Genomic DNA, 60,948 nt, shown 5'->3' with positions numbered 1-60,948 from the left:
ACGAGAAAAACTAACCTATAGTGTTAAAAAAAAAGGTAGATGGTAAAGACTAAGTAACAGCTTTGCAGATAAAGCCAACCAAGGTTTAAGCATTCTCGACCAAGACCCTAACACAATGGGCCCTGAACCCTAATGGTACACGGAGAAAAGAGAAGAGCGCAACTCCAGCGTGCTTGTGTCTGATCATGCGGTATTGAAATACGGGTAGCTGAAGAATTTGGATGCAACCCTAAGGCTGCCTGAAAAACACAGATACAGCCTGACTATGTTCCCACACAGTATTCTGCTCAGTGGATTGAAAACACAGAAAGGCTATGTTCTCACACTGTTGAAAATTGAGTGGATGGCCGCCATTTAATGGTAAATAACAGACTTTAAAAAAAATAAATAAAAAAAATAACGGCAATTATTTGCCATTAAATGACGGCCATCTACTCAATTTCAACAGTGTGTGGACATAGCCTTTCTGTGTTTTCAAAGGCTGAGTAAGGCCATGTTCACACAGTCCGCTGCAGCTGTGGTCCTCCCTCCGCTCTATCTCCTGATCGATACAGGTGTAAGCGCTGAGATCCAGACTGATCAATACTTTTGACACGTCAAAAGTTTTTTTTTTTATGACAGGTGCACTTTAAAGGGCACATTCACATATTCTGTGAATACCGTCCGTGCACAGAAGAGGTACTACTAAAATGGATGCAACTGATTTGGATGCACTCCAAGAGTGCTGTCACATTGACTGTCTGTTTGAAATTACATGTTAAAAGTATTATCTTGTGCCCAGAACAATCAAACAGTCTGACCATAACCACATGGTTTATGGTTGAAGTGGATCTCCTTTATTCAAAGATGGCAGGCAGTATATATCTATCTCCTTGGGGCGAGCGTTTTTTTTAACTAGGGCTTGTGTCATTGGTAAGAAAAAAAAGTTACTTGCATAAGCTTTAAGGAATGTAAGCATCTCTACATGTTTACAAGGTCAGCGCCATAGCGCGTTACAAAATATGACATCCTTAACCCTACAGACCGGATTCACGGACCTTCGAAATCCTGTATTGGTTTGATGCCAGGGGCACCACAAGAGTTTAAATCTTTGCAGTACTGTGCTGAACACTTTTGACGCTCCCAGCATCATAATGATACATGATAGCAGCAGGTATGCGATTCCGGTGATCAGTTTTTGTGATTCATAGAACGTGGATAAAATACTTACACCAACCCAGCAAAATGGCACACATTTTTTGCACCTACACCACACCCCTCTTACTGTGACCACGCCCCTTTGTCAAACCTGACAAACCTTTGCCTAAAGTCATAATGTGGCCAGTCAAGTTATTTGGTCCACGTAGCGCTAGAATAAGTGTTTTGCAGCAAGTTTTTGAATGTCCGCTAAATTCACACAATCACTCAGTGTTAGTACAGCCCAACATATAGGTTAGCGTAAAGTAGGGTAGAAAACCATAAACATAAGTCAAGATAGTTTTTAATGCGTTTGTAAAAAGACAAAAACATCAAAAATTTATAGAATACAGTAAGGTGTCAAAACAATAAGAATGTGTATTGGGCTAAAATGTGAACAAGCTACAATGGTTTAAAATGTGTTCAAACTTTTATTTATATGGAGGAATCATTTTTTGAAAAAAATGACTGCAATATCATAAGCTGCATATAAAACCACCTTCTATGACACCACAACTGTGGCAATAAAGGTCAACGTGATTATACAATCCAGGCAAATAAATCCTTATGGGGGCCCACACTAACATTATCAGGTTAGAGTTTCTGGGATTATTATATGAAACAACCAATCAATTTTACATTACATTTTTTTTATTCTTTAAAAAAAAATAAAAAAATAAAAATGATTAAAATAGCACTAAAAAGTAAAAAAATATCACTTTTTTTTAGAAAAATATGGATCTGAGGGATTTGCATGTGGTGTATACTTAAAATAAAATATCCAACATTGTTGCAAATGCCAAAGGCACACATTATATGCCTGATTTATCACCATAAAACCCTGGTCATGCCAGCAAAAATGTTTATAAAATAATTTTTATTTATTTTTTTAAAAGAAGTGGCAGCAGTAGGGGGCAACATGGTTCCTCTAATTCCACTAATGGCTTTGTGGGGAACTGAAGGGTTGCTGAAGCTCTGGTCCTTGACATATTGCTAATCCTCCTGCAGATACTGAGCCTCCCCTGATTTCTACTCGAATGCATGTTAGCATTATGGTTCGTTTACACGTAACGATTATCGTGCGAATTTGCGCGATAACGATAGAATTCGAACGATAATCGTACGTGTAAACGCAGCGAGCGATCAAATGACAAACGAGAAATCGTTCAACATGTTCTCAAATCGTCGTTCACCCAAAAATTTGCAGTTCGTTCCGTGTAAACAGTCGTTCGCCGATTTAACCAATGTGTGACATAGGCTTAAGCGATCGCAAAACGACTTTCCATACAATATAATGTACAGTCTAAACGCTGATCGTTATGAGAGAAAAAAATCGTTACTCCGACATAGTTAATCGTACGATCAGGCCAATTATCGTTTCGTGTAAACACACCATTAGAATAGACAATATACTTGGGGAAACTGCCTGTGCCACTAGCATATCTGTGCGCAGTGGAGGCAGAGGCAAGCACTTCTGCCCTAAGGGTCCAGCAATACATCTGTCTACAGCAGCAGTTATCAGAGGATTGGCTCTTTACTGTACTACAACTCCCAGCATATCCTTAGGGCTGCACTCTTAGTAAATGCTGGGAGTCGTAGTGACCCCAGAACAGCACCAAAAGGGATAGGGGTAGATGTTTTTGTTCTATCCCCTATTAGTGATGTTCTGGGGTCACTTCCCTACACTGAGCCCCCACAGATCTATGTATTCCTTTATGCCACAAAGCATCCAGTGTATGATGCACCTAGGACCAAACTACAACAGCTGCCGGCACTACAACTCCCAGCATTTACTGACAGTCTCAGGATATACTGGGAGTTGTAGTACCTGCAGCTGTTGTAGTTGGGTCCTAGTTTTAAGTTTGCACTAGTGTACTGTAGTGACCGCGGGGCTGTGTCAGTACACTACTGCAAACAATACACTGACCCATTTAGACCCCAATGGTACACAGACTCTGCACACTATACAAGTGATTACAGTGCAGTTACTAACAACTCACAGGTGACGTCTTCTCCGATTGCCGTCGCTCACTTCTTGCTTTCTTCTCCATCTGGCGCATCATGAAGACTTCTCCGACCACAACTAATCTGCAGAGGGGCCACTGGGGGTGAATGGGGAAGGGAGGCAGCTGGGGTGACAGGGGGAGCAGCTGTGTGGCAGAGAGAGCAGCTGGGGGGCAGGGGCGAAGCTGGGCGGGGAAGAGGGAGCAGCCGGAGGGCAGGGGGAGGTCCCCCCAGTGCAGTTACGGGACCGGGGTGAGCTTCAGCACACACAGCCTGTATCACACAGGCTGGAAGCTCCCAGCTGCAGCCCCGCAGTGCCCAAACTTCTCTCCTGCTCGGTGGCGGCACATGTAATATCATTGCGCAGCTGCCGAGCAGGAGAGAAGTTTGCTGCAGCTGTGAGCTTCCAGCCTGTGTGTGCAGAAGCTCACCCCGGCAGACTCGTCCACCCTGCCAAATCCCCACCACCTCCCCCCTCCCCGGGCGCGGACGGTAGTTTCCCTGAGGGTGCCGCCCTAGGCACCGGACCACGGGTGCCTAGTGGCAAATACAGTCCTGACTGTAGTCAGTCAGAATACAGTAACTTTTAGGTGTCCATACAGATCCTGGTACAGTTGAAGTTTTACGGTCTACGCAGCATCATAATATAGATCCCCATTTGGCCAGTGGGGCTTCTAGCTTGTTTTTTCACTTATCTTTTACCTTACCGCTTGTTTAAAGGAAAGATTGTGTCTTTTTTTTTTTTAGTCGTAAGAGCTCATGATGTAAAGGACCCCTGTAGCATGTCAAGTATGGCAACATTTAGTAAAGAGGATTGCAGATGTGCGCTGCAGCAATTTTACATGAGACAATTGTTTAGGCAAATGAGCTTTCGTAGGAACATTCATTCGTGACAAATGGCCCGTGGAAAAGGGGCAGCGATCAGCCGGTCATTCATCAGCACCTTTTGTTCAAGCAATAAAAATCATTCGGGATCTGCAGGCAATAATAATGAGCTTGATTGCCACACAAATGATCAAGGGATCATTTGTGTGGCCTGATTGCAGAGCTGATCGAGCCATCATATAATGCGTTTACACAGACAGATTTAACTGTCAGATCTTTGAAGCCAAAGCCAGGAATGGACTTGAAAACAAAAGAAATCTCAGTCTTTTCTTTATGACCGGTTCCCTGTTTAAAGTCTGTTCCTGGCTTTGGCTTCAAAGATCTGTCAGATAAATCTGTCTGTGTAAATGCACAATAAGGAAATCATATCAATCAGATAACTTGCAGCAGATTTTGTTGCTCCCAGCCTCAAGTTCTGCCGGTCCCATAGGCTCAGCCAGAACCCGCCTGACCATAGAATAGAGCCTATGGGACGGGCAGAGAGTGAATCAGGAGCATGCTGGGATGAATGGCAAGTTATCTGCGTGATATCCTTAGTGTACATAAACCCTAAAGGCTCTGCAGCACCACTACAGGAGAGATGGAGTATGGAAACTTCACAATGCAGGACACAACAGATCCTCCAACGGGTAGACACTCTACAACTCAGATGTAAAGAATGTATTTTTTAGTCACAAAAGTTCCTCCACTAAATCAGCCAAGTGTGAACATTGCCTACGAAAGCAGGATGCAATTCTATAGTGGTTAATCTCTAGGTGCCTCCCCCCCCCCTCTAAAAAGGGTGCATAGAGTATTAATTAAAAAAAACAAAAACCTACAGATGTCATTGACACCATTTCAATTACATTATCCCTTTTATATAAACTTCACTATGTTAAGACACACACACACACACAAAAAAAAAGTGTCAGTCTTACAACCAATGTATTACGCTCCCTGAAAAAAACAGAGTCAGGTTGGTTCATATAGCTATCCTTACCCCCCAGAGCAGATTTGGGGATGAAAGCATTTATAATTATTAGAAACAAAGTAAAAATTAAATACATTATATATTTATATATATATATATAAATGAAGGCATGTTATCTCTCTTCAATCGGTTTCACAGGAGCCAGGAAGTAGAAAAACATGGGTATAAATGGATCAGCAAAATCAAGAAAAGAAGTCAAGACATGCTCATATTTTCTGAGTAGCAGAATTCACAAACTAATCAATGATCTACAATAAATTGAGAGAACATTATATAATTTGTGCCATCAAAATCAAGTCATCATTAGATGACATGGCGGTTTCATTCAAAGACCCAGTTCACATCTGCCTCGTATCTTTAGTTCATAATCAAAGCACCGGTCATCTTACTGATCACAATGACTTGTGCAGCATTGAATTAAAGTACAATGGAGACCATGTGCATACTACTCTTCTTATCAAATCTGAAGAAACTGCCGACTGGGCCTCCTATAGCAATGTAAACAGAGTTCAGGCTGCCTCTCTTTGCCTGTGTTCCTAGGCACTCCCCTCCGATCTCCCTCTCCATAGACTTGTATTGCTTGTAACTTGTAGCTGCAGGACAGGATTGAGCCAATTTTCAGTGAATAAAAATTTTGCAGCTTATCAACTGCTTGATAAAAGGAGAAGAAAGCATTTTAGTCTGATAAGATATATTATATGGTTTCTTATATTTACTTGTACTAAAAAGAACATTGCCTATTTAAGCAAAGATCTCAGTAGCCCGAGCTAAGCTGCTTCTACCCTGTTGATAACCCTTCAGCATTTTTATCGATTAAGCAGAGAAGGAGACTTGCATCACATCCTCAATTCTCACCCCTAGAATCGGCTTGTGCCAGACTATGAAAATGTACTTTGTACATTTCTAAAGAGAACAGATTTAATTGTTCAAATGTGAATAAGCCCTTAGGTTTTGTTTTTTTGTTTTTTTTACGCCAAGACCATCTCAATTTTTTTTTTCAGATTCTGAATATATTCACACTCTACAGTGGATGAAACTTTTCTTTTATAAATAGCAACTATGCATCTCCATGGTAACAGACAGCAAACAGACTGTAGTCTGGCTCTCCAACCTAATTTCCTTTTACTTATCCTTTACTTCTTGCTTACCTACCAAACTAGGGGGACAAAATAGGAGAAAATATGAGAATAGGAAATTTTCAATCTATTATAAAGTTGCTTTGGACATACTGGGATATAATTTTGTGTTTCCCATAAAATGAACCATTAAAGAGTAGCTGTCAAATTCTAAAACAAGGTAGATGTAAACCTAGCCTTATATCAGTGATAGGAAACATTTGACCCTCTAGCTGCGCCTTTGGCTATCCAGGCATGATAGGAATTGTAGTTTTGCAATAGCTGGAGGGCTGAAGGTTCCCTATCCCTCCGTTATATTATAGTAGAAACCCATGATGCAATGCTGGATCGGTCACAAGACTAATAGCACCCACGCCCCAATGGGCAAGCGGTCTTAAAATGGGGTCCGCCAAGTTCTGTCATCTGACAGGCACACGTCACTATCTTTCCTATGGAATCTTATGGGACCTCAGAGGCAGATGTGAACATGGACTAACTTGTAGTTCAAAATGGAACAACATATTTCTATTAATCAAAAAAAAGTTACCAGGAACAACATCTGAATGTTCGGTTCTATTCACATAGATGAAGCAGAACAAATAACATTACCTGCACTACTTTGTACATAATCCATGAACTATTAAACTTTCTCAGTCCAAAAGTCTATTTTTTTGCATTCTGCCACCACTTAATATAACGTCCTATATATCACGGTGTCGGCTGCTCCTGTCCTGTCGCAGAAGTCTCTGGTGGTACGCTTTCTGCCAAGTTGTGTGCGTGCTCTAGGAAAAGGTCCTTCAACACACTTAACTCTTTCGTCAATAGCTTAATTTTGGCCTCTAGCCTCTCATTCTCTTCTTTTAACTGATTGACCCGTTGCAGCGTATCTTGGGCTTTCTGCTTGCTTTTTAAGCGACTTTTCTTGACAGCTATGTTGTTGCGCTCCCTGCGCAGGCGGTATTCTTCGCTGCCACGATCCATCCGCTGTCCCTTTTTGCTTTTGCTCGGAGGAGTAGCTTTCCCACCGCCTTCTGGCACAAGCTGTGGAGTTGGCGGGCTACTCAGCTGAGAATTACTTAAATTGTCATCCGAGGAAGACGGAGACATATTCATTTTCAGGCGTTGTGAAATGCGATGGGTGACCTGCAGTGAAAAGTAGAGTTTTTAAAAATTATTTTTCTTAGTACTAAACATGTTAGAGAGGTCGGAGGGGATGGGTTAGCGAGCACTCTATTCATCCACTGGAAATATCCAAGTACGGAGTAACCTCACTGAGAGTGAGTAGTGACTGAGCGAATGCGCCAAATCAATGCTTCAGTTAGAGGGTCCCCACTATTACCAGTGCTTGGGGGGGGGGGGGGGGGGGGCGCGCATGTGTGGTTCCTAGAGGATCTGTACATTTTTTTTTTTTTTAACACTGGAAAATCCCTTTAATATAGTTATTAGTTATAGTAGGCGTTAAAACAGTAGGATAGAGATATATATATATATATATATATATATATATATATATATATATATATATATATTTTTTATTTTTTTTTTTTACTTAGAAAAAAAAAAAAAAAACATTTTCGCAATATCTTGATACCATAGTCCAACTGTAACCGTAAGACGTAGTACCACATTTAGATTGTATGTACAGAGATATTTTGAGCATTGCTTCTAGAGGATCATATCCCCGTACATGCAGAGTCCAGCAGAGCCTCTTTGGACGTGCAAGGGTATCATGTTTTTTTTGTACTAAAGAAACATAAAGGTTCCATGCATTGCCATACAGCTTGTATCTAAGGTGTCTGCTGTGTGCATGAGCCCTAAGAGCCTGTACACATGAGGTTTGAACACAGTCTGTTGAAACATTGGTTTTAAAGATTGAAATGAGTAGATAAATCAAGCAGATCAGTTCACTGATCTCTAGGTTTTCAATGGAGCTTTGGACATGATTAAGTTTACATCAGGTTCTGTATATTAAAAGGAGTTATCCAGGATTAGAAAAAAACAACACAAAAAACATAACATACTCTCTTCAAAAACCAGCACCGCCCCAGTCCTCAGGTTGTGCTTGGTATTACAATTAAGCTACATTCACTAGAATGGAACGTTGCTGCACAATCACGCCCAAACTGAGGACGAAGAGTGAGGAGAAGAAGAAAGTGATGACATTTATCGAAGTCTGGATTATCACATTAACAAGACAGACTAATGGCCCTATTCCACGGGTCGTTTTAGAGGAGCAAACGAGCGCTATTAGCGCTCGTTTGCTCCTCGTTCCCCGCTCGCTGCCGCCGCTATTCAACGCGGCTGCAGCGAGCGGGTGAGTGCGGGAGGGGCGTCGGGGAGCTGCCCGGGGGATCGCTGATCGTCCGGGCAGCCCATAGGATATAGCAGCGTCTGCTGCCGATGCTCCTATTCAACGGAGCGACGGCAGCAGATCGCTGCTATATCAGTCGCTTGTTTTTCAACATGTTGAAAAACAAGCGACTGCAACGATCAGCCGACATGAACGATGTCGGCTGATCGTTGCACTCTATTCCACGGAACGATTATCGTCCGTAGCGGTCGATATCGTCCGAAAACGAACGATAATCGTTCCGTGGAATAGGGCCACAAGGGTCCATTTACATAGAAAGATTATCTGACAGATTATCTGCCAAAGATTTGAAGCCAAAGCCAGAAACAGACTATAAACAGAGATCAGGTCATAAAGGAAATCCTGAGATTTTCCCTCTTTTCAAATCCATCCCTGGCTTTGGCTTCAAATCTTTGGCAGATAATCTTTCTGTGTAAATGTACCCTAAAGGGCCCCATACACCTTATACTTTTGCCGGCTGTAACTTCTGCTTGCAGCTGGTTTAGCCATCGGTATGCGGTGATCGCTTACCAACGGATGACACTGGTAGAGACAATGTTGGGCGTGATGAGGGAAGAATAAATAAAATCACTGCCTGGCCCCTTGATTCAGGAAGAGAACCCTCCCCATAGACCTACTGAGAACACAGGATCGCTTGGCCATGCCAAATAGACCTGTGTATGAGGATAGGGTCACATAGGAAAGATAACTGGAAGCTGAACAATCATTCGGGCATCAGCTAAAGGTGTACGGCCACCATAGAGATGACATTTTTTTCAGTCCTATCAAAAAACAGGATCCCAATTTTTTTTTTCCCCCAAAGCAAGTCAGGATGCTGCAGGATAGGCAGCCCAATGAAGCACCCGGTTTGGTGTGCATTTTGTGCATAAACTTGCTTATATATTAAAAAAAAAAAAACAACAATTTTAAAAACCGATACAAATGGATCTGTCAAAAAAACCTGATGATATTATTATAAAAACAGGTTACTGTCTGATTACATGAGGTTCTGGTGACGAATATAATTCCTAATATTACAGCTTACATAAGTCCTTGCATAAGTTTTCAGCCAACCATGGTAACTGACTGTGCAGCATTCTTCTGCTCAGGAGGTCAGAGCTACAACGTTTCAGGCTGCATTCACACGTCCTGGCTTCTGTCTGTGAAACCTGGACGTTGAATGCAAGTCCTGGACTGTTTCCCCGGACAGCATGAGGTATCAACATCATGCTGGGAGCACAGACTTTGAATTGCCGCAGCACTGTAATGACAGAGCCGCGCGGGATGTGTGAATGCAGCCTTAGACTTGCACTTATAGGCAAAGTTCACACAATGTTTTTTAATGTTTTCATAATTTCGGCGGCCGTTGGATCATTATTCAGATTCGGGTTTAATCTTGGCCTCTTTTAAACAACCTCTAGGGTATGGCTTTTAAAAGTTACATTGATTTATTTTCTTACTATCATTCAACTTTTTTTTACCTAAATTCAATGTGTGAACTAAAAATAATGTTCACTGTTTGCAAGATAACATCCACAAATTATTGTTGTGAACATTAATTTAACAGCCGCTGCGAACAATGGCTGTTAGTCTCTACACTGTAAGAACAGGCGGCCATTCTTTTTAATCTTCTATGATTCCCATTGAAGTCAATGCAAAGAATGGCCGTTAGAGAATGTACCACTAATACATGGCTTTTTTAAAAAATTTTTTAACATGAACAGACAGTCACCAGGACACCGCTGCCGTGGTTCTTTTTTTTTTTTTTGGACCCGCAGCCAGGTTCCTGCGCATGGCACCAGTCTATTACCGAGCACAGTCAGGGCATGGAGCACTGGTGGTGGGCCAGCCGGTCCTCAGTGTGACATCACCCCTTTCACTCTGATGTGGCTCCATTAGAATCAATGGAGCAGAGTCTCAGAGGGAAGGGGAGACTGAACTGGCCGGCCCCCAGTGTGACAGTCACAGAGGGGACGGGAGATTGTCACACTGGGGGTCGGCCAGTTCATGTAAAAAACAAAACATGTACTAGTAGTACATTCACTGTACTAAAATAACTGGGAAGATGGTACTAGGACGATGGGAAGATGATAGCTGCAACCTGTCTATGGCTATGTTTACACATTTTTGTATTTATAGATAATAAACAAAGCCTCCCCGAACAAACAATGTGGACTTAGGGCCCTATTACACAGAGCAATAATCTGCTAAATCATCGCAATAATCGCTCTGCTGATCGTTGATTTTTAAAAACTTTCCAAAAGACAGCGGCCACCAACCGTGCATCGCTACATGTAATAGGTAGTGTGGCTGACAGCTGATGATTGTGTGTATAAAATAATAAAGCTAATACTTACCTGTCTAGCCTCCCTGGTGACCTCCAGCCTTGTCTGTGGGATTCTCCGGTCACCGCAGTTGCAGCTCTCACTTCTGGTCTCTGAAGTGACAGGCCGCTCAGCCAATCACTGCCTGAGATGGGACAGCACCGCAGGCAGTGATTGGCTGAGCGGCCTGTCACTTTAGGGACGGACCAGACGTGGGAGCTGCAGCTGCAGCGACTGGGGAATCCCACAAACAAGGCTGGAGGTCACCAGGGAGCCTGGACAGGTAAGTAATAGCTTTATTATTTTATACAAAAACTACGGCTGCACAGACATTACTAACTATATATAAAGCATGAGCTGTTTATAATAATTTCTCCATACACTGGTAATATATTAGTTCCATACCGTCAGTCTGCAGAGAATAATCATGATGTGAACACAGTGAAATTATTCTGGTACAATTAAAACCGGTGACTCACAGCTGACATCTGCTCTGGAGTCATCCGCGCACCCGCTTTGTCCGACGCTGATCACCATGACTTGTCTCTTTACAATCTGCTTTGGCTTTTTGCTTTTCCAACACACTGTACATAAAAGGGAGCATCAGAATGGGCATAGGTTATCGCTGTTAAAAAAAAAAAAAAGAAAAAAGAAAAATGGTGCCACAGAGATGGTGCCTTCACCAAAAAAGAATAGTGGCAAACACGGTAATAGTGCCCACCATTGTGCCACAGTCACAGTGACCCTACACAGAAATAAGCCTCCTTAGTGCCCTCACAAACTTTCATAGGGCCCTTGGTGTGCGACAAAGTTATAGTGCTCCCCACAATAATAAATTGAACACTCACCTAGCTTGTTCCCATGACAAAGCGGATCATTCGGCAGGCCACCCCAGGCCCGTACAGTATGGCACGCCGATGTTAATGCATTATACCAATGTCCTGTATAGAGATCATGCTGGATACAAGCCTAAAACTGGACCGCAGTGCAGGGTGGCACAATGCTAAGCTAATGAATTGCTGCTTTACCATTGTATTCAACTGTATCTGCGTCCTGAGGATGCAGATACAGTAAAAGTGCTATTCAATACCTAAAAATGTAGTGGGATTTTATGGACAGTGACTTAAATTGGGGGCAGCAATCAGACACACACACCCAAAGTGAAAAACAATAACAGATTCTACAGAATAGCTCTTAAGGGGAGGGTGTATTTTTTATAGTATGATTGCACCACTGATAGGCACACTGATCAATTTTATGTTTTAACATAATATGATGAATTTTATTACCAGTTTTTAAGTAGTCAAAATCATGTATATAGCCTCCACCACAGAAGTTTACATTTAGGCCTTATTCATATTTCCGTAGTACTGTACACAATTTCGGACTGAACATAGGACCAATGTTATCCAATGACCCTGTTCACACCTTTGCATGTGTGTACGGGGCCGCGAACCGTGCTGCAAAAAGGACAACGCAGACCAGGATTTGTGGCACAGATCGCTATGTTAATGAAGTTCCGTGAATCACAGAGCACTACTTCTGCACTTTTGTAGAGCAGTCCGCGGCCTGCACTACTGATGTGTGAATGTAGCCTTACTATCCAATCTACAAATACAGTAAATAAGACTATTGGGTAGTGCAGTGAACACTTCCGATCACTTGTAAATTGCAGCTAAGTGGTAAAGTACACAGACTGCCAACACGTGCAGGGAAAAAAGAAAATCTATTTGAGGGCATGCCGCAGCTTGTTTGTCTGCTGTAGGTTTCAACCATAAACAAGCCCTAAAATCCATTGATTATACAGCAGAAAATACCTGTGCACAGGACCTCCGTGCTGGTTGTGTGTGGAGATAGAGTGTATTACCTTTCCTTCCTTCCTGACACCTCTCCTTTAAGCTTTGTGTCATCCCAACAGGATTGCCTGACCCCTTCAAGCCAGGGAAGAAAGTGACCCAGCCTAAGAATTAGGTGTCATGTCAAAAATATTACAAGCCTACAAATTCTCACAAAAACCTATTTCATGCAGACTTCTCTCACTGCATTACAAAGAACATGAAGAGTTTACACTTTACTTTGGATATTTTTAGTGTTACCACCTCAGTTTTATGCGCTTATGTAAATTCCCACCCGCTGAACTGGCACATGATGTGAATTCAAACTCTCATTTAAAAACAAAAAACACACACACTTCTGGATCTCATGATTATGCAATCCATGGAGGAATAGATGAAAACATTGTTACGTCAGAAACCTACATTAGTGAGTTGCCCCCTAAGGCGGTTACCACCGGCCTGCCGGGAAGAGGTGAAATCCTCCGGGCCAATACAGCAGCTCCAGGAATTCCTGACATGATTTATAAAGGTTTTTAATTCCGTGTAAATGACAGCATTCATTTCCCTCTGAGCCTATGGGAATGTCAGTGCTTGTACGCACACTGGAGGAGAACGTTTTGCCTTGCCCAACCCCTCCACCCAATTTGCCAGCTAGTAACTGGCAAAAAATTATCCACGTTTAAAATCACTATGTTTTATTACCATACGTGTTGTGTGGACTAAACAAAACAATCCCCTGCTATTCCAGTCCCTGCCGGTCCTCACTTTCCTGATTCCATCTTGATACAGGGAAGTGACCAATGGCTGAAGTACGTCACAAGCAGAAAGGAATCAGACGGGAAAGTTCATATTTTTTAAACATGTACCTTACATTTTAGGTAACTTTTTAGGTTAAGCTTTGTGTACATAGGAGGTGCAGCTCTACTCCTGGCCATTACATCCTATACATTTTCCCTCTGGTTACGGGACAGCGCCACAGCCAGTGATTGGCAGAGAGGCCCGTTACTTCAGAGATCGTCTCTGTAGTTGTAGTATGTATATAGTTTATTATTTTACACTTAAAGGCATAGGCTGCATCTAACAGCCCTTAGTGATGAATAGATAAGATTCTAAATTTAGTATGGGGCTTGGTGGAATGAGCCTTAAAGTGGAAAAGGACGTTCTTTGCTCTGGCAAGACTATTCCACAGCCCCGATGATCGTTGAGCGAGGGCTGCAGGGACATAGTTACCGATGTCCTTGCAGCATACAGCATACATTAGCTGTCCGGGCTTCTCCTCCGCTCCATCTTTATCCCCGGGTCCCGCGGCACAGCATCAGCTTCGGTGCGGCCTGACTGAGCTGTCAGACAGTTCAGCCAATCACTGGCCACAGCGGTCCCGGCCAGTAATTGGCTGAGCGTCTGACAGCTCAGTCAGGCCTCTCCGGAGCTGCTGCTGCGAGCGGGACCCGGGAGGAAGACGGAGCGGAGGAGAAGCCTGGACAGCTAATGTATGCTGCTTCTCAAATCGTCGGTCGCCCCCGCGCACCGCTATTCCACCGTAGCGATGCGCGGTGGGGGACCGATGATTTTAGGTCTGGCCCTAAATAAACGATCAGCCTATGACACGATCATCGGCTGATCGTTTTCTCTATTCCACAGAGCAATAATCGGCCGAATCGGGCCCATTCGGCCGAATGTCGCTCCCATGGAATAGGCCCCTTAGTTACACTTTAATGCCCATGACCGTAGCATTCATAAGAATAGCAGTCCAACATCATTAACCCGATAATTCAACATTTTTTTGGGTAAAAATAGTAGTTCTTAAAAAAATAAAAAATAAAAAAACACACAGAGCCAACAGTTGGGACACTTCTCTGTAGATACCAAGTAATTGAATCAATTGAAAAGGGCTTGTTGAAAATAATAGCAGTGAGGAGATTGGTGATGTAATTCAGTCTTTGGCTATGTTCACACGTTTTTTCAGCTCTGTTTAAAATTATGTCCGTTATTTCGAGTCTAAAATAACAGACGTCATTTAGCAGCCTGGCATCCCCTTAGTGCAATGATGGCTATTGGTACATTATTCTAGTTTGGGGTTATTAAGTGGACTTCGGGTGCAGCTTAATTAAAAAGTCCATTGAATTTAATAGTAAAAAACGGAGAAAGAGTGGAGACAAAAGAAAAAAACAGTTTGAACAAAATAAAAAATGTCTGCTGATTGCAAAAGACGTCCGAAAATAACAATCATGTTCATTTTGACGTCCGCAGCAAAAACATCCGTCATTCAATACTCTGTGTGCATTGGACGTCCGTCTTTCAATGCATTGCTATTGCAGTCAGTTGAATCGCGGACGTTTTTTAATTTTAAAATCGTCCGCCTTTTCTCGTTGTGTGAACATAGCCTTTCTGTGGAACAGTTGTCATATTTTAAATGTTGCATTTCCTTCCAAAATACTGGAGAAAATGGGCCGCACCAGACTACGCTCTGATAAAAAAAAAGTATTGTTTGAATAAAATTTTAATATGAGAGGGTAAAATATATAAAATGCAGCAAACTATAGGCTGCTCAGCTAAAATGATTTAAAAAAGGAGAAGTCTGGCGATTTGATTTGGCAGATTATCGCTTGGTGTGACAAAGCCCTTATACGCGTGCAGACTGGTTGCAGAAAGCTAGCAGTTTGCGGTGCCCTCGAAGAGCTTGACCTTGATAGTAACATGGCCATCAGGAGTGTTGCTAGGGTCCAAAAACATCCTGGGCACGGGCCCTCGAGTGCCGTCGTAAGTGGTTAGCAAAAGGAGCCCAGTGTAGAAGCTAGTAACCCCAATGATCGCTCTATTAGCCCAGCTCTATTGCCACCACTCATAATAACTGCGGCTAAGCAGACACAGTCAGCCACCCGCCCAGGGCTCCCGTCAGGGTCACTGTCATCGGTAGTGGTGCACACCACTGCCCAGGCAGCTCCTTCACAGCCTCTGGGAGGTCTGCCCTAGCCCTATCCTCTAGGCCAGTGTTTTCCAACCTTTTCTACCTCGGGGAACTCCTACCACAATGTTCTACAAAATGCAAAAGCCTCATTCAGTGACTCACAGGTGACGTCTTCTTTGATCTGAGTTGTTCTCTTTCCCTTTTCTCCATCCGGCCCAGACCACCATGATGATTTTTTCCAGCTGCAATTCATCTCTTCAGAACCTGCCAGACAAAATTATTAGGCTCCACACTTATACAACAACTTCCTTCCCTTTTCCCATCTATAGGCTCCCATACAGTAATAATTCCACGTTTTAGTGTCAGTGAGTAGGTAGGTAAATGTGTTTCCCCCTCTATGTAGGATCCTCTGCGGTGTCCTGATATAGTAATAATGATCAGTGTTGTGCCCCATAGTAATAATGCCTCCTGCTGTGTTACCCCACATTGTAAAATGTCCCCTATTGTGCACCCCCATAATAATAATGTCCCCTGCTGTGCCTCCATATAGTAATAATGCCCCAGCTGTGCACCCCCATAGCAATAATGCCCCTGCTGTTCCCCCTATATATAGCAATATTGTCCCCTGCTGTGCCTCCATATAGTAATAATGTCCCCTGCTGTGTCCTCCATACAGTAATAATGCCCCCTGCTGTGCCCCATTTAGTCATAACCCCTGCTGTGCCTCCATATAGTAATAATGTATCCTCCTGTGCCTCCATATAATAATGTATCCTCCTGTGCCCCCATATGGTAATGTCCCCTGCTGTGTCCTCCATATAGTAATAATGCCCCCTGCTGTGCCCCATTTAGTAATAATAACCCCTGCTCTGCCCCATATGGTAATAATAACCCCTGCTGTACTCTCCATATAGTAACAATGCCCCCTCTGCCGTGCCCCCTATACAGTAATAATGCGGCTTCGCCATAGTAAAAGTTCCCCTCCTGCCTGCAATTAACTTGATTGCCATCCCCACACACTACCCTACCTGATTTCCCCCCTACACACACACACACACACACACACACTACCTGACCCCCATCAAACACACACACCTCTCCGGTCTCCCCCTTCTCATCTCGGGCACCGTTGCCTCCTCACCTCACGCTTCACACACCGCCCACCTGACCTAGCGCCCGGAAGTACTTCACAATCAAATCAGCGCAGAGAGGGAGCGTGGAGCGGCTCCACGCTTCCTCCCTGCGCTGATTTGATTGGAGGATGTGCGGGCGATACGTCAGGTGGGCGGTGTGAGGCGGAGGGGCAGCTGCGGCAACCTGCGAGCCAGATGCGGCCATCAAAAGAGCCGCATCTGGCTTGCAAGATGCCAGGGAAAAAAAAGATTTGGGGCGGCATTTTATTCGGGGCATGAGCCCCGAATAAAACTGCCTAGTGACGCCACTGATGGCCATTCAGATTCATCATTATCGGCTGCATGTGACCTGTTCATTTACCCAACATTTGGCCTTACATGGCCAACACTGGCAAGAATTCCCCTCAAAGGAAGTTTCCCATACTGTCCTGTTGGGCCTATTTATTGTATATACAGGATGGTGGATCAGTTTTGAATAGGTTTGGAGCTTCCATAATGATACATGACACCAGGAGTACCCGATGTCGGCCCACAGCTTCCGTAGCATCAGTGATCTACAAGAGTGTGCGAATTCCTACATATGGAGAACGCATGCCACTGAACCCATGCCCCACTTCTAAAACAGCGTTGCCAGGATTATTGTCAACGTTGTCTAGCTATTGGTAACTACATAGGGGCATGGCTTCAACCAAATTTGCGGAAAGCAATGTGGAGATGCAGCCAAAGAATATGCTCGCTTTTATTTATTGAATACAAGAGAAATAAATAGACACATGTATAGTGGGGGCTGTAATGCCTCCTTGCTTCCCCTTCCCAGCCCTGTCCCTGCTTGGTACTCTAGCTGACCGGCAAGCAGGGGTAGAGATGGGACAACATGAAATTGAACAGGCTTGATTCTTCTTTCCTCTACCTAAAATAAAGTATTATATTCTGTAATGGTTATGTGGTGATGTTTGCCCATGGTCAAAAGGCACTTCTAATTTCTATACCAAAAACTGTATCTCTAGAACTATATACTACTACTCCTATCAATGTGTGGGCTATGGGGTACAACCACTCTAACCTCCACCTATGAGGTAAGAAATACAGCGGAGCTACAACAGCTGCAAGAGCATAGACAAAAATAGCACCGAGACTACAAAATACACAAAGGGGCTGTGCCATTCCTCTGAGCATAGCATCCTCTTTGTTCTCATGATCAGAGGAAGTCACTGGGGATATGCAATCAATGGCAAGCTACAGCTATCCATTTAAAGGGAATCTGTCACCAGATTTACACTGCCTGAGGACAGAACAAAGTAATGACCAAGACCATGATTTTAGCAAGTGCTCCAGGTGCCTGGAAAAGTCCAGAATGATAGTCTAGGTCTCCTAGGACTATCAGTCTTTTCCAGACATGTGCAACAGGTTGGGCTTGGATTTACTGTGGGTTCACTCACCACTATCCAGGAGTCATCCATCATGTGCTCTAGAGTTCTCAATATTCATAGGAAATAAGATAAGGGCTGACTAGATGGTCCTGGGGTTTTGTTTTCTTGCAAACTATCGTGTTCATTTTTAGGCGACACCCCCCATCCATCAGTGATTGGTAGGTCTCTGCCTATCACATAAGTGGAAGATGCACATAAGCCTGTGTCTATGGGTCTTCTGACCCAAACTGACCACGGTCAACAGACCCATGGCTAACAGGGACTACATCCATAGCGCACATTACACTAGTGCAAAACTAACGTAATGCCAGATCCACACAAGTATAAGTGGGCAGTCACATGTTCTATGATATATATACACTCACCGGCCACTTTATTAGGTACACCTGTTATCACTTAATTTCTAATCAGCCAATGACATAGCAGCAACTCAGTGCATTTAGGCATGTAGACATGGTCAAGACAATCTCCTGCAGTTCAAACCGAGCATCAGTATGGGGAAGAAAGGTGATTTGAGGGCCTTTGAACGTGGCATGGTTGTTGGTGCCAGAAGGGCTGGTCTGAGTATTTCAGAAACTGCTGATCTACTGGGATTTTCACGCACAACCATCTCTAGGGTTTACAGAGAATGGTCCGAAAAAGAAAAAACATCCAGTGAGCGGCAGTTCTGTGGGCGGAAATGCCTTGTTGATGCCAGAGGTCAGAGGAGAATGGGCAGACTGGTTCGAGCTGATAGAAAGGCAACAGTGACTCAAATAGCCAACCGTTACAACCAAGGTAGGCAGAAGAGCATCTCTGAACGCACAGTACCTCCAACTTTGAGGCAGATGGGCTACAGCAGCAGAAGACCACACCGGGTGCCACTCCGCTCAGCTAAGAACAGGAAACTGAGGCTACAATTTGCACAAGCTCATCGAAATTGGACAGTAGAAGATTGGAAAAACGTTGCCTGGTCTGATGAGTCTCGATTTCTGCTGCGACATTCGGATGGTAGGGTCAGAATTTGGCGTCAACAACATGAAAGCATGGATCCATCCTGCCTTGTATCAACGGTTTAGGCTGGTGGTGGTGGTGTCATGGTGTGGGGAATATTTTCTTGGCACTCTTTGGGCCCCTTGGTACCAATTGAGCATCGTTGCAACGCCACAGCCTACCTGAGTATTGTTGCTGACCATGTCCATCCCTTTATGACCACAATGTACCCAACATCTGATGGCTACTTTCAGCAGGGTAATGCGCCATGTCATAAAGCTAGAATCATCTCAGACTGGTTTCTTGAACATGACAATGAGTTCACTGTACTCCAATGGCCTCCACAGTCACCAGATCTCAATTCAAATAGAGCATCTTTGGGATGTGGTGGAACGGGAGATTCGCATCATGGATGTGCAGCCGGCAAATCTGCGGCAACTGTGTGATGCCATCATGTCAATATGGACCAAAATCTCTGAGGAATGCTTCCAGCACCTTGTTGTATCTATGCCACCAAGAATTGAGGCAGTTCTGAAGGCAAAAGGGGGTCCAACCCATTACTAGCATGGTGTAACTAATAAAGTGGCCGGTGAGTGAGTGTATGTGTATGTGTATATATAGTACTGGGTGGGAGTGCAAGTGGAGGAGGGGCATGGTTTGCATAGCGGGGTCTACAGCCCTGTACCAGGAAGTCTCCCTCACCTTCCAAATCATAGCAGATCCACTTCAGGCTGGGGCTTACATCAGGGGACAGGACTGTGGAGGTAATCTCTCCATAGCTGTAACCCCTCTCTCCCCGGACAAAGAGTGCTGCATGTATGTGCCCACATCTGTCCTGCTCATTCCTTCATGCTCCCTGCAGTCTGTCCGCCCTTGTGTTTCCCATCCTCTCCAATACAGTACAGTAACTTATAATATCACATATTCTACTGTTTCTCATTGTTTGTGTCATCTGTTTTACATGTTATTCAGAATAATAAATTATTATTTTTGGGGTGTGGAACCAATTGTCTGCATTTCTATGATTTCTTATGGGAAAATTTGCTTTGGTTTAAGAGTGGATTTGGATTACAAGCGCAGTCCCAGAACGAATTAAGCTCATAATCCAAGGCACCACAGTATATAATGTGCAGCAGAGCAGAATGAGAAGATCCTGCCAGGATTCATTTTGATGCCGGGAGTTGTAAATCAGTTTAAAGAGGACTCGGCGGGATGAGGTACGTATAAGGGGATCTAACTGGGGGTCGGGAGCCTGTCAGGTCTCCTTTAAATCTTTGTGCTACTGTACCGATACAGCCACATAATTGTGTCAGTACAGTAGCACAAATATTTAAACTGATTCTGCGCTCCTGGCATCATAATGTATCATGATGCTGGAAGCTCTGCGATTCTAGTCCGTAGCACATCTTGTATGCACGGACTACAATCTCGTAACATGTGAACAAATAACCCCATCAGGGTGGTTTAAAGGCGTTACAAAAACATGGCCACCTTTCCCCCTCTCTTGTCTCCAGATTGGGTGGGGTTTCAAACTCAGTTCCGTTGAAGTAAATGGAGTTCAATTGCAAACTACACCTGAACTGGAGACGAGAGGGGGAAAAGTGGCCATGTTTTTGTAACGCTGGATAACCCCTTTACAGGGGTTACCTGGCGCTCGCTCATTTTCAACATGTTGCTGCCACATAAGAAAACATCAACATGCTGTGCTTACCTCTCTGCGCTCCCCCAGTGTCTGCAGCCAGTTACTCCTGAGATGAACTGGTCTCTGGACCGACAGCCTGCTTAGCCAATCACTGGCCATGGCACTGTCCTGCCTCAGTCAGTGAATAGCTGAGCAGGCTGTCGTTCCAGAGAGTTTGTCTTGGGAGTAACAGGGGCAACATACACCGGGGGAGTGCAGAGAGCCGAGCTGAGCATAGCATGTTTGTTATGTTTTCTTATATGGCAGCAACATGTTAAAAATGTGTGAGTGCCGCATAATCCCTTTAAAACAAAGTGTTTATCTGTAAAAACAGGATGGGTAAAAAATGCTGCATCTAGATGTTAACTGTGAGCCCTATTGGAAACAGAGACCGATGTGAACGCTGATGGCGCTATATAAATAAAGGAATTAGTTGTACATAGGTACAGTATCCTATATGTCCCCACGGTCTTAAAAAAAAAAATCAGCAGCCACATGTTAGCCTTTTCAGAGAAAAGCTGTGAATATAGTTTATTTGCAACTTTTTCCCAGCTTGCACTCTGTCTTGTAGGCCAGATTTAATTGTGCTAAATATATAAAAAAAGTCAACTGTGTGTGTTTCAAATGCACTTTAATGTTTTTACACCCCCCCCCCCCCCCCAATTGAATTACAGAAAAAGTTTGCGACTTTTTGAAAAGTTGCACATAAGTAGCTAAAAACCTCACTAAGCAATTTGGATAAAATAGAAAACATAAGGGGGAATCAATCATCTTTTTTTCTTTGCACCAAGACCAGTTATTACGCACCATGCATAATCTGTTTACTTGCACAATATATATGTTGATTGGCGCAAGTATTGATTTTTGAGATAATAACACAGAGCACCTCTGCACAATTTTATGCACAAAAATTGCACATAAACTTTGATTTATCACAAACCCCTCTCAGGGTCTGTGCACACTACAGAATCCCGGCGGATCACCCTCCACGGATTTCGCAGCTCGCACCCACTCGGGGACACTGGCAGCCGCAAGCATCTCCGATGATCTCCTAGGCTTCATTCTATGGTTTGCCAGATTCCGCCGTCGGACGGTGGAATCTGTCCGACCATAGAATTAAGCCTATGGGGCCAGCGGAGATGCACTGTGGAATCCACAGTGGGTGATCTGACAAGATTCCTTAGTGTGCACATACCCCTAGAGGGAAAAAGAGAAAAGAGGTGAACGTGGTGAAACTAAGTAATGGTGCGTTTACACAGAGATTTATCTGACAGATTTTTTAAGCCAAAGCCAGGAACAGACTATAAACAGGGAAAAGGTCATAAAGTAAAGACTGAGATTTCTCCTCTGTTCAAATCCATTCCTGGCTTTGGCTTCCAAAAATCTGTCAGATAAATCTGTCTGTGTAAACACACCATAAATCCGCTTGATAAATATTGCAAAAAATTACCCAAACAAACCTCAGAAGCGTACTGCCTGTCTGTATAACAATAACAGAGCACATATCCTCTCCCGTTTCCCTTCTGTGAGATAATCCCTTGGTCCCGAGTACGCTCTTCTTCTGCCATCTTTTTATGACCTACCACTCCCCACTCTCTGTGATAGAGATGTCGTCACGGCAGAACTGGACCGCAGTCAAGACTGGAAGATAGGACAGTGGGAGCAGGGAAGGGAAGTTCTACATGTTGAAAATCAAACGACTTATATAGCAGCGATCTGCTGCCGTCGCTCCGCGGAACAGGAGCGGTGGCAGCAGACCGCCGCTATATGCTATGGGCTGCCCGGACGATCTAACGATTACCCGGGCAGCCCCCCGCACCCCCTCTAGCACTCACTGTAGACGCGCGGAAAAGCGGCGGCAGTGAGCGGTGAACGAGGAGCAAACAGCGCTTGTTAGCTCCTCCAGTCGGCCCGCGGAATACGGCCTTTATTTTACTGGATAGGGAGGCAGTACAAAACGTTTTCTTTTTGCCTGGAAATTCCCTTTAAGCCATGTCCCTTTCATAGTAAAACCCGGCCCCTCTAGTGGAGACCGTCAATAAGTGACTACAGCACAAAGAACGCACACAAATTAAGCTAGCGCACACATTTGTATTCTCTGGCACTTAGTACATTATATTTGTTATTCTTACGTCACAACATTTCTTAGTATTCGGAACAGGGTGAGAAATCACAGGTTTCGTTGGCATGCACACAACCACGTTCAGTCTATGAAACACAGTCCGTGTGCTGGCAGCGTTTCACGGACTGAACATGTTCCTGTGAAGGAGACTCATAGCATTGTACTACATTAGATGCAGCTAGAGCACTACCCTACCAAACAGCTGACATTTCAGTATGGTAGTGCTCTGGCTGTTGTCAAACCACAGGAAACTTCTTGATTCTTTTTGACACATGCACTTACTAACATACTTTATTCCAGCGTCCCTCTCACAGTCCTAGAAGTCCTGCACTTGCATTAGATAGCCTCATGTATGACTACTTGCAGACTCCTGTAGACTAAATGTCCTCGTAAAATTGGGTCACAGCACGAGAGGAGAGCCGATGTCCTTGCAGCCTCATACATTACCTGTCCAGGCTTCTTCTCCGAGCTGTCTTCATCCCCGGGTCCCGTGCGCTCTATCTTCAGAATGGCCGGTCAGCTGACAGGCCACACTCAGCCAATCACCGGCCGCGGCGGTCCCGGCCTTTGATTGGCTGAGCGCTCCGTCAGCTGACCGGCCATTGTGAAGATAGAGTGCGGGGGACCCGGGGATGAAGACAGCGCGGAGAAGAAGCCTGGACAGGTAATGTACGCTACTGCTGCTTGTCAAATCGTCGGTCGCCCGCCGCGCACCGCTATTCAACCGTAGCGATGCGCGGTGGGGAAACGATGATTTTAGGTCTGGCCCTAAATGAACGATCAGCCGATGACACGATCATCGGCTGATCGTTCTCTCTATTTCACCGAACGATAATCAGCCGAATCGGGCAGATTCTCGTTACTGTGGAATAGGGCCCTAACTAGGTGCAGGCTAGATTCCTAATGTATGTGTGTTTTGTCTGGGGACCGTGCCTGTCCATGTACAGATATGTCAGCATTCCATTTTGACAAAGGCACAAGCATGATGTAAACTAATATGGACACTTGGATAATACAAGTGTATTATAGTGTTACAAATCCCCACAACAGGTCTAACATATAGTATAATAAATTTCACACACCCACACTACATATGTCCCATCATTAGAAGAAAAAAAAAAAAAGTTTCAATATGTCAAAAGTTTGGCCAAACACTTTGCTTTTTATCTCACTACAAGAAACAAGCTGCACTATAAGTCTATGGAGCTTATCTGACGCAGTGATTTGGGAAGTGAATAGGTTAAAAGAGAACTATCAGCAGGTTAGACGAATCTGACCGGCTGATAGCCCCCTATAGCATCCGCGACACTGAGGAGGAAGGTATGTGTGTTACCTTTCTCTTCGGCACCGGTTCACCAGTGCTCCTGGCCAAAGACTGCACCGACTAAGGCCTTATTCACACGTTCCGTAATTTACGGATCCGTATTTCCGGATCCGAGTTAGTGCACATTGAAGTCTATTGGGCTATTCACACGATCAGTAGCAGAAATGGATGAAAATCAATCCGTAAAAAAAAAAAGGACATGTCCTAGTGCGGACCCATTTTTTTTTGCGGATCCTCTCATTGAAATCAATTGGTTACGGATTGTAACATGTTGGCATCCGTATTTCCGCAAAAAAATCCGGATGAAGTGCATTGAAAAGCAATGAGTAGTAAAAAAATGGAATTACGGAAATACGGATGGAATACGGATGTCCAATCCGCAATTTCTCACGGGTTGTTTCAGGACCAGAAAAAAATACTGAACGTGTGCATAAGGCCTAACAGCGCAGAACTGGCACCGAGGAGGAAGGTAAGACACATAGCCCCCTATAGTGCCCATGACGCTCAGGAGTAAGGTATCTAACCGTGCACTTCTCACAGCTTAGGCAAAGTTCAGTCTGCGTTTTTGTGGTCTATTTAATAGATCCATTTTAAATATTTACTTTTAGTGTATGTTCACACTGAGTAATGTTGGGATCACACTACGTTTTAGCAATCAGTTTTTTGCATGTGTGTGCATCCGTTTTACTATTGAATTCCATTATAAATTTAAAAAAATAAATCAAAACGGTTTTTTTTTAGACACAAAAACGTAGTCAACCTCATTTGTGTCCGTTAAAAAATTAAAAATGCATCAGTTTTCTCCATTTGTTTGTCATCTTTTTTTTTTGCAAAAAACAGAAGAAAAAAAAAAATTTTTTTTCAAAAACAGTGTAAACACTGCCTAAGGCTGCATTCCCACGTTCCGTGATCCTGACGGATCACGGACGTGGAATGCATGTACCGGAGTCCCCCCGCGCCCAGACAGCATCTGTAATTAGATGCTGAGAGCGGGGAAGACTGTATTCATAAGCGCCGCGCTGTAATGAAGCAGCTGCGCGGTGCTTATGAATACAGTCTCCCCCGCTCCCAGCATCTAACTACAGATGCTGTCCGTGCGCGGGGGGGGGGGGGGGGGGGGGGGGGGGGACTCCGGTACATGCATTCCACGTCCGTGATCAGTCAGGATCACGGAACGTGGGAATGCAGCCTAAGAGGTTGCAAAAGTGGTGGAATTCCGCCAGCCTCCCTGTTATAATGACAGTCTATGGGAGGTTTGTGCGCCACCTCTCTCGGCGCTGAAGAATGAACATGTTCATTCTTCAGCGTGAAGAGAGGAGCCGCGGGAGCCTGCCATAGAATTCCACCACTTTTACTAGGTGTGAACGTAGCCTAAATTAGGCGGAATTTACTCAAAACTTCCCGTCTGTCTCAGTGTGCCATGTCACTCCTCGGTCTGCGCTCCATCCACGTGACGCGTCACTTGCTTTCCATGTCGGTGGCGCGCCGACGTCTTCCGGAATCCGCGCATGCGCAGTACGGCGGGAGACACCGCTGACGTACTGTGCATGCGCGGACTCCGGAAGACGTGCCATGATTGGTTCCCTTTAACGTACCAAAAAAAAAAACGTAGTCACCCATTTTTTTGGGGTATGCTAAAAATGTTTTTTTTTTTTATTTTTATAACAAGCCAATGGAAAGCAGATCCTGATGGATTGCATACAACTGCCCCCTTAACATCTGTGGCCCCCCTTAACATCTGTGGCCCCCCCCCACCCCCCCATAATATAAAACGGATACGCGCAGTGTGAACCCAGCCTTATTCTAACGATTGGTACGGGTCTGAACACAGGTAAACTTAAAACAAAAAAAAAAAAAAAAAAGGAAACAACTAAAATGGAAGTAATTTAGCTTTTTGTGCTATTCTGCTTTTTTAGAATAGTAGTAAACTTGTTTTTGTTTACTTGTCTTACTATTATGTGCTGCTATATCTATGTATATAGGGAATATATCATCTCCCTTCTTCTCATACAAAGATATAGAGCTGACAGAGTCCCATATATACAGAAAGAGGTAAACAAGGAAACGTGCCTGCTCATGAAGGGGGTGACAACCAGCCGCCCAGCAGCAGCACAGCTCTCCCGTAAGTGAAGTCCTGGGCACTTCCTATCCGTGTTACATAAGCCGCAGTGTGTCCTCTCCCGGCCGGGTGTATACACAGCATGCCCCCTCTCTCTCTCGGGTGTATACACAGCATGCCCCCCTCTCCCGGCCGGGTGTATACACAGCATGCCCCCTCTCTCTCTCGGGTGTATACACAGCATGCCCCCTCTCCCGGCCGGGTGTATACACAGCATGCCCCCTCTCTCTCTCGGGTGTATACACAGCATGCCCCCTCTCTCTCTCGGGTGTATACACAGCATGCCCCCTCTCTCTGCCCTCTGTTCCAGGAAGAGCAGGCAAGCTCTGTCCCTCCTCTCCTCACACTTTATAGTTACTTCTCATCTATGTGTAAGCATCGCCCGTATACACCGCGTATACACAGCCCGTCGCCCTCACAAACAACCAGAAAGTGCACTTGAATACCTGAAGAATACGGGGCTCCTGCGGCTTCACCGAATACTCATCAAAGTTCACACCGATTTCCGAACGGTTTTATAACCGCAGCGGCTTTCCCACAAACCTTTACCACACAAAGCCTCGTTGCGAAATCTCACAGGTCTTTCTCCTTATTAAAAGCAGCATGATGCAATCAGGTGAGTGACAGCTCCGCCGACCAATCACAGGGGTAATGGCTAAATACTATACTCGGTAAGGACCTTCTGATGTCATCCGGTCATGTGACCCGCCCAAGACCCGCCCAAGTCACATGATCATTGGGCGGGTAAACTATGAATCTTCTGCTAGCACTGACCTGCTGCAGGAGGATACAGGTAGCTGGTACACATGAGGAGGCATGGAGGGGTAGGAGGATACAGGTAGCTGGCACACATGAGGAGACATGGAGGGGTAGGAGGATACAGGTAGCTGGCACACATGAGGAGACATGGAGGGGTAGGAGGATACAGGTAGCTGGCGCACATGAGGAGACATGGAGGGGTAGGAGGATACAGGTAGCTGGCACACATGAGATATGGAGGGGTAGGAGGATACAGGTAGCTGGCACACATGAGGAGGCATGGAGGGGTAGGAGGATACAGGTAGCTGGTACACATGAGATATGGAGGGGTAGGAGGATACAGGTAGCTGGTACACATGAGGAGACATGGAGGGGTAGGAGGATACAGGTAGCTGGCACACATGAGGAGACATGGAGGGGTAGGAGGATACAGGTAGCTGGCACACATGAGGAGACATGGAGGGGTAGGAGGATACAGGTAGCTGGCACACATGAGATATGGAGGGGTAGGAGGATACAGGTAGCTGGCACACATGAGGAGGCATGGAGGGGTAGGAGGATACAGGTAGCTGGCACACATGAGGAGGGGTAGGAGGATACAGGTAGCTGGCACACATGAGGAGGGGTAGGAGGATACAGGTAGCTGGCACACATGAGGAGACATGGAGGGGTAGGAGGATACAGGTAGCTGGCACACATGAGGAGACATGGAGGGGTAGGAGGATACAGGTACCTAGCACACATGAGGAGACATGGAGGGGTAGGAGGATACAGGTAGCTGGCACACATGAGGAGACATGGAGGGGTAGGAGGATACAGGTAGCTGGCGCACATGAGGAGACATGGAGGGGTAGGAGGATACAGGTAGCTGGCACACATGAGATATGGAGGGGTAGGAGGATACAGGTACCTAGCACACGTGAGACATGGAGGGGTAGTAACACTGGGGTGTGCAGAGAGACACAGGGAGGTGAGGGGAAGCTATGGAGATGATACTAGCACAGAGTAGTGAAGTATAAGGAGCTGCTATAGGAGGCTGCAGGTACCTGGCACATATGGGGGAGGGGTGTTGGATATACCTATCACATATGGGGGATCTCTGGGGCATGGTAGCTGTCTGGTACATATTGGGGAGCCCTGGAGGGATAGGTACCTGGCACATATTGGGGAGCCCTGGAGGGATAGGTACCTGGCACATGGGGGAGCCCTGAGGTGGAGGGATAGGTACCTGGTACATATGGGGGAGCCCTGGAGGGATAGGTACCTGGTACATATTGGGGAGCCTTGGAGGGATAGGTACCTGGTACATATGGGGGAGCCCTGGAGGGATAGGTACCTGGTACATATTGGGGAGCCTTGGAGGGATAGGTACCTGGTACATATTGGGGAGCCTCGGAGGGATAGGAACCTGGTACATATGGGGGAGCCCTGAGGTGGAGGGATAGGGACCTGGTACATATGGGGGAGCCCTGGAGGGATAGGTACCTGGTACATATTGGGGAGCCTCGGAGGGATAGGGACCTGGTACATATGGGGGAGCACTAGAGGGATAGGTACCTGGTACATATGGGGGGGCCCTGAAGGGATAGGGACCTGGTACATATGGGGGAGCACTAGAGGGATAGGGACCTGGTAAATATTGGGGAGCCCTGGAGGGATAGGTACCTGGTACATATTGGGGAGCCCTGGAGGGATAGGTACTTGGTACATATTGGGGAGCCCTGGAGGGATAGGTACTTGGTACATATTGGGGAGCCCTGGAGGGATAGGTACCTGGTACATATTGGGGAGCCCTGGAGGGATAGGTACCTGGTACATATTGGGGAGCCCTGGAGGGATAGGTACCTGGTACATATTGGGGAGCCCAGGAGGGATAGGTACCTGGTACATATTGGGGAGCCCTGGAGGGATAGGTACCTGGTACATATTGGGGAGCCCTGGAGGGATAGGTACCTGGTACATATTGGGGAGCCCTGGAGGGATAGGTACCTGGTACATATGGGGGGGCCCTGAAGGGATAGGGACCTGGTACATATGGGGGAGCACTAGAGGGATAGGGACCTGGTAAATATTGGGGAGCCCTGGAGGGATAGGTACCTGGTACATATTGGGGAGCCCTGGAGGGATAGGTACTTGGTACATATTGGGGAGCCCTGGAGGGATAGGTACTTGGTACATATTGGGGAGCCCTGGAGGGATAGGTACCTGGTACATATTGGGGAGCCCTGGAGGGATAGGTACCTGGTACATATTGGGGAGCCCTGGAGGGATAGGTACCTGGTACATATTGGGGGGCCCTGGAGGGATAGGTACCTGGTACATATTGGGGAGCCCTGGAGGGATAGGTACCTGGTACATATTGGGGAGCCCTGGAGGGATAGGTACCTGGTACATATTGGGGAGCCCAGGAGGGATAGGTACCTGGTACATATTGGGGAGCCCTGGAGGGATAGGTACCTGGTACATATTGGGGAGCCCTGGAGGGATAGGTACCTGGTACATATTGGGGAGCCTTGGAGGGATAGGTACCTGGTACATATTGGGGAGCCCTGGAGGGATAGGTACCTGGTACATATTGGGGAGCCCTGGAGGGATAGGTACCTGGTACATATTGGGGAGCCTTGGAGGGATAGGTACCTGGTACATATTGGGGAGCCCTGGAGGGATAGGTACCTGGTACATATTGGGGAGCCCTGGAGGGATAGGTACCTGGTACATATTGGGGAGCCCTGGAGGGATAGGTACCTGGTACATATTGGGGAGCCCTGGAGGGATAGGTACCTGGTACATATTGGGGAGCCCTGGAGGGATAGGTACCTGGTACATATTGGGGAGCCCTGGAGGGATAGGTACCTGGTACATATTGGGGAGCCCTGGAGGGATAGGTACCTGTTACATATTGGGGAGCCCTGGAGGGATAGGTACCTGGAACATATTGGGGAGCCTTGGAGGGATAGGTACCTGGTACATATTGGGGAGCCTTGGAGGGATAGGTAACTGGCACATATTGGGAGCCCTGAGGTGGAGGGATATGTGGAGAATCGGGGTGGGGGGTGGAATGCATAGATATGACATGTTTGGGTGAGTATTAGGGGGGTATATGGCACATGTGGGAGTTTGGAGGCGAGAGATATGTACAGTGTTTCAGCCATCTTTATATTTCAGGTCCATATGATTCTGATCTGTTTTGTTAGACATTGTTCTGACCTCTGTAACTTTTTATTTTTCAGTCTTTGGAGCTGTGTGAGTTTTGGTCGGATCTGCCGTTCAGCACCAGTTCTGATGTAGATGGATGTTTGATCAATCAGCAGTTTGGGTATTGTTGTGTGTTCTGTTTTTTTTTTCCATTTATTATCTTTAGTTTATGACATTCTTTGTGTGGGTTCAGAAGCTGAGGGGATAGACATCTGTAACCTGGTGATAGTGCCAGATAAAGCAGAACATGGTGTCCCTGATAGCTGGGGCCCCTGTTTCTATGTATATTCAGCAGGTGCTCTGCAGTGCACAAGGTGCGGGGGTGAGGTCACTGCAGAGCGTCTGATGAATATTCATACAGGGAGTGTGCTGCAGGGCCAGCAGCCGGGAGCTTCAGTGCATCAAGGAGGACCGGGTGGGGGGCACATGGGGTAACACAGGGATCTGTTGGGGTGCTTTAGTAGAGGGGCTGAGTAGTTGGGGGAAGAGGGGAGGGAGACCAGGGGGACCTAGTGAAGGGGGTTGGGGGGCACAGTCCAAAGGGACCTGGTGAGGGCACATGGAAAGACACAGAGTTCTGTCAGGATGCTCTAGTTGAGGGTGTCAGTGTATGCAGCATGAGGGGGGGGGGCAGCATAGGTTGCATCTGTATGTCATGGGTTGGGGAGGGGTTAAATAGCGGACACAGGACCCTGCTATACGGTTTTGTGAATGAGTGCACAGCTGACACAACAGGATCAGTGAAAGCAGGAACAGGCAGAGTGACAGAAAACCTGGCATGCACTGGGTAAGGCGCCTGCCATGTTCTCTGTAGTGTAGTGATACTAGACAGAAGTTTTGTGGTGTTGTGCAACAGTATGGGGCAGGTATGACATGCAGGTTGTAAAGTGGAGGATTGTGGTATGTTATAGCTTTCACTCTCAGAGAGTGGGGATTGCATGGGGAACACTTGTGGGCAATTGGCTGCAGCCTGTGTGAGGGTTGGCATAGGGGACAGTTGGGGGCCATGGTCTGTAGTCTGTGTGAGGGTCGGCATTGTGGACAGTTGGGGGCCATGGTCTGTAGTCTGTGTGAGGGTCGGCATTGGGGACAGTTGGGGGCCATGGACCCTTTAGAAAGGGTTATGTGAAGTAGATTGTATTGAAGCAAATTACAATCTGAAATGTATAAACACTGGGGTTCAGGCGTTGTGGGGGGACCTAACCATGTTATATCTGGTCTGGGATAAGTGTTAGGTGCCCACTGCTTAGCCATGACACCAAGGAGTCTGGGAGAGGAGACTTGAGGAGCCGACCACATCTGGAGTTCTAGTTAAGGAGACATCTGGATCACTTGGCACCTAGGTGGTCTCGATGATGAGACATGGGGAGCGGTCTGTGCAAGGGGGAACTATAAGATGCTATTCTGTAGGGGAGGGGCATGGGGTGAAAACTTCTGGGATGGGGAGGCTGACTTTGGGTTGTGGACTATGCGGAACCATGGGACTACAGGCTAGAGCTCACATTAAAGGGGTAGTGCGGCGCTAAGAAATTATTCACAAAAAACACACATTACAAAGTTATACAACTTTGTAATGTATGTTATGTATGTGAATGGCCCCCTTCCCCGTGTTCCCCGACCCCCGCCTGTGGACCCGGAAGTGTAGTGCATTATACATACCTGATTCGTGTCGACCCCCGTCCGCCGTCTTCTGACAGTGATGTAATCTTCGGGAGGCCAGCCGACCCGCACCTGCCCCCCCCTCTGCCGCGTCATAACTTAAGTTGTATAACTTTGTAATGTGTGTTATTTTGTGAATAATTTCTTAGCTCCGCACTACCCCTTTAACCCATAGCTGCACCAGGACGTTAATTGAACGTCCTCGTGCCGCTATGGGAGTTCAGAGGGGGGTCGCGCGGCGACCACCCTCTGAACTGCCGCGATCCCGGGTGCCGCGTGTAGCCCGGGCTCGCGGCTATTAGCGGGCACGGTCCGATCGCCGTGCCCGCTAATTAAGTGCTTAGAAGCAGCTGTCAAAGTTGACAGCTGCTTCTAAATACTTGCTGTTATACATGCCTGGTGGTCTAGTGGGGGGATCGCCCCCCTGCGGCGCGATTGCGGGGGGGCGATCCCTGCATCCATCCCGGGCCGGGGTCTGCTCCGTAATGGCGCTGATCCCGGCTCGGCATTCTATTGCTTTTGGCTGCAGCAGCCAAAAGTAATAGAACACCGATCTCATGGATTCATGCAGTATAACTATACTGCATGGATCTCTATGAGAGATCAGAGTACATATACTAGAAGTCCCCCAGGGGGGCTTCTAGTATATGTGTAAAGTAAAAGAAAAATGTATTTTTAATAACACAAAACCCCCTCCCCTAATAAAAGTCTGAATCACCCCCCTTTCCCCATTTTATAAATAAAAATAAATTAATTAATTAATAAACAAACATGCTTGCTATCGCCGCGTGCGTAATCGCCCAAACTATTAATTAATCACATTCCTGATCTCACACGGTAAACGGCGTCAGCGCAAAAAAATCCCAAAGTGCAAAATTGCGCAATTTCTGTCGCATCAAATCCAGAATAATTGTAATAAAAAGCGATCAAAAAGTCATATATGCGCAATCAAGGTACCGATAGAAAGATCACATCATGGCGCAAAAAATGACACCTCACACAGACCCATAGACCAAAGGATAAAAGCGCTATAAGCCTGGGAATGGAGCCATTTTAAGTGACGTATATTTGTTAACAACGGTTTGAATTTTTTACAGGCCATCAGATACAATATAAGTTATACATGTTACATATCGTTTTAATCGTAACCACTTGAGGAACATGCATAACAAGTCAGTTTTACCCCAGGGTGAATGGCGTAAAAACACATTTCCCCCAAATAAAAGAAATGCATTTTTTTTTTCAATTTCACCACACTTTGAATTTTTTTCTGGTTTCCCGGCACATTTTAGGCAAAAATTACATCTGCCATAGCAAAGTACAATTAGTTGCGCAAAAAATAAGGGCTCACTTGGGTCTCTAGGTGGAAAAATGCAGGCGCTATGGCCTTATATACACGAGGAGGGAAAAACGAAAACGCAAAAATGAAAACTGGCTGTGTCCCCTAAGGGTTAAGCTGATCACTCTTTATAACATCCTGGAGTATATGCAAATTGCCATTATAAAACCTGATGCAGTAGACTTTGTAAAAATTAACATTTGTATCATTCTCAAAACTTTTGGCCATGACTGTACAGCAATATTAACCCCTTAAGGACTGAGCCAATTTTCATTTTTGAGTTTTTGTTTTTTCCTCCTTGTGTTTAAAAGGCCATAGCACTTGCATTTTTCCACCTAGAAACCCACATCAGCCCTTATTTTTTGCGCCACTAATTGTACTTTGCAATGACAGGCTAAATTTTTGCATAAAGTACGCTGCGAAACCAGGAAAAAATTCAATGTGTGGTGAAATGGAACAAAAAAACGCATTTCTTTTATTTGGGGGGGTATTCGTTTTTACGCCATTCGCCCTGAGGTAAAACTGACTTGTTATATATGTTCAAGTCGTTACGATTACAACGATATATAACATGTATAACTTTTTTTTTATATGATGGCCTGTAAAAAATTCAAACCATTATTAACAAATATATGTTCCTTAAAATCGCTCCATTCCCAGGCTTATAGCGCTTTTATCCTTTGGTCTGTCGGGCTGTGTGAGGTGTCATTTTTTGCGCCATGATTTGTACTTTCTATCGGTACCTTCATTGCGCATATGTGACTTTTTGATCGCTTTTTATTACAATTTTCCTGGATTTGATGCGACTAAAAATGCTCAATTTTGCACTTTGGGATTTTTTTCGCTTACGCCATTTAACGTGCGAGATCAGGAATGTGATTAATAGTTCGGGCGATTACGCACGCGGCGATAGCAAACATGTTTGTTTATTTATTTACAACATGGGAAAAGGGGGGTGATTCAAACTTTTATTAGGGGAGGGGGCTTTTTTTTTTTTTACTAATACTTTTTTTTTTTTTTTTTTTTTACACATATACTAGAAGCCCTCCTGGGGGACTTCTAAAATATACACTCTGATCTCTCATTGAGATCTTTGCTGTATACTTATACATCAAAGATTAATGAGATCGGCACTCGTTTGCTTTCGGCTGCTGCAGCCGAAAACGAACGAGTGCTGAGCCGGGATCAGCGCCATCTTGGCGGAGACCCTGGCCGGCACCAGACATGGAGATCGCTCCTCCGGGACAACGTCCCAGGGGGGCGATGTCCGCCACTAGACACCAGGGAAGAGTTGCAGAAGGTAATCGGATGCAGCTGTCAACTTTGACAGCTGCATCCAATTACCTTATTAGCGGGCACGGCGATCAGACCATGCCCGCTAATAGCCGTGGTCCCGGGCTACACGCCGCACCCGGGATCGCAGCGGTTCAGAGCGGGGTCGCCGCGCGGCCCCTCTCTGAACACCTCTTGCTAGGGCTGGGCGGTATACCGCAAAAATACCGATACCGTCACTGGCGTCGGTTAACCGACCTCAACTCTGCCAGGACGGTATCTGCGGTATTTCCCCCCCCACCCGGCGGCCGCGTGCTCTGGTGCAGGGAGAGAGAGGGGTCCCGCGTGAAGAGGTGAAGGCTGGACAGCTGATGATCCGATTTACCTCCCGAGCCAGGACGCACATATACTGCTGCAGGGGAAGGGATGGAAGATCCTGCTGCGGGGGGCTGAAGAGGAAGACTGGAGATGTGACAGGCTGCACACAGACGGCAGGGTCCCCTCCAGTGAGTGCTTTGTGCTGCTGCTGCCGGGGGCTCACTTCTAGCTTCTCTGGAAGCTGCACGGTGAGCCCTGCCCCCCCTCCCCCGCACATACAGTTGGGGTCAGGTATCGGTCGGCACCTCCATGCTCCACTGGCCACCGCACTCTGTCCCGCACAGGAATTCTCGGAGCCCCGTTATGTTTTGTCAGTGCTGGAAGCGGCCGTGTGCGACGCTCAGTCCGGAACACAGATACATGTGCTACATCACTGCGTGACAGGGGCCGAGGATTCCTGTGCGGGAGAGAGAGAGCCGTGCCCGGGGGAACATGGAGGTGCCGACCTATACCTGACCCCCTGCAGCCACTGAGTGACTGGGGATGGATGGATGGATAGATAGAAGATAGATAGATGATATGATATAGATAGATGATATAGATAGATATCATCTATCTCCTATCTATCTATCTATCTATCTATCTATCATGTATCTATCATGTATCTATCTATCTATCTATCTATCATGTATCTATCATGTATCTATCTATCTATCTATCTCCTATCTATCTCCTATCTATCTATCTATCTATCTATCTGTCAATCAATCATCTATCTATCTATCTATCTATCTCCTATCTATCTATCTATCTATCTCCTATCTATCTATCTATCTATCTATCTATCTATCTCCTATCTATCTATCTATCTATCTACTATTATCTATCGATCTATCTCCTATCTATCTATCTATCTATCTATCTATCACAATTTAGTGCATTCACAGTAATGATAATGGGAGTGCCAGCAACAGAGAATGGGTTAACATCTCCTCTTCAATATCTATCTATTATCTGTCTATCTATCTATCTCCTATATCTATCTATCTATCTATCTATCTATCTATCTATCTATCTATCTATCTATCTATCTATCTGTCAATCAATTATCTATCTATCTCCTATCTATCTCCTATCTATCTATCTATCTCCTATCTATCTATCTATCTCCTATCTATCTCCTATCTATGTATCTATATCATCTATCTATCTATCTATCTATCTATCTATCTCCTATCTATATCATCTATCTATCTATCTATCTATCTCCTATCTATATCATCTATCTATCTATCTCCTATCTATATCATCTATCTATCTATCTATCTATCTATCTCCTATCTATATCATCTATCTATCTATCTATCTATCTATCTCCTATCTATATCATCTATCTATCTATCTCCTATCTATCTATATCCTATCTATCTCCTATCTATCTATCTCCTATCTATATCATCTATCTATCTATCTCCTATCTATATCATCTATCTATCTATCTCCTATCTATATCATCTATCTATCTATCTATCTATCTCCTATCTATCTGTCTATACATACACGCACACACACACACACACACACACCACCCACCACACACCACACACACATATATGTGTGTGTGTGTATGTATAGACAGATAGATAGGAGATAGATAGATAGATGATATACGTAGATAGGAGATAGATAGATAGATAGGAGATAGATGATATAGATACAATCTGATGGTAATACAAACGTGAATTTATTACATATAACAATGTGCAGCAAACTTTACAAGTAATATACGATGTTTCGCCGTCTCCTACGCCATTTTCAAGTGGCACTTGAAAATGGTGTAGGAGACGCCAAAACGTTGTGTACTACTTGTGAAGTTTGCTTAGTTATATGGAATAAATCCACGTTTGTATTACCATCGGAAAATGGGGTTTTCAAAAGGGGTGTGTCATAATTATCGTTCAATTTATCGTTACCGCGGCTACATGTACGATAAATCGCGATATTCATTTAGGCCATTATCGCCCAGCCCTACCTCTTGCAGACACATGACGTACGGGTACATCATGCGTCCGTTAGAGGTTAAGATATGTTGGCTGATTAGGGTAACAGGTTCCTTAAATCCTGTATACAGCATAAACAAAATGATTAGGTATTTTTATACGTGTGTGTGTGTGTGTGTGTGTATACCGAGCAAATCCTCCCACATATATATATATATATATATATATATATATATGAGAGAGAGAGAGAGACACTGAAGGGGTTAATCCTGGATGGTCGCTATGTTTCACCTGGGTTCAGCTATTACACCTACTAGGACTGATGGAGGTTCATGTCTCACTATCTGAGACATGGAAAAACCAGGGATGCGTTGTGATCTCCAGCAAAGGTAGTTGCTGGGGATGTTTTGATAAAATGTGTTTGGGCCTGGTTTTTAGGAATGGATGGCAGGCTTGGTAGTGGGGCTGTCCATTCCACTTCCTCCACTCCAGATATTGTTTGGTGTCAGGCGCCACAGGTGCTGAGACTGGATCATCAGCAGCTCCATAAAGTTTTGCAAAGCCATGGACAGAGTGAGGCTGGGTGCAGCTGAGTGTGCTGGAAGGCTGCTAGCCTCAGGAGAAGCCATATACCTGACCAAGGTAAAAACTGAACTTTATTTAATATGTTTAGGTTTGTGCGACTGCAGCGAGTCGTGGCATATAGACAGGGCCGTCTTCTGTTTAGTTAGTGCTGGACAAGCAGAGTTCTTGTGTTATGCCGAAAGCCAAGGCTGTTTATTTGCTTTCTTGCATTGGATAATAAACGCAGGCAAAGCCTGTACTTGGACCTCATTCGTTTGAGCCTGTTGACTGCTGTTCACACTGCAATCCTGCACTCTACCGAGCAAATCCTCCATATATATTTATATATATATATATATATATATATATATATATATATATATATATAATATATTTATTTAAAAATAATTAGGTTCACTAAACCTGAAAGTGCTTTTGTCCAATATTTAAATAAACAAATATTGTACTCTATCCGTGTCCTTTCCCTTACATCGGGGGAACTAGACAGGGGTGTCCCTTATCCTCCTTTCTTTTTGCCCTGGCGATAGAGCCGTTGGCCTGTTTGGTACGTGCCTCAGCTGATATAGTTGGGTTCGGACATGGTGACATGGAGGATCGTATAGCATTATATGCTGATGATATGCTATTGTTCCTAGGGGATGTTCATCGCTCTTTGTCGCCTGTCATGGACCTTTATAGGTACATTCGGAAAATATTCCGGTTTACTGATTAATTGGGACAAGTCGGCACTGTTACCCCTAGATCCCCTTCCTAACCAGATACGTGTGGGTGGAGTCTCTGTCCCTATAGTGTCTCAATTTCGGTATTTGGGCATTCAGATAGTCTCGGATGTCTCTAAATACCTCTCTCTTAACCTGTTCCCCTTATTAACAAAATCTGCCCAGAAAATTAAATTATGGCGTAAACTTCCTCTTTCGGTGGCGGGCAGGGCCAACTTGATTAAAAAGATTTTGATGCCGCAGCTCCTCTATATCCTACATAATGCGCCGGTCTGGGTGCCTATGGTGCATTTTAAGCATATTCAGTCCCTGTTCAGAGAGCCTATATGGGATGGAAAGATGCCTAGAATTAGGTTGGACACATTGCAGCGGGGAAAGGATAGAGGTGGCCTAGCTGTCCCTAACCCATATCTATATTACCTTGCCGCACAATTTCAGCAGCTTCGGGGTTGGGGTGGATTGGAATAAATGGCCCCTACAGGACTACTCTTTCAACAATTGTCTGGAGGCAGAGTCCCGATATATCTGTTGGAGATCGCATCTCAGACCAGACCCCCTGATGTACCGATTCTACTGCCCATGCTGCGTAAAGTCTGGGCACAGATAAAACGCTTTTTGGAGTGTGGACAACATACTAAGTACACTCCGCTGTGGCGCAATCATGGGTTCCCGCACTTGCTGGAATTGGATGGAGCTTTGTTTTGGGAACGGAAGGGCTTGAATGCTCTCTCGCAGCTATTTCATGGGGGAGCCTTCAAGTCCTTCGCCCAATTTCAGGAGGATTTTAATTTACCACACTCGTCTTTTTTTTAGATATCTACAGTTGCGCCACGCTATTGAGACGCAATTTGGTAGATCTCTTCCGAACATAACCTCTCATTTCCTCTTAGACATGGTGTTAACTGCCTCAGATTCTAAAGGTATGATTACTCTTATTTACGGGGCGCTCTTGGACTCTTTTATGTCCAGTAGACCTCTGAGGATCAAGGAGCAGTGGGAGATGGATGTGGGTCCCATAACGGATGACCAATGGTCTGTTTTAGCTATGACGCCTAAATTGGCGATTTCAGAGGCACACAGACTCTCCCAGCTGTTCCTGGTCCATAGTGTACAGGACCCCTTTGTTTCTTTTTAAAATAGGCGTCCGCACAGACTCAAACTGCCCCCGGTGCGGCATGGGAGATGCCCACATTATCCACCTTATGTGGAGTTGGAGAATTACTGGCGGGAGGTGGTGGCTCTAATACGTGTCTTTGGAATTGCAGTACCTTTGGAACCGCTGAAATGTGTCCTGGGTTTGATAAGTGAGGACGACGAGCCCTCGGGTATAGAACTGGTGATTTAGTAGAGTCCTTTACCAAGCCCGTAAATTGATAGCCAAACACTGGATACAACCTACCGCACCTACAGTTGCGGAACTAATTGCTAAACTTAATAGCATTATCCGCCTGGAGAAGGGGGTATACAAAAAAAGAAAAGCTATGAAGAAGTTTGAGTCTGTGTGGGGGCCTTGGATAGACGCCCCTGGTGTTTCTTCTAGACTCCTTCGAAGGAATCGGTTTGAGGCCTTTCTCCTTCTTGCGGACCAGCAGCAGGCCAATTTTGCTAGGAGAGCTGGCGACTCTGACTAATGTGGATCATCTTTTTTACATGTCTTTAGGAGAGTGTTAGAAGGCAAACATACCAGCGTCATCTATTTTAGTTTTTTCCCTACTTTCCTTTTTTCTTTCAGTTTATTTTGTCTGCTGCTAGATGAGCACGGCTGGGGGACGCCCCTTGATAATACACTATCCATGTGGACCTGCATTAGAAGCTTGGTTTTCCTTACTTGTCTTGGCTACCTACATAATTAATTGTTATATGCATATTCCTTTTGTTTGGGGGGGGGGGGGGTGTAGGGAGGGATTGGGTGTTGGGGGGGGGATGGGAGGGAGAAAATAGAACGCTGTTTGTAAAAAACGTTTTGTTTCAATAAAAAAAGATCTGATTTAAAAAAAATATATATATTGTACTTTATTATCAATTTCTTATTTGTCTTCCCGTCTCTCAAATTAGAATAGAATCTGTGATGGCAAAAATATTGATTTAAAGGGGTTGTCCGGCGATAAAAAATTATTCACAGAATAACACACATTACAAAGTTATACAACTTTGTAATGTATGTTATGTCTGTGAATGGCCCCCTTCCCCGTGTCCCACCACCCCCACCCGTGTACCCGGAAGTGTGGTGCGCTATACATTACCTGTCACGTGCCGACCATGGTCTCCGATCCTCAGCAGTGACGTCTTCTTCGGGAGGCCAGCGGATCTTCCCGAGTGTCGGCCGCCCTCTGCAGCGTCATCCGAAGCTCAGCTGTGATTGGCTGAGCATAACTGTGCTCAGCCAATCGCGGCTGAGCAGCTGATGACGTGGCCGCGTCATCAGCCGCTCAGCCGCGATTGGCTGAGCACAGTTATGCTCAGCCAATCGCGGCTGAGCTTCGGATGACGCTGCAGAGGGTGGCCGGCACTCGGGAAGATCCGCCGGCCTCCCGAAGAAGACGTCACTACTGACGATCGGAGACCGTGGACGACACGAGATGCGGTGAGTATAATGCACCACACTTCCGGGTCTAGCGTGGGTGGGGGGAAACACGGGGAAGGGGGCCATTCACAGACATAACATACATTACAAAGTTGTATAACTTTGTAATGTGTGTTATTCTGTGAATAATTTTTTATCGCTGGACAACCCCTTTAACATTTTTATTATTGTATATGATATTTTATGATTATCCTGCAAAAACAGCGCACAGCATGAACGACTTTTCTTGATCATAATTCTGCCATAAGGATGTCACGTAGCGGGCTGGTGACGTGTCACATAGCGGGCTGGTGACTTGTTGCTGCAGGTGACATTACACAGGGCGCAATCATGTATTCGGGTAAGATGTCTGCAGCTTTGTTTTCTAGTAATCAAATGTTTAAAAATGTACATGTCTCTATGGAAACCATAGGGCAGCAGTCATGGGGGAGTAGTTACTAATGTCTCATTAATGTCTCCTCCCACATGACTGCTCCTCTCTGGTTTCCATAGAGACAGGTATATTTTCAAGCTTTGATTTCTACAAAAGAAAGCTGCAGCCATCTTATCCATTTTTTTATGTTGCCCTCTATTTGCAAGTAATAAAGTAATCAATAACCCCTAGAAAACACCATAATGGTAGACTCAAGTTTTTCCTTTCTTACTATTGGTGCGGTAATAAATTGCAGTTGGTCTAATTACTGAAAATCCCAGGGATCTGCAGACCACAAGCCCTGCAGCCCAATTTATTGCAGTGGGAATTTCAGCTGTCCTGTAACCCTGTCTGGAAGTCCATGGAGGGCAATCTACTAGTTGTAGTCCCCAACCCATCATTCATGGGGATAGGGGACAAATGACCTTGAGAAAAGAAATATTATTTAATATATTTCTTGCATGCTATTGGGGCACAATTATTAACCCCTTAACGACATCGGGCATAAATGTACGCCCCCGCTGCCTGGGCTTTAGCGCAAACGGGCGTACATTTACGCCCAATGTTTCCCCCGATCGCTGCGTGTAGCTGAAGGGTGCAGAACAGGTGTGTATAGTTTAGGTGCACTATACTCACCTGATCTGAGCGTTCGGAACGAAGATCGGCGGTCCGCGGCGTCCTCTTCTCCGCGACGTCCAGGTTCCATCGGAAATCTTCGGCTCTTCCGTTGCCTATCTTCGGCAGCTTCGCTCTACGGCCCCCTAGCGGCTGATCAGTGTATATTATACACTGATCAGTTGCTTTAAGTTAAAATTTTTTTTTTTTTTTTTTTTTTTTTTTTTTTTTTTTAACTTTTTATGCACCCTAACGCCGCTGAGTGCTGATCAGCATCACATGTAAGTGCGCTGCTGATCAGCAACTCCTCCTTTTTGGCGTAGGGGCTTTTTTTTTCCACCCGCTTTTTTTTCCTACCGCCACTGGTCAGCAGAAAAGGGTCAGCAACAACCAGGCAGCTAAGGTACAAAATCAGAATTCATATGCAAAGTCAGGGAACAAAAAACAAGGTCAGAATATCAGAAGCTAGCAATCAGAGAAATGCTTGATCCAGACTCTAAGCTCTTTCACAGGCAATGGGAAGTGACCAAGGGCTGGAATTTATAGTGAACAGGAAACTAAGTGCCGACAGAGCTAAGTGGCTAGGTAAGCTGTCAATCCGAACACAGGCAGAAACAATAAGTGATCAAGCAAGGGGCTCCTGACAGAACCCCCCCCCCCCCCCTCTGAGGAGGGGCCTCCGAACCCTCACTAGAAGCTTCAGGTTTGGTAGGAAATTTTAAATGAAATTCCCTAAGAGAATCAGGGGCATGGAGGTCTCGTGCTGACACCCAAGTACGATCCTCTGGACCATAACCCTTCCAATGGACCAGATACTGTACTGTGTTACCTATCTTTCGGGAGTCCAAGATACGTTCAATCTCCCCTTGGACCACCACTGGAGAGGGAGGAGCATGAGCACTCACAGGAGGAATGTACTTTTTCAGTTGACTTTTATGGAACACTGGATGGACTCTTAAGTGAACGTGGTAATTGTAATTTGTAGGAGACCGGATTATAGAGAAAGGACCAATGAACCTGGGAGCCAATTTGGCTGAAGGTATGTGGAGGTATAGGTTCTTAGTGAACAGCCACACTTTGTCTCCCACAACATAGTCAGGTCCAGGACGGCGCTTACGGTTGGCGAACTTAGTGTATTGTTCCTGTGAAGCAGTTAGAGTCGCCAGACTCTCTGCCCACACCGTGCAGTTTCTTGGTCAATTGTTTGATGGATGTAAATTGGGTAAGGCAGAATACCTGGGATGAAATGCGTAATTACAAAAGAATGGAGTTTGTTGGGTAGAAGCATTTAGACCATTTAGTCTGATTGTCAGACACAAAACATCTCAAATACTGAATGACTGACGGGTTGGTGCGTTCAGTCTGACCATTTGTTTCAGGATGAAATGCCGACTAATATGACAAGGACGTTCCTAGAAGCTCACAGTATGCCTTCCAAAACTTAGAAACAAACTGTACACCGCGATCAGAAATAATATTGCTAGGAACCCTATGCAAACGGAGGATATGATGTACAAACAATCTGCCGTTTTGCAGATCGTTCCGTGTAAAAAGTCGTTAGCTGATTTAACCAATGGGCTTAAAGGGAACCGGTCACCCCCCGTGCCAGGGTGACAGGCTCCCGACCCCCCCGTTAGAGCCCCCTATACTCACCTAATCCCGCCGGGTCCCGCTTCTGGATGCGGTCGGGTGATGAAGATCTCAGCCGCTGCAGCCCAGGGCGCGCGCTGAGAGATGAGTCCAACACCCATAGAGAATGACAGGAGAGTCCAGCGCTCCGTCATTCTCTATGAGCGGTGGACTCATCTCTCAGCGCGCGCGCCGGGCTGCAGCGGCTGAGATCTTCATCACCCGACCGCATCCAGAAGCGGGACCCGGCGGGATTAGGTAAGTATAGGGGGCTCTAACGGGGGTCGGGAGCCTGTCACCCCGGCACGAGGGGTGACAGGTTCCCTTTAAGCGATCGCAAAACGATATATCGTACCGTCTAAACGCTGACCATTATGAAAAAAAAAATCATTACTCCAACATCGTTAATCGTACGATCGAGCCAATTATCGTTTCATGTAAATGGAGCATAAGGACCTTTAATCTCAGGTTCAGAGGTACAAACAACTTACCAGGAGGTGAGCTGAAGAAAATGTGGGTCCGGCACTCCAGGAATAAGTTAAAAGATGTATACTTTATTAAATCATATTAAAAAGCAGCAGAGCAACTGGTGCTGTGTGGCCGGATAGATTGACGCGTTTCGCGCATGCAAGCTTAGTCATAATCTGGTGAATGATGTGCAAATGTGAGTTTAAAACCAAGTTGTGGCCAATAAGAGTATTCCCAATGCAGACATTCGCAGGTGGGATGAGTGCATGCAATTAGAGATCTGTGTGTTTCCACTACCCTGGCGATCTAGCGGTTAATTCACACTATAATTTGTTATGTGTTAAATGCACTCTATGTGTGATACCGCGATCTTCAACATTGAAAAGAATAAGAATAGGTACAGCAGGATAAAAAAATATACCATTTGCCCTGATCGGCATGATATGAAATGGAATGAATATCGTATGTTCTAAGGTTTAAATAACGCATTTTGTGAATACTGTTATATATTGTAATGTTATCAAGCTGTGCACAACAGAGAATATGAACGTACAAGTACTTACTATGATGTTATGATTATGTGTATACCGCTCATAAATGTGTATATTTTTCCAAGCAACATGGTTGCTGGCTGCAATAGCATAGATGTCTAAGTGTGGAATTGTTGTGGAGGAGGAGAGAGAATGAATAGTTAGACAGGTAGGTGAGTATATGAATAATAATTAACAATTATGATATACGGTGCGTGGGTATATAAGAATATAGTATGTAAAGCATGAAAATGTGAATGTTAACCCATTATCATAATTGGAAAATAAATAAATCCATATATACACAGAAATAAGTAAAAAATATACTAAACTTTCTTTTTCCTGCCTGTGGGGCGCAGCAGGAGCAGGGAGTATAGCAGACTGTTTGGGATACTGAGCAGACCCTGGCTGTGCTGGAGTTACCCCTGACCTTTCCGCTTCCTCTCTCTGTCTACGGTCAATGATTACAGCAAGAGACATATAGTCGCTGAGGGATTTGGGAGTGGGGTGACTAACCATCATGTCTTTAATGGCGTCCGATAGTTCCTGTCGAAAAAGGGTTTTAAGTGGAAAATCTGGCCATCCAGTCAGGGTGCACCATTGGCGAAACTCCGCACAGTACTCTTCCGCAGTGCGGCGCACCTGCTGGATGGACAGCAGACTGGATTCTGCCACAGCGGCCCGGTTGGGATCCTCATAGATTTGGCCCAGGGAGAGAAGAAATAACTCCACTGAGTTCCACTCGGGAGCCCCCGCAGGGAGAGAGAGAGCCCAGTCCTGCGGGGGTCCCTGTAGCAAGGAAACCATAAGGGCCACCCTCTCGGCATCAGACAGAAAAGGATTATGCCTGAAGTATAGAATACAGAATTCCCTGAATGTCCTAAATCTGTCGTTGTCACCCTTAAACCTGTCGGGTAACAACATTTTAGTTTTATGCTTCACCACCTGGACTGGAGCTTCAGCTGAGGACTGGGGCATCGCAGTAGACTGGGAAGCAGTAGTGATGTCACAATACCAGAATTTTGAGTTCGATACCAATACTCAATTTTTTATTTCGATACTCGATACCAGTTCGATAACTCTAAAAAAGAAATACAACCCCCCCACCCTTATAAGGTCAGCACCCTCCTCTCCTGACTTCCTCTGTGCTGCTGGGACCCCCCTATAGATCAGCACACTCCTCTCCTGACATCCTCTGTGCTGCTGGGACCTCCTATAGATCAGCACACTCCTCTCCTGACATCCTCTGCGCTGCTGGGACGTCCCCTATAGATCAGCACCCTCCTCTCCTGACATCCTCTGTGCTGCTGGGACCTCCCCTATAGATCAGTACCCTCCTCTTCTGACATCCTCTGTGCTGCTGTGACCCCTCCCCTACAGATCAGCCCCCTCCTCTCCTGAAGGCAGTGTCAGCACTTACCCGGCAGGCCATGCAGCCACTGTCTAAACTTTAGTAACTTTCAGGCGCTGACCCTTTTGGGGGCAGTGCGCATAGCTTACTTGCAGTCCAGGCAGTGCCCCCTCCCCTGACAGACCTGTCTCCCCCTGGTTATCTCTTGGGTCATCTATGGGTCACCTCTGCTCCCCCGCTCTCCAGACATCCGCTCAGCTCCTCAGGATCTCTTTCTCCAGATCAACAAATACCGACCTGCCGACTCAGGGAGCGGAGCGCACGGAGAAGGTGACACCAGGGGGCTGGAGGCGACACAAAGAACATGGCTGGTGCTCAAATAGCCGATATGCGGCTGCTACGGACTATAATTGTCGCGTGGAATAGAGTGCAATGATCAGCCGACATCGTTCATGTCGGCTGATCGTTGCAGTCGCTTGTTTTTCAACATGTTGAAAAACAAGCGACTGATACAGCAACCATCTTCTGCTGTCGCTTCGTTGAATAGGAGTGTCGGCAGCAGACGCTGCTGTATCCTATGGGCTGCCCGGACGATCACCCAGGCAGCCCCTTCCGCACTGTCCCGCTCGCTGCCGCCGCGTTGAAGCGCGGCGGCAGCGAGCGAGGAATGAGGAGCAAACGAGCGCTGAGAGCGCTTGTTTGCTCCTCTAGACGGCCCGTGGAATAGGGCCATAAGGTACAAAATCAGAATCCGGATGCAAAGTCAGGGAACAAAATACAAGGTTAGAATATCAGAAGCTAGCAATCAGAGAAACTCTTGATCCAGGCTCTAAGCTATTTCACAGGCAATGGGAAGTGACTAGAGATGAGCGAACCTTGAGCATGCTCGAGTCGTTCCGAACCCGAACTTTCGGCATTTGATTAGCGGTGGCTGCTGGGCTGCTTAGGATAAAGCCGTAAGGCTATGTGGAAAACATGGATATAGTCATTGGCTGTATCCATGTTTTCCAGACAACCTTAGAGCTTTATCCAAGTTCAGCAGCCCCAGCTAATCAAATACCGAACGTTCGGGTTCGGATCGACTTGAACCTAAACCCGGTTCGCTCATCTCTAGAAGTGACCAAGGGCTGGAATTTATAGTGAACAGGAAACTAAGTGCCGACAGCTAACTGGCTAGGTAAGCTGTCAATCCGAACACAGGCAGAAACAATAAGTGATCAAACCAAGCAAGAAAAGTGCAGGGAATGTAACAAAATGTAACAAAAACCAGGAACGGACTCAAGGTAAAAAGCACCGCAGCGCACAAACAGCAGGCCAGCTGCTAAGGACACCATTGGCGCGCCCTCAGCAACCGGCCCTGCCCGTAACCAGGGATGCCATCGGCGGAGGCAGGGGCCAAGCGTGCGGCTCGGCTCCTGACACAACAGATAGATAGCAAAAAATGTTGAGTTCTCAGTGGTTGAAACCTTTTAATGGCTAACTGAGATAGATGATGACGAAAGGCAAGCTTTCGGGATCTTACATGGTATGATCTGATGATATACTCTCATCCCTTCATCAGGCATGGTTTGACAGAACATCTGAAGAAACACATTTATACATAGGAGGGTGTACATTAGACATATGATAGGAGGTAAGGAAATGCATTTATTTTATTTAAATTATTTAATGGTTTAAGACAGTAGGTTGAGGGGAAAGTCAGGGTAAAAGAGCAAAGGAGGGTGGACTGTAGGGGAGGAAGCTAGAATGGACAAGGTGGAGCGGGGCAGCAGAGTAGGTATCAATCACATGACACTCGGAGTAAACACTGCCGATTGCCCGCCCATTCAGATAGGAATCGGGCACTGTTTTTGCAAGGGCTGTGTGCAGCTGGCCTAAGTCCCAAACCCAAAGAGGGGGAACTCATTGCATTTTCTTAATGTAACATGTGAACACAGACTGACCTTATCACTCTGCTCTTCTGTATGACTATGGCAGAATCATACATTAGAACTGCCAAGCTATGCAGATGCAATACATCAGTATCAGAAATAATAAAAAAAAATTAAAACATAATTTATAATGCCTCAAGTCCGGATAGCATATCATTTAAAAATACAATGGAAATAATAAAAATCAACATCAAAAAGCCAGAAATTTGTTATTGTTGCGTCTATAACAACCTGTACAATAAAATGAATGGACCCGCATGATAAACACTGTTAAAAAAAAAAAGGCATTTTCTCATCTCAACAGAAAACATTCTAAGGGTGCCTTCACACCTACCGTATCGCAGTAGAAAATCCGCTGCAGATCCGCAGCAGATTTAACTAAATGAAAACACAGCATCAAATCTGCACTTACAAATCTGCTGCGGATCCGCAGCGGATTTGACAGTGCGTATTTAATGCTGTGTTCATTCATTCAGTTAAATCTGCTGCGGATCCGCAGCGGATTTTCTGCTGCGATACGGTAGGTGTGAAGGCACCCTAAAAAGCAATCAAAAAGGCGTACTCCACAACTGTTCATATTAAGGCTGCGTTCACACTACGTATATTTCAGTCAGTATTGCAACCAAAACCAGGAGTGGATTAAAAACACAGAAAGGCTCTGTTCACACAATGTTGAAATTGAGTGGATGGCCGCCATATAACAGTAAATAACGGCCATTATTTCAATATAACAGCCGTTGTTTTAAAATAACAGCAAATATTTACCATTAAATGGCGGCCATCCACTCAATTTCAACATTGTGTGAACAGAGCCTTTCTGTGTTTTCAATCCACTCCTGGTTTTGGTTGCAATATGAGGACCACAATACTGACTGAAATATACGTAGTGTGAACCCAGCCTTACAGAGATTTTCTAATGTTATATATATATTTTTTTTAATGAAATCCTTTTTTTTGGCAATTATTAATAAAATAGGCCTATTGTGACGCTTATAGCGCTTTTATTTTTACATCTATGGGGCTGTATGGGGTGTCATTTTTTCCGCCATGATCTCTAGTTTTTATTAAAGGAGAAGTCTGGCCTTATATGTTATTACTTATGGAAAGTTATACAATTTTCTAATGTACAGTAATTATGGGAAATGCTCATATACTGCTATTTCCCTTAATTTAGTGTATCAGGAAGTGTTAGAATTCTCTCAGATCCAGTGACGTCACGACGAATGGTGTAATTCCTATGGAGTGTCCAGCAGGGGGCGCTCTCTATATAGAAGTCAATGAGTACCATTGACTTCTATATATAGTGCGCCCCTGCTGGACACTCCTTAGGAATTACAGTGTATGTAATGTCATGTTATGCACTGTACTTTTGTGACTTCATGAATACATTTATGGAATACTTTGGGGAGCAAGTGTCCTTGCTCCCCAAAGTATCCCATAAATGTATTCAATGAATACATTTGCAGGGCACCGAGCAGGGAGGGAGAGAAGTGCCATCTACCTCCCCCCTCCCTCCCTGCTCGGTGCTGGGCCCCTGTGTGAGCGGCGGCGGCGGCGATGTGATAGGCATAGCACAGGTACTACTCCCCCATTATCTGCAGATAATGGGGGAGTAGTACCTGTGCTATGCCTATCACATCGCCGCCGCTCACACAGGGGCTGCTTTTCATGCCCCCTCCTCCTCCCGGCTTCAAACTAACTGACTCCCCCGCTGACTCCCCGCCGCCCGCGCCGCTCCTCACTATCCGGCCGGCCGCTGACACCCTCCCTCCCGCACGCCCCGTTCCTCACACTATCTGGCAGGCCGCCGCTCTCTGCTCTTGCATGCTGGCCGCGTTAGCCCGCTCCCACCCCGGCTGGGGACACGAGGAAGCGCCGTGCTCCCGACCGCGGTCCGTTTTAACGATCGGGACCCCCACAGTCACTGTGCGGGGGTCCCGATCGGTAAGTGACAGGGGACTCCCCCTGTCACTTACACTTAAACGCCGCGCCCGCCCCGTGATCACGGCGTTTAAGGAGTTAATGGCACGCTGCAGCGTGTCATTAACGGTGAGGTGCCGGCTGCTAATTGCAGCCGTCCCCCACCTGCTATGAAGCGCGCTCTGCTCCGGAGCGCGCTTCATAGCTCAGGACGTACCGGTACGTCCTTGGTTGTCTGGGCACAGACTTCCAGGACGTACCGGTACGTCCTAAGTCGTCAAGGGGTTAAGGTATAATAGAAAGCCTTGCACTTGGTGAGTAAGTACGACCATAACTGGTTTTAGCTTGAAATAACTGACAGAAAACCAAATGAGATGTGACCTGGCAGTTAGATGGGAGTTGAACTCAAAAATCATATCATAGTAAGGCCTCATGCACACGGACGGGCGACATGTGCGGGCCACAAAGTTTGGGACCGTGTCCCGTACTATGCGACCCGCATTCATCGCCGACTCTGCGCCGTATTGCGGGCCGTGTTGCCGGCCTGTGCATTGCATGGACCGCAAACACGGCCCAGAATAGGACCAGCGCTGAGTTTTTCACAACTCCGGTATGCATCCATGGCCGTGTGAATGAGGTCAAAGTGAGTTTGTGATATGAACCACAAGCTCTAATGGCAGGAGAATTGAAGCCTCCTTCAATGCTGGTAATTTCAAGCATATGATATTAGTTTATGGAGACTTATATAAATTAAAAATAAATAGAGATCTTGATAGATATTTTTATATATATTATTATTTTGCTTTCCATATACCAGTATTATATGATTTGAATGATTGACATATGCAGCAAATAAAAAAATATATAATTATTGTATTGTGGCACTAGCACCTCATATGAAAAATATAAGAATACTATCTTACAAAACATGTCATTTATTTTTCATTGTCTTTGAAGGATCAGTCCGCAGTTCTATGATCACTTAAAGATTTTTTATTATGTACTACATTATAATTGAATAGCCTTATGTGGATCCAACTGTCTTTAGATCTTAAAAAAACTATATTTTGTGACAGGCCTTTTTTGTACATCTATGATGATTTGTACAGTGTACATTGAGGGTTCAACAAAGTTTTGGCTTGACACAAACATATTCTATTCATTTGATTCAATGAAATGTCTTATACTTTATTTTTTCTCTATCAAATATATTTAGAACATTTCATTATCGGATAGTATTTACTTAGTTTATGCAATGGAGAGAAAGGAATCCGCACTCACCGGTCAGCAGAGAAAGGGGTTTATTGATCCATACACTGGAGGCTGGAGCTGGGAGGGGGAAGGTGTTACGCAGGTGTGCTCTTTGCAGCTACAATTGTTTCTCGCCTGCTAGGCGCTTCGTCTGGCTGTGACTCTTTGTGGCTCTTTGCTCACAGCCAGACGAAGCGCCTAGCAGGCGAGAAACAATTGTAGCTGCAAAGAGCACACCTGCGTAACACCTTCCCCCTCCCAGCTCCAGCCTCCAGTGTATGGATCAATAAACCCCTTTCTCTGCTGACCGGTGAGTGCGGATTCCTTTCTCTCCATTGCATATTCCATTGTCTCGGCTGTTTCCTGCACCTGGATCATTCGTGGTTTACCTGCACTGAACTTTGCTGTGTATTTCCCAGCCCTCGGTCCCATAGTAGTGTCGATATCGGCTGGTGCCGGCTGAACCTCTCTCACCCGCATCATTTACTTAGTTTATACCATCAAATTTTGACACTAAAATGAAACATTAATTTTTTAAGATTCTAAGATTTTACTTTGCAATTTTCATCATGAAAAAAGCGTGGATGGAATGGGTCAACAAAAAAGTTCGAAATGAAAGAAAACTGGTCTTAAAGATGCTCCGTGATTAGAGATGAGCGAACCGGGTTCGAGTCGATCCAAACCCGAACATTCGGTATTTGATTAGCGGGGGCTGCAGAACTTGGATAAAGCTCTAAAGTTGTCTGGAAAACATGGATACAGCCAATGACTATATCCATGTTTTCCACATAGCCTTAGGGCTTTATCTAACTTCAGCAGCCACCACTAATCAAATGCCGAAAGTTCGGGTTTGGATCGACTCGAGCATGCTCGAGGTTTGCTCATCTCTATCCGTGATGTAGCACATGCCACAACTATAGATGAGCACAATACTGCCCTTGATCATTTGAAAAACTCAACTATCTGGAAGAGTGTTGTTGAACTTAGGCACTGGTTCTCCAACAAATGGTTGCCTGAGATAGAGGTAATACGATTTTATTGTTGTTGCTCTTGGCTACTATAGTTACAAGCATCAACCAATAAAAAGGTCAGAAAGTGGTGAGAAGCACAACCAAGAAATAACATGCATGTAAATTATTTGATGTATTGTATAGTGGTACTAAGCCCTAGGATGTGATCTTGTATATAAGCCATCAAACAGAGCTGCTTAGTCTGATAATGATTTTGGAGAGTAGAAAAACAGAACTTCACATCACATTAAAGGGATCCTGTCACCATAATAGCCACTTTTGAGCCTCCCATCAGCTCCTCAGTGCCTATTGTGGTGATAGGAGGCCTGAAAAAGCGCTAAAATAGCACTTTTACCTGTAAAGAAAACAAGTTATAAAAATTTTATACTTACCTGTCCAACGGGCGCTGCTAGTCCAGGGGGCGTGGCTTCTTCGCATCTTGTTGTTCAAATCTTTACTCCCCCCCCTGACGTCACACGACAGTGGGGGGTTGCAGCGGAGGGGCGCATGTGCAGTAGGAGCCGCCGGCTCCTGACTCCTACTAAACATGCCAGAAAATAGCAGTGATGTCATTTGTCGGCATGCGCAGTAGGAGTTGGAGAGCCGGCTCCTACTGCGCATGGGTAATGCACAACATGCTGCCGCTGCTCCCCCCCCCCACCGTCGTGTGACATCAGGGGGAGTGAAGATTTGAACAAGAAGATGGAGGAAGAAGCCACGCCCCCTGGATTAGCAGCGCCCATTGGACAGGTAAGTATAAAATTTTTATAACTTTTTCGTACAGGTAACAGCTCTATTTTAGCGCTTTTTCAGGCCTCCTGTCACCACAATAGGCACTGAGGAGTCGGTAAGGAGGCTCAAAAGTGCCTATTATGGTGACAGGATCCCTTTAAATATATATTGTCACTAGGGTGTAATTTTAATTGTAAATGAGATTCTTTATTACGTTTTGAACACTTGGTGAACTTATTTTAGTGGGTCCCTACCCTGGCACCACATGGGACCTGTAGATGCAATACAGCATCAGTATTGGATGAGATCAAGCACAATAGTACAATAATAGCTACAGATGTGGATATCTGTTCTGAGTTTATTCTCCTATACTCAAATTTATTTTAACTTTATCATGAAGTGCTAAATTGATTATAAACTTGTTTTCATCCTTTTATTTTTATTATCATACAGAAATGGGCACGTGTATATCGAAATGTACTAATGCAAATTGGAATACACACCAATAATGGCCTTGAGAGACAACATGAGATTCTCAAATATAATCATCTGGAAGGATATAAAAAGTGCTCAGTTAGTGAACTGGTCACAGTTTTACAATTCTAGTTTTTTTCCCAAATGCATACAAAAAGTAAGATGTTACAATATGTTTGAATAATGTATGTATGTGTAGATTAGCAAAAACAATGTTGCCAAGGACAACGAAAGACACCCGATATTTACAGTACACACACAAGAGAGATATTTCTATAACTACAAAAGGTGTATAGTACTAACTATTTACAGAGACTTTTTTAGTAAGTCACACTGGGTCAAAAATCCTTCCCCACTTTTCCCTGTTCTTTTCTATATGTAGATTAGTTTACAAAACCATAAAACAGTATGACAATTATGAAGGTTAACCTGACTATTGATGAATGGTGACTCACAGGAGATGAGGATATAATGAATGAGACGATTTCCCAATTGGCTTTCTATGTTGTTGCAAAGTAAAATAATAATATCGTAACTTGCTTAACCCCATTTCGCATTAGGGCGTACATCCTATTGCAGTAAGGGGTGTATGGATATGTGGGCCACTGACAGCCGAGCCCCCGCACCAACAGCTTGAAGGGTGGTAACGCAGATCCCGGCTGTTTAACCCCCTGTGTTCCGTGGTCAAACATGACTGCAGCACATAAGGGGCATTGTGTTCCCTCCCACTTAGATGGGCACCCCCCCCCCCAAACTCATGCCAGTTTCCATGCCAACCCTGGAGTCCTATGAAGGACCCCCGGGCTGCCTTGCAAGAGTGCCTGCTGGAGCCTGCTTCTGCTAGGCACTGGCAGTTGTGAGTCAGCCTATGCATCTGCATAGGCTGACTATACAAATGTATTGCTATACTTTAGTATTGCAATATATTAGTTTGAACAAGTGATCAACTTGAACAAGTGAACTTGTTCATGTCACATAGTGGGACCTAAAAAAGTTTAAAAAAAGGAAAAATAGAAATTAGATTAAAAAATAATAAACATCTCCCACTTGCCCAATTCATAGTATAAAAACAGTAACACAAAAATAGTGAAAATCAGCACATAAACACCACATATTAGGCATCACATTGTCTGTAAAAACCCCCAAATGAACGGTGAACAGTGTAAAAAAAAAAACTCTTTAAGTCTTCTACACTTTAAACTTTAAAAAAAATGATAGGTATGCAGAGGCCAGCTGTATCTGGTGACACAGTGCTGGAACAAATAGCTGGGTAGAGGTAAGTATAAGATATTGTGTTATTTTATGGCATCCCCTGCCACCAACGTAATATTAAGTAAACATTATTTCAAGGAGATAGAGAATCTAAAAATGTGTTATTGAACAAGATAGGAGGTTTCCTTGTTTGTGAAATTTATATTTCTACTGTTTTAATTTACCAAAGATAAAGTATAGGACAATACAGGTTTAGGACTTTGAATTTTTTAATTAATTAATTTATCTTTTAACAGCTATGTGGAGCTGAATGTCCAAAGTTTAGAGTTCTACTGGAAATACAAAGAAGATATTCCACATTATTTTAAAAATCGTCCAAGAGATGTCATTTGACATATCATGACAAGAATGAGCAGTTCATTGGATAAGAACAGCATTAGCATATTGAATAATGCAAATGGACTGTTCAGTGTTGACAGTGAACAAGATAAAAGAAGATTTTATACAGTGGATCTCAGTGGCTCCACTCCATCGTGTACCTGCAAAGACTGGGGAAACACATTACTCCCATGCAAGCACATGTGCTCTATATTTAAATTTGTCAATCAATGACTGAGAATGGGAAAAATTAAATGAGACATATTCAAAAAATCCTCTCTTTTTGATAGACCTACACAGTTTCACACACACGAGGTAAAGCAAAAGATTTTCCTAGATGAAATAAATAGACAGGCACTGCAAATTCCTGCAACTGAAGAGCTTGTGGCAATGGCACCTCGTCGGAAGGGATTGAGAACAAGAATGTTGCGAGAGTGTTCTCAGTTGGTAAAACGTTTAAATGACGCATTATATTTGATAAAAGATGTTCAATATTTGAGCTTAGTGAAGGAAGGCTTGGAAGACTTTGTCTTAAAAGTAACTGATCTGGAACCAGATGATGGTAGCTTGCCACTACTAGAGTAGTAGTGGCAAGCTAAAAGAAGATTAGGCCCGGGGGACACTTTTGAGCCTCTACCGAAGCGTGTATATGGGAGGCCAAAACATCCAGCCTCCCAAAGAGTTGGGAGCAAGGCAGACAGTCTATGAGAGGATATTTGGGAAAATGTGAAAGAAAGCCAGTTAACCTGCATCTTGAATACCGTGGACAGCAGCCCAGTTCAACAGGATGACATGTGGGTGACCATTAATGGCATGAGGCTCACCTACAAAGACAAACTTGTCTTAGAAGTAAACGAATGGCTTGACGACAAATTAATAAATGTCTGCCAATACTTCATTTCTGAGAAGTTTCCTCATATTTCTGGTCTCTCTGATACCTTGCTACTTTCCTATGATAATCTCTTCATAGCTGTAACCCCTCTCTCCCCGGACAGAGAGTGCTGCATGTATGTGTCCACATCTGCCCTGCTTATTCCTTCATGCTCCCTGCAGTCTCTGTCCGCCCTTGTGTTTTCCATCCTCTTCATTACTGTACAGTAACTTATAATATCACATATTCTGCTGTTTCTGAATGTTTGTTTAATCTGTTTTACATGTTATTCAAAATATAAAATCATTATTTTTGGGGTGTGGAACCAATTGTCTGCATATCTTTGATTTCTTATGTGCCTTCACACATAATGGAATCACACTAGATTTCAGGCTATGTTCACACTACATACTTTCAGGCTATGTTCACACTACATACTTTGTACGACTGTGAACACTGCCTATTGTTCTATGGGATCCCGGCCGGAGCGTATACACATCGTATACGCTCCGGCTAGGATCCCATGCGGACCCGCAAATAACTGACATGTCAGTTTTCTGCGGCCGCAATTCATTGAATTGTGGCCACAGAAAGACCTGTCAGTTCACACAATGAAGCAAGCGGCTCCGGCAGCTTGCTTCATTGTGTGCTGTGGGATGTTCTGATGCAGGCGCGTGCTGATGCGCCCGCATCAGAACCCTGCGGCCGGAAAATCATCCCGGCCGATACTGCAGAGACTGTGCAGAGACCAGCCGTTCCGTGACCCGGCCAGGGTCACGGAACGGCCGGTCTCATACGACGTGTAAACATAGCCTCAGTTCGCAATCAGTCAGCAATCAGCAAGCAAGCAATCAGTTCGCAGTAAAATCTGCTGCGGTTCCCTTCCTGTTAGTTTTTAAAAGGATTAAATACTAGCAGCGGAATTGTCATCCCGCTGCGAATAAGTAAGCAGCAGCCCCCTTAACCCTCCACGGCCCGGCGCTCCAACTTGTTCTGTGGCTCCCGGCATCTGGACGTCCTGCTCAGCCAATCAGTGGGTGCAGCAGGACAGCGCACTGATTGGGACGTCCAGACACCAGGAGCCACAGAACAAGCTTGAGCGTGGACCAGATAATGTATGCATCAGGCCATGGGGGGTTAAAGAAGTACTCCGGTGGACCGAAATAAAAAAAAAAAACACAGTTTATATACTTACCATTCCTCCGGTGGCGATCGACGCTTGAATCTCCCGCCGGCCACATCCCCGTCCTCATATCTCCCTCACTTCCGGGTTGTGGAGCAGTGAATGAGAGAGAAAAGGCTGCTGGTGCGCATACCCATAGGCAGCCTTTTCATTGGCTGGAGGCCATCACATGGCTTCCATGTCCATTCGGCAGGTAATGCAGTTATTGTCCTAAAAAAATACTTTTAAACTTGTAGCCCTGTGTCATATTGGCATGGCCCAGAGTGTCTGTGCCCTAGGCTTGCACCGCCTCTCCGTCCCTCCTCCCCACCGTCTTCACCATTAGGAATGCCCCAGGGCAGGTTTTTCTCTATTTATCACTTGTCTGAAAACTGCAGAGGTGCCTTAACGATCCAACACATGCATTGTTCTTACAAGTGATGAATAGGGGCATTCCTAATGATGAAGAGGGCGAGGAGGAGCAAGTCTAGTGCACAGACATTCTAGGCCACGGCCGTTTGGCACAGGGCTGCAAGTTTAAAAGTTATTTTTTAGGACAATAACTGCATCATCTGCCGAACGTACCCCAGGACAGATCTTGGATTAAAAGCAGCTATCTGAAGGTTCAAGCGGTTTGAAGGGGGCAGATTGTGGGTACAGAGTCGCTTTAAGGGTTGGGCCACAACTAGGAGGGCTGTTATTAATGAATCATGGAGAGAATCCAAATTTCGGATACTCCATCATGCCACTTACGGCTTCACTTTTCCTAGAACTCCGGATCATCCTATCCGGATAATAGCCTGTCCTTATTGTGGAGAACCCAAAATAGACCTATACCATGGTTTATTTTCTTGTCCATTAGTTGCCTCCTTCTGGAAGGACCTGACTGTTGTATTAAATGAAAAGTTAAATTTAACTATCCCAGTTGATGCACATCTTATGATCCTACATATTCAACCAGATGAGGAAGTGATCCCTTTACTGGCTCACACATTTATTTATTTTTTTCAAAAACATTTTATTGAAGAGTAGACAAAAGAGATGTCATGGTTAACAGTATAGGTAATTGCCTGCAAAAGATCTGACAAAAGGTCACAAGCAAATAGAAAACATGCAAGTCACATTCGGAAGAATGACATTGTATCAGGCAAATAAGAGAACTAAAGATCTCGTCCCTTCCAGGCTAGGTTTCCCGTGTGACATCAGAACAGAAGATTTATAGCCAAAGAAGTATATCTCCCCCCCCCCCCCTCCCCCTCTCGTCCAGAAAAATCCTACCTCAATTTGCCCTACTATCTGGTATTTGGAGTTTGCCCAAGGTGTTAGCTAGTGCCTCCTTGTTATACCACTGCGTGTATCTGAAAACCTTCATGAGATCCTCTATCTCTGTAAGTGTATAATTGTATTCAATAAAAGCCCTTCATTTCCTGAAGAATTGTTTTGTCCCCTTTTCTTTATGTCATTCCGTCTCTATACGATCCAGGTGGAGTATGTGGGACATAGTGTCAGTTATCTCTTGTAACGTTGGTATTGAGGATTGTAACCAGTGCCGCAATATACACTTCTTTACCACCAAGAGGAATACATGAATAATGATAGCTGGAGTGCGATTAAGATCTAATTCAGGTGTGTCTGGTGTAAGAATATGAAAGATCGCAATCTGGGGAATGGATGGCAGCGATACCCTCCACACTCTCTTGGCATATGCGAATGCCTCGGCCCACACCTTTGACACTTCTGGACATGACCATAGCCCATGTAAGAGATTCGCCCTCTCTAGCTGACATGATGGGCAAGCTTGCAGATAATGGGCCGAGGCATTTGCGTAGGACAAATCGAAGGCATAGGTGGCCCCTTGTATGATTTTAAAATACATCTCACGCCACTGTTCCTTCACCATTGCCTTCCGTACACCCTCCAGACCCTTCAGTATGCCCATGGGTAAGTCCTCGTCTCCCAACTCTCTAGCTCACTTCCTAAAAACACTCTCCTGTTCCTTGTGTAAAATTTGCTTCCTAAGGGTGGGATAGAGGACAGAGATAGATGTTGCTTGTTGACCTGAGCCCATGAGATCATCAAAATCTTCCGGGCTCTCCGCTTTAGATAAGCCTCTCACTCTAGAGTAACAGAAACTCTTGACTTGTGCATAGGTGAGGAAGTTATGGGGACTTAGGGTCCTATTCCACGGGCCCGATCAACGATGTAAACGTTTACATTGTTTACTGGGCCTATTCCATGGCCCAATGATCGTTGAGCGAGGGCTGCAAGGACATTGTTACCGATGTCCTTGCAGCATCATACATTACCTGTCCAGGCTTCTCCGCGCTGTCTTCATCCCTGGGTCCTGCGCTCTCTATCTTCAGAATGGCCAGTCAGCTGACAGGCCGCGGCGGTCCCGGCCTGTGATTGGCTAATTGCTCCGTCAGCTGACCGGCCATTCTGAAGATCGAGCGCGCGGCACCTGGGGATGAAGACAGCGCGGAGAAGAAGCCTGGACAGGTAATGTATGCTGGTGCTGCTTGTCAAATCGTCGGTCGCCTGCCGCGCACCGCTATTCAACTGTAGCGATGCGCGGTGGGGAAACAATGATTTTAGGTCTGGCCCTAAATGAACGATCAGCCGATGACACGATCATCGGCTGATTGTTCTCTCTATTTCACCGAACGATAATCGGCCAAATCGGGCCAAATCGGGCCGATCCGGCCGATTATCGTTACTGTGGAATAGGGCCCCGGTGTCAGATTTCAGCATGTCCCCTAGTGTTTTTATCCCTTTTGGGCTCCACTGGTTGAGTAAGATAGTCTGACCACTCTGTGTAAGGAGGCCATTGTTTCCTAGAGGCATATATTTGGACAGACTGTAAGGGAGCCCATACAGCTTGCGGACCGCCTTCCACGCCTGAATAGTATCTCTAAGAAGCAAACTAGACTTTACATGAGCAGGTTGTTCTGATAATTTATAATGTAATAGACCACCCAGTTCGTGAGTCCCCGCTAGGGTTTTTCTAGAGGAAGATTAGAGAAGAACATGGTCCCATGAACCCAATCTCTGACATGTCGCATCAATGCAGCCAAATTGTAACCTCTGAGGAGAGGTAACTGCATACCTCCATTAAATTTATGTAAGGCAAGCTTAGTGTACGCTATTCTAGGCCTCTTTTTTTCCATATAAATTGGACAAAGGCAGATTGTAGTTTCATATGGTCTGAATGCTTCAGCAGGAGGGGGATCGCCTGTAAAGGGTACAAAAGGTGGGCAAAGCTCACCATCTTCAGAAGGTGTGCTCGGCCTGCCAAAGACAATGGTAGATCCATCCATCGGGTCAACTCAGAGACTATCTTGGATATGAGAGGTTGATAGTTCAGGGCATAGAGCTGAGATGGGAATTTACCTAGCTGAATACCCAAGTATTTTATGGCTGTACATTGCAGAAATGTAAGTTTGAAAGGAGCCCTGGATGCCCATTTTTTGTAGGACAAGATGTAGCCAATTCCAGTTCAAGTTGTCGAAGGTTTTCTCTGCGTCGTGTTAGCAGTGCCAGAAATCCGGAGATGGTGTTCCCTCTAGCCTCTATCCAATCCTGGACCGCTAACACTGAACGCAGATTAGTGATGGCCGACCGGCCTTGGACAAACCCCACCTGATGTGGGCCTATTAATTTTGGAAGTAGGATGGCCAGCCTATTGGCCAGTAATTTGGACAGGATTTTGACATCTACATTGAATAATGAAATGGGCCTGTACGCTACAGTGTGTGTGTCATCTTTACCAGCCTTCGGCAAGACCTTGATAAAGGCCAAGTTACCCGATGGAAGAAATCTGTTGCCTTTCATAATATGTTCAAACACTGCCAGGAGAGCTGTAGCGGTTTCCTCCGGTAGTGCTTTATAGAATTTAGCGAATAGCCCATCTGGGCCCAGTGCGTTTTTGTTTGCCAAAGATTTGATGATACCCAATATCTCCTCTCTTGTAGCTTCCGCATTCAGAAACTCTAAGTCTTCCCCTGACAGAGTGGGCAAGGAAAGAGAGTCCAGCAACTTTTGCCCCTTTTTCATGTCCACTGGTTCTTGGGTATACAAACCCTTGTAGTATTCCCCGAATGCTTCCGCTATAGCCCTGGGGTGTCTTACTAGATTATTCGCCTTATTTTGCACTCCCCTGACATAAGGGGGTACGTACCTTCCTCTGGCCATCTTTGCTAACAGCGAGCCTGCTTTGTTGCCAAA

At 45.2% G+C, this 60,948-nt stretch overlaps 1 protein-coding gene and 1 long non-coding RNA gene across 5 annotated transcripts; one reads left to right on the top strand and one right to left on the bottom strand.

Annotated features, from left to right (window-relative positions):
* Positions 1–2,838: 2,838 nt before the first annotated feature.
* CEBPG (CCAAT enhancer binding protein gamma) lies at positions 2,839–26,964 on the bottom strand. 3 transcript variants are annotated; one of them, XM_069967364.1, is made up of 3 exons: positions 26,795–26,964; positions 15,730–15,831; positions 2,839–7,293 (listed from the first exon to the last, which is right to left on the bottom strand). In XM_069967364.1, exons 2-3 carry the CDS (start codon positions 15,775–15,777, stop codon positions 6,859–6,861), a joined length of 483 nt encoding a protein of 160 aa, XP_069823465.1. In that variant the 5' UTR covers positions 15,778–15,831; positions 26,795–26,964; the 3' UTR covers positions 2,839–6,858. The 3 variants fall into 3 exon arrangements, with proteins under 3 accessions (XP_069823465.1, XP_069823466.1, XP_069823467.1); XM_069967365.1 differs by lacking the exon at positions 15,730–15,831 and adding an exon at positions 11,304–11,408; XM_069967366.1 differs by lacking the exon at positions 15,730–15,831.
* On the top strand, positions 26,590–40,052 carry LOC138788945 (uncharacterized). 2 transcript variants are annotated; one of them, XR_011362669.1, is made up of 3 exons: positions 26,590–26,964; positions 30,338–30,423; positions 39,927–40,052. It is a non-coding gene; the product is annotated as an uncharacterized lncRNA (long non-coding RNA). The 2 variants fall into 2 exon arrangements; XR_011362670.1 differs by lacking the exon at positions 26,590–26,964 and adding an exon at positions 27,098–27,141.
* The last annotated feature ends 20,896 nt before the right edge of the window (positions 40,053–60,948 follow it).

The sequence above is a fragment of the Dendropsophus ebraccatus genome, chromosome 4, assembly GCF_027789765.1.
Source record: "Dendropsophus ebraccatus isolate aDenEbr1 chromosome 4, aDenEbr1.pat, whole genome shotgun sequence".
Lineage (NCBI taxonomy): Eukaryota > Metazoa > Chordata > Amphibia > Anura > Hylidae > Dendropsophus > Dendropsophus ebraccatus.
The sequence above is the reverse complement of the archived record's forward strand: the minus strand, read 5'-3'. Positions and strand labels throughout refer to the sequence as shown.

Coding starts and splice junctions, on each gene's coding strand:
- CEBPG (XM_069967364.1), bottom strand. CDS start 15,777: ATGGAGAAAAGGGAAAGAGAACAACTCAGATCAAAGAAGACGTCACCT. Junction 7,294..15,729: donor GATCAAAGAAGACGTCACCT/GTGAGTCACTGA, acceptor TTTTCACTGCAG/GTCACCCATCGCATTTCACA.